The sequence below is a fragment of the Pristiophorus japonicus genome, unplaced genomic scaffold (assembly GCF_044704955.1).
Source record: "Pristiophorus japonicus isolate sPriJap1 unplaced genomic scaffold, sPriJap1.hap1 HAP1_SCAFFOLD_141, whole genome shotgun sequence".
Lineage (NCBI taxonomy): Eukaryota > Metazoa > Chordata > Chondrichthyes > Pristiophoridae > Pristiophorus > Pristiophorus japonicus.
In genome coordinates, this window is record NW_027251082.1 from 343,927 (window position 1) to 416,015 (window position 72,089).

Consider the following 72,089-nt stretch of genomic DNA (forward strand, 5'->3'; position numbering starts at 1 on the left):
AGGATCTTCCAGAGAAACACGGAGAGCCTACTCAAGTCGGTACCACACACGGTGGTCTTTCAGGACGACATATTGGTCACGGGTCGGGACACCGTCGAGCACCTACAAAACCTGGAGGAGGTCCTCCAGCGACTGGATCACGTGGGGCTGCGGCTGAACAGGGCGAAATGCGTCTTCATGGCAACAGAAGACATTCCTTAAACGTTACCACATTTTTGGTCACCTGCGCTAATTTCTACCCATGTGGCTAGGTACCAAATGTTTAACTCAAACCTCTTGTGCAGCAGGGGCCTTTCTGTATGTTAAATGAGCTATATAATTAAAAGCTATTGTGTTATGCTTATCTAAGGCTCCCTTTACATGTGTCTATACTATTCGCTTCAACCACTGTTTGAGCAACTGCTGCCACAATCTCACCACTCTCTCAGTAAATCATTTTCTGCTGAATTCCGTATTTGATTTCTTGGTGTCTATCTTACATTGATGGCCTCTAGTTTTGCTCTTCGCCACAAGAGGGAAGGCGCTCCCTGCTGCTAGTAAATGTAATGCCCTCTATTAGTTCACCGCTCAGCCTTGTGTGTCACTTGAGACACAGATGCAGCCTGTTCATCTTTTCCTGGTTGGTATAACTTTGCCTTTCTGGTATCATCCATTCTGGCATCTTTATGAAATAGTTTCGGCAGTGAGAAGTTAATCATGGAGACACATGTATAATGGGCGGACCAATGATAGCAGGACTGAGGAAGGAAGGGGGAAACGAGTGGAATCAGGCTAACTCATTCAAAACATTCCCATTAGGTCGACAGGTGTCGTTTAAGGAAAAGTAAAAAAGTTACCATACGTGCCTATTTTTAAATAGACAAAGAATAAGCGGCACATTATTAATCACACTGATCAAACTGAAGTCAAATGTGTCAGCAATTATGAATCATTGGTTCAAGTTGCATGTATTTAGAAAATATATTAGACGATCTAACACAGCAACATCCTTGGAGATCATATAGCTATGTATACTTTTGTACAGATTCAGAAATTCACAGATGTGTACACCAGGGAGAAAAACAATTCAGGTTTCTCCCATTTAAATATCCGCCATACTTACCGCGAACGTGAACGCGGACACTTTATGATTTCTGATTGGCAACTGTGCAATGAAAAGGTCCGTTATGTTCGGAACTATTGATCTTAAATCAATGCAGATTTTCGCGGTTTGTTAGCTTCATTGAATGGATCCTAGTATTGTCTTGATAAAATCCAACGTGATAATGATACCACAATAGTAAAATCTAGACCGACTCTTGAGCATCAGAGCATCTCCTTCCAGAACCGAAGGCGGATCGACCTGTAAGGTCACATCGCCATCTAATTCGGAGCAAAGTGTCCTGGTTAGAATGCATCACCTGTTTAACTCACACAAAGATCTTTCTGTAAAGCCGTCCAAAAAAACCGGCAAGTTAAAGTTCAGGTTTCCAACTTTCCCGTGTCCTGCCTTTGTTGCGCTGAATAAATGTAACACTAATATCGATTTCCATGAATCCTGTTTCACAGTCCCTGCTCCTGCACCCAGCCCTAATTCGAACTCCAATCCAGCCTCGGGCAAGTGAAGAACAGGAAGGAAGCTGAGTTTAATTGCTGCATGGTTTCAATTGCCGTTAATTCATATTTCTCTCCTCGAGCCACAAGTTTCCACTATGCCACCCAAATCTTCTGAAGTTGCATCTCTGAAATTAAACTATGTTGGGAACAGCTGGTAAATGGGAACTATTCGTCGAGAGCTAACTGACGACATAATGTGGCGAGGAGTAGAGTTTCTAATGAAGTTCCACGCTAATGAGGTCAGATTGTTCCATGTTGAACCATGAGGACGTGCAGCTCATCCAAGCCACATATGTACATCTCCAGCTGTTCCACCTGGGTGGGAAGCAACTCCTAAGCAGAGCATAGAATAGGCAATCCAGTGCTAAAGTTAAATTAGTGCTTAAAGAATCCTGCTATATATGTACTCAAACTGATTATCTGCACAATATATTGTGCCCTTGTGTGCATGCGGGCGGTGGGACCAGGCTTTCCTGTGCAATTCACTGATCACCTTAGGCATATGCGAACTAGCAGCTGGTCCACGCATGTGCAGTAACCCACAATTGTCGCTGCAGTTCAGCGTGGGCCAAATTGTTCAGCTCCGGAGGAGAATAGCCTGCATGGGATCCGTGCTGGCCAGCGGTGGGGGAGGGGAGAAGAGAATACCGAAGGGAGAGAGATAATCCTAGCGAGAGGGGACGAGAGATAAGTCGGGAGAGGGAGCGATCAACTCTGGGACCCCAAATATGTATAATATATATATTAATGACTTGGAAGAAGGGACTGAATGTAACGTAGCCAAGTTTGCTGATGATATAAAGATGGGAGGAAAAGCAATGTGTGAGGAGGACACAAAAAATCTGCAAAAGGACAGAGACAGGCTAAGTGAGTGGGCAAACAGTTTGCAGATGGAGTACAATGTTGGAAAGTGTGAGGTCATGCACTTTGGCAGAAAAATTCAAAGAGCAAGTTATTATTTAAATGGAGAAAAATTGCAAAGTGCCGCAGTACAGCGGGACCTGGGGGTACTAGTACATGAAACACAAAAGGATAGTATGCAGGTACAGCAAGTGATCAGGAAGGCCAATGGTATCTTGGCCTTTATTGCAAAGGGGATGGAGTATAAAAGCAGGGAAGTCTTGCTACAGTTATACAGGGTATGGGGGGGGGGACCACACCTGGAGTACTGCGTGCAGTTTTGGTTTCTATATTTATGTAAGGGTATACTTGCTTTGGAAGCACTTCAGAGAAGGTTCACAAGGTTGATTTCGGAGATGAGGGGGTTGTATTATGAGGAAAGGTTGAGTAGGTTGGGCCTCTACTCATTGGAATTCAGAAGAATGAGAGGTGATCTTATTGAAATGTATAAGATTATGAGGGGGCTTGACAAGGTGGATGCAGAGAGGATGTTTCCACTGATAGAGGAGACTAGAACTCGAGGGGTCATATGGCCTACTCCTGCTCCTATTTCCTTATCTTAGAATAAGGGGCCGACCATATAAAACTGTGATGAGGAGAAACGTCTTCTCTCAGAGGATTGTGGATCTTTGGAACTCACTGCCTCAGAGAGCGGTGGAGGTTGGGACATTGAATACATTTAAGACAGAAATAGACTGTTTCTTACACGATAAGGGAGAAGGGGTTACGGGGAGCGGGTGGGAAGTGGAGCTGAGTCCATGATCGGATCAGCCATGATTGTCTTGAATGGCGGAGCAGGCTCGAGGGGCCATATGGCCTACTCCTGCTCCTATTTCTTATTATCTGTGACCATCGACATGATTAACCTAAGCTGCTAAACTCTAAAGCAGCTGAAGAGAAGAAACACTCAGTGGTGAAATTCGACTGCGGCAGAATGCAGAACAATCGGTTACACATTTTCCGCCAGTCTATAGGTGTCGTCACGTATTCAGTTCAATCGAAGTATATGTAAAATATGAATGCATCCAACTATTCAAATTACCTGCACAGGAACAAATATAATTTATTTGAAGATCCTAATGGTCTGAGGATAAATGGAAACATGATGTCAGATGAAAGGAAAATGTCTAACATTTAAATTATTCATTGTTGTGAGAGCCACTGAGTTCTCCTGTTCTGTCAAAAACAATCATTTTAAAAATTAGTGATAAGCCATTTAGGATGGAAATCAGGAAGTTTCTTTTCACATAATGGGATGTTGCCTTAAACCTTCACACCATCCAGCACCAGTGCACTGTGGCTGCAGTGCATATCATCGCGAAGAAGCACGACAGCATTTCGCCAAGACTCACAAACCCGCGACCTCTACCACCGAGATAGACAGTGGCAGCAGGCACATGGGAACATGAGCAGCTCCACGTTCCCCTCCAAAATACACACCACCCTGACTTGGAAATATATTGGTCGTTTCTTCATCGGCACTGAATCAAAACCTGGAGCTCCCTCCCTAACAGCACTGTGGAATTACCATCACCACACGGACTGCAGCGGTTCAAGAGGGTGGCACACTAAAGGGGCAATTAGAGATGGGCAATAAATGCTGACTGCGGCAGAATGTGGCAGAATTGGACACCATTCCACAACATCGAGGATACCCCAGGAGGGGCAGGAATTCGGCAGGATACAGAATACCCCAAGTGGAGGAAAGATAGAAGAAACAGAGGATACCCCAGGAGGGGCAGGAATTCGGCAGGATACAGAATACCCCAAGTGGAGGAAAGATACAAGAAACAGAGGATACCCCAGGAGGGGCAGGAATTAAAAACTGAGAAAATGTTGGCTGGAAAGGACTTATACACGAACTATGCTGCACTAAATATACTGGTAATAGTGCAAGGGAACTCGTCTTGCTCGTATTATCCTGTAAAAAGGTGTAACCGACGTAAGAGGCAGGCCCGAGCTCGTACTAGAGTTAAAACATTGAATAAAGGAAGAAATGACTTACTTAGTATAACTTGATGGGAAAGTCAATAGGTGGATCCTGCAGCTCGGGAAGAAGCACTACCCAAGCGAAAGCACAACCCTGGAAGGTCACCCAAGAGGGATTAATTGAGAAATACCTTATCTTGGGCATTTAGCCAAGGGCCATTCGGGGGAAAATGTAAGGGATAAATTGTCAGGTTGCAAATAGGTGGTCAGAATTATGGTGAAGGTAGTGAACTTATCAATAGTAGGAGGGTCTGTATGATTGCCGATGTATGTAACACTTGCTGTTGGGGAGGAGTTAAATGAATATGGCAGGGGGATGGGAACCTATGCAGGGAAACAGAGGGAAATAAAATGGAGGCAGAAGCAAAAGATAGAAAGGAGAATAGTAAAAGTGGAGGGCAGAGAAACCCAAGGCAAAAAACAAAAAGGGCCACATTACAGCAAAATTCTAAAGGGGCAAAGTGTGTGAAAAAGACAAGCCTGAAGGCTCTGTGCCTCAATGCGAGGAGTATTCGGAATAAGGTGGACTAATTAACTGTGCAGATAGCAGTTAACGAATATGAAGTAATTGGCATCACGGAGACATGGCTCCAGGGTGACCAAGGCTGGGAACTCAACATTCAGGGGTGAGAAGGGGGATTTAATAATGGGAAATGTGGAAATGGCTGAGACCTTCAACAATTATTTTGCTTTGGTCTTCACAGTGGAAGACACAAAAACCATGCCAGAAATTGCTGGTCACAGGAATGTGGGAAGGGAGGACCTTGAGATAATCACTATCACTAGGGGGGTAGTAGTGCTGGACAGGCTAATGGGACTCAAGGTAGACAAGTCCCCTGGTCCTGATGAAATGCATCCCAAGGTATTAAAGGAGATGGCGGAAGTTATAGCAGATGCATTCAGTATAATCTACCAAAATTCTCTGGACTCTGGGGAGGTGCCAGCGGATTGGAAAGCAGCTAATGTAACGCCTCTGTTTAAAAAAGTGGGCAGACAAAAGGCAGGTAACTATAGGCCGGTTAGTTTAACATCTGTAGTGGGGAAAATGCTTGAAATTATCATTAAGGAAGAAATAGCGGGACATCTAGATAGGAATAGTGCAATCAAGCAGACGCAACATGGATTCATGAAGGGGAAATCATATTTAACTAATTTACTGAAATTCTTTGAGGATATAATGAGCATGGTGGATAGAGGTATACCGATGGATGTGGTGTATTTAGATTTTCAAAAGGCATTCGATAAGGTGCCACACAAAAGGTTACTGCAGAAGATAAAGGTACACGGAGTCAGAGGAAATGTATTAGCATGGATAGAGAATTGGCTGGCGAACAGAAAGCAGAGAGTCGGGAAAAATGGGTCCTTTTCGGGTTGGAAATCGGTGGTTAGTGGTGTGCCACAGGGATCGGTGCTGGGACCATAACTGTTTACAATAAACATAGATGACCTGGAAGAGGGGACAGAGTGTAGTGTAACAAAATTTGCAGATGACTCAAAGATTAGTGGGAAAGCGGGTTGTGTAGAGGACACAGAGAGGCTGCAAAGAGATTTAGATAGGTTAAGCGAATGGGCTAAGGTTTGGCAGATGGAATACAATGTCGAAAAGTGTGAGGTCATCCACCTTGGAAAAAAAAACAGTAAAAGGGAATATTATTTGAATGGGGAGAAATTACAACATGCTGCGGTGCAGAGGTACCTGGGGGTCCTTGTGCATGAATCCCAAAAAGTTAGTTTGCAGGTGCAGCAGGTAATCAGGAAGGCGATTGGGATGTTGGCCTTCATTGCGAGAGGGATGGAGTACAAAAGCAGGGAGATCCTTCTGCAACTGTATAGGGTATTGGTGAGGCCGCACCTGGAGTACTGCGTGCAGTTTTGGTCACCTTACTGAAGGAAGGATATACTAGCTTTGGAGGGGGTACAGAGACGATTCACTAGGCTGATTCCGGAGATGAGGGGGTTACCTTATGATGATAGATTGAGTAGACTGGGTCTTTACTCGTTGGAGTTCAGAAGGATGAGGGGTGATCTTATAGAAACATTTAAAATCATGAAAGGGATAGACAAGATAGAGGCAGAGAGGTTGTTTCCACTGGTCGGGGTGACCAGAACTAGGGGGCACAGCCTAAAAATACGGGGGAGCCAATTTAAAACTGAGTTGAGAAGGAATTTCTTCTCCCAGAGGGTTGTGAATCTGTGGAATTCTCTGCCCAAGGAAGCAGTTGAGGCTAGCTCATTGAATGTATTCAAGTCACAGATAGATAGATTTTTAAGCAATAAGGGAATTAAGGGTTACGGGGAGCGGGCGGGTAAGTGGAGCTGAGCCCACGGCCAGATCAGCCATGATCTTGTTGAATGGTGGAGCAGGCTCCTGGGGCTAGATGGCCTACTCCTGTTCCTAATTCTTATGTTCTTATGACTGGATAAGTTATGTGTGGGAAGAAGCTTCCCGATGTTGTGGAAGTCCAGAACCAGGGGACATAGTCTTAGGATAAGGGGTAGGCCATTTAGGACTGAGATGAGGAGAAACTTCTGCACTCAGAGAATGGTGAACCTGTGGAATTCTCTACCACAGAAAGTTGTTGAGGCCAATTCACTAAATATATTCCAAAAGGAGTTAGATGTAGTCCTTACTACTCGGGGGATCAAGGGGTATGGTGAGAAAGCAGGAATGGGGTACTGAAGTTGCATGTTCAGCCATGAACTCATTGAATTGCGGTGCAGGCTCGAAGGGCCGAATGGCCTACTCCTGCACCTATTTTCTATGTTTCTATGTTCTATGATAAGAGTCCACAAACCAACATTACTTTGGTGATAACAATAAACCTATCGAAGATGTTGAGGAGGATAGCTCCTCTCCAAAACCTGTATAAAGTATGCTTGAAAACTCTTGTATTTCGGCGGTTCCACGATGGAACTTCCCGTGCATCGCTCGTAATAAAACTGGTTGGACCTGCGATTTCGTGTGTTCACTTCCGTGGTGGATGTAGAACAGGAGAAGGGCGAGGTGTCGATTAACGATATCAGTTAATTCACCCAAAGGAGAGAGGCATCATGTTACCCCAACAGACGGGTGAGGTATTGATTAACTATATCAGTTAGTGCACCTTGAGGTAGAGAGTTCTCCTGTTACCCCAACAGACGGGTGAGGTATTGATTAACTATATCAGTTAGTGCACCTTGAGGGAGAGAGTTCTCCTGTTACCCCAACAGACGGGTGAGGTATTGATTAACTATATCAGTTAGTGCACCTTGAGGGAGAGAGTTCGCCTGTTACCCCAACAGACGGGTGAGGTATTGATTAACTATATCAGTTAGTGCACCTTGAGGGAGAGAGTTCTCCTGTTACCCCAACAGACGGGTGAGGTATTGATTAACTATATCAGTTAGTGCACCTTGAGGGAGAGAGTTCTCCTGTTACCCCAACAGACGGGTGAGGTATTGATTAACTATATCAGTTAGTGCACCTTGAGGGAGAGAGTTCTCCTGTTACCCCAACAGATGGGTGAGGTATTGATTAACTATATCAGTTAGTGCACCTTGAGGGAGAGAGTTCTCCTGTTACCCCAACAGACGGGTGAGGTATTGATTAACTATATCAGTTAGTGCACCTTGAGGGAGAGAGTTCTCCTGTTACCCCGACACAGGACATTTGGAAAAGCATAATTTGGTCAGGCAGAGTCAGCATCGATTCATGAAGGGGAAGTCATGTTTGACAAATTTACTGGAATTCCTTGAGGATGTAATGAACAGGGTGGATAAAGGGGAACCAGTGGATGTGGTGTATTTAGATTTTCAGAAGGCATTTGACAAGGTGCCTCATAAAAGATTACTGCACAAGATAAAAGTTGACAGGGTTGGGGGTAATATATTAGCATGGATAGAGGATTGGCGAACTAACAGAAACCAGAGAGTCAGGATAAATGGTTAATTCTCAGGTTGGCAACCAGTAACTAATGGGGTGCCGCAGGGATCAGTGTTGGGACCCCAACTATTTACAATCTATATTAACGACTTGGAAGAAGGGACCGAGTGTAATGTAGCCAAGTTTGCATCGAAACAAAGGTGGGAGGAAAAGCAATGTGTGAGGAGGACACAAAAAACATGCAAAAGCACATAGACATGCTAAGTAAGTGGGCAAAAACTTGGCAGATGGAGTATAACATTGAAAAGTGTGAGGTCATGAACTTTGCCAGAAAAAAATTAAAGAGCAAGTTATTACTTCAATGGAGATAAATTGCAAAGTGCTGCAGTACAGCTGGACCTAGGGATATTTAGAAACATAGAAACATAGAAAATAGGTGCAGGAGTAGGTCATTCGGCCCTTCGAGCCTGCACCGCCATTCAATAAGATCATAGCTGAACATTCCCTCAGTACCCCTTTCCTGCTTTCTCTCCATACCCCTTGATCCCTTTAGCTGTAAGGGCCATATCTAACTCCCTCTTGAATATATCCAATTAATTTGCATCAACAACTCTCTGCGGCACGGAATTCCACAGGTTAACAACTCTCTGGGTGAAGAAGTTTCTCCTCATCTCGGTCCTAAATGGTCCACCACTTATCCTTAGACTGTGACCCCTGGTTCTGGACTTCCCCAACATCGAGAACATTCTTCCCGCATTTAACCTGTCCAGTCCCATCAGAATCTTGCATGTTTCTATGAAATCTCCTCTCATCCTTTTAAACTCCAGTGTATAAAGGCCCAGTTGGTCCAGTCTCTCCTCATATGTCAGTCCTACCATCTCAGGAATCTGTCTGGTGAATCTTCGCTGCACTCCCTCATTAGCAAAAATGTCCTTCCTCAGATTAGGAGACCAAAACTGAACACAATATTTTAGGTGTGGCCTCACCAAGGCCCTGGACAACTGCAGTAAGACCTCCCTGCTCCTATACTCAAATCCCCTAGCTATGAAGGCCAACATACCATTTGCCTTCTTCACCGTCTGCTGTACCTGCATGCCAATCTGCAATGACTGATGAACCCTGACACCCAGATCTCGTTCCACCTCCCCTTTTCCTAGTCTGCCGCCATTCAGATAAAATTCTGCCTTCGTGTTTTTGCCCCAAAATGAATAACCTCATATTTATCCACATTATACTGCATCTGCCATGCATTTGCCCACTCACCTAACCTGTCCAAGTCACCCTGCAGCCTCTTAGCATCCTCCTGACAGCTCACACCGCCACCCAGTTTAGTGTCATCTGCAAACTTGGAGATATTACACTCTATTTCTTCATCCAAATCGTTAATGTATATTGTAAATAGCTGGGGTCCCAGCACTGAGCCCTGCGGCACTCCACTAGTCACTGCCTGCCATTCTGAAAAGGACCCGTTTATCCCAACTCTCTGCTTCCTTTCTGCCAACCAGTTCCCTATCCACATCAGTATGTTATCCCCAATACCATGTGCTTTGATTTTGCACAGCAATCTCTTGTGTGGGACCTTGTCAAAGGCCTTTTGAAAGTCCAAATAGATGACATCCACTGGTTCCCCCTTGTCCACTCTACTCGTTACATCCTCAAAAAATTCCAGAAGATTTGTCAAGCATGATTTCCCTTTCATAAATCCATGCTGACTTGATCCGATCCTGTCACTGCTTTCCAAATGCGCTGCTATTTCGTCCTTCATGATTGATTCCAACATTTTCCCCACTACTGATGTCAGGCTAACCAGTCTACAATTACCCGTTTTCTCCCTCACTCCTTTTTTAAAAAGTGGTATTACATTAGCTACCCTGCACTCCATGGGAACTGATCCAGAGTCGATAGACTGTTGGAAAATGATCACCAATGCATTCACTATTTCTAGGGCCACTTCCTCGAGAACTCTGGGATGCAGACTATCAGGCCTTCAATCCCATCAATTTCCCGAGCACAATTTCCCACCTAATAAGGATTTCCTTCAGTTTCTCCTTCTCACTCGAACCACTGTCCCCTCGTCCCTTCGGAAGGTTAGTTGTATCTTCCTTCGTGAAGACAGAACCAAAGTATTGGTTCAATTGGTCTGCCATTTCTTTCTTCCCCATTATAATTTCACCTGAATCCGACTGCAAGGGACCTACGTTTGTCTTTACTAATCTTTTTCGCTTCACATATTTATAGAAGGGTTTGCAGTCAGTTTTTATATTCCCTGCAAGCTTCCTCTCGTACTCTATATCCCCCTCTTAATTAAACTGTTTCTCCTCCTCTGTTGAATTCTAAATTTCTCCCAGTCCTCAGGCTTGTTGCTTTTTCTAGCCAATTTATATGCCTCTTCCTTGTCTTTAACACTATCCTTAATTTCCCTTGTTAGCCACGGTTGAGCCACCTTCCCAGTTTTATTTTTACTCCAGACAGGGATGTACATTTGCTGAAGTACGTCCATGTGATCTATAAATGTTTGCCATTGCTTATCCACCGTCAACCCTTTAAGTATCCTTTGCCAGTCTATTCTAGCCAATTCACGCCTCATACCATCAAAGTTACCTTTCCTTAAGTTCAGGACCCTAGTTTCCGAATTAACTGTGTCACTCTCCATCTTAATAAGGAAATCTACCATATTATGGTCACTCTTCCCCAAGGGGCCTCCCACAACAAGATTGCTAATTAGTCCTTTCTCATTACACAATAGCCAGTCGAGGATGGGCAGCTCCCTGGTTGATTCCTCAACATATTGGTTTAGAAAACCACCCCTAGTACACTCCAGGAAATCCTCCTGCACCGGATTGCTGCCAGTTAGGTTAGCCCAATCAATGTGTAGATTAAAGTCACCCATTGTTACTGCTGTACCTTTATTGCACACATCCATTATTTCTTCTTTGATGTTGTCCCCAACCTCACTACTACTATTTGGTGCTCTATACACAACACCCACTCGCGTTTTCTGCACTTTGGAATTCCGCATCTCCACCCATGCCGATTCCACATTATCCAGGCTAATGTCCCTCCTTACAATTGCATTAATTTCCTCTTTAACCAGCAACGCCACCCCGCCTCTTTTTCCTGATTTTCCACATAGTACAGGAGGAGCATAACACGTGTCCGAGCTGTCCTGCCATGACTTATCCCTTAGATACACTTAAATTGGCAGCAACAATGCTAAATGTTACTTACTGATATAGAAAAGCAAAAGGAAAAACTACTCACCAATCACCAGCCAATCACTTACCCCCTTGGCTGTGATGTCACCTTTCTGTTTCTTTCTTCTTCTTTTTGCCTTCTCCCTGTAGCTGCACAAGTCACGCCTTTTATAGTCCTCTCGCTGACCCCGGACTCAGGCCTCAGCGACCACGAACTCCCGCTACCTCTCACGGCCTTTATAGGCCTCTCGCCGACCCTGGACTCAGGCCTCAGCGACCACGAACTCCCGCTACCTCTCACGGCCTTTATAGGCCTCTCGCCGACCCTGGACTCAGGCCTCAGCGACCACGAACTCCCGCTGCCTCTCATGGCCTTTATAGGCCTCTCGCTGACCCCGGACTCAGGCCTCAGCGACCACGAACTCCCGCTGCCTCTCGCGGCCTTTATAGGCCTCTCGCTGACCCTGGACTCAGGCCTCAGCGACCACGAACTCCCGCTGCCTCTCACGGCCTTTATAGGCCTCTCGCTGACCCCGGACTCAGGCCTCAGCGACCACGAACTCCCGCTGCCTCTCACGGCCTTTATAGGCCTCTCGCTGACCCCGGACACAGGCCTCAGCGACCACGAACTCCCGCTGCCTCTCACGGCCTTTATAGGCCTCTCACTGACCCCGGACTCAGGCCTCACTGACCACGAACTCCCGCTGCCTCTCACAGCCTTTATAGGCCTCTCGCCGACCCCGGACTCACACCTCACTGACCACGAACTCCCGCTGCCTCTCACGGCCTTTATAGGCCTCTCGCTGACCCCGGACACAGGCCTCAGTGACCACGAACTCCCGCTGCCTCTTTCGGTCTTTATAGGCCTCTCACTGACCCCGGACTCACACCTCAGTGACCACGAACTCCCGCTGCCTCTCACGGCCTTTATAGGCCTCTCCGATAGAATGGCAGAGCAGGCTCGAGGGGCGGTATAGCCTACCCCTGTTCCTATTCCATATGTTTTTATGTTCTTATTAGCAATAATGGCTGAGAAAATATGAAATTAAATTCATAACCCAGAAATTAGTGCCTACAGTATTACGCTTTGGAGCATTAAGCTATCCGAATAACTTCTGTCATATTGCCAATTAAACAGTGTGATCAGCTTCTTGAAACCATCAAGTAATGTTTGCGGTTTATATTCAATACTTGATATTCAGATGACATTCCTTGTTCTGTTTTGGCATTCGTCTTTTAAAATAAATAGTGCAGTGGCTTCCATCAAACAGATGAATGTGAAAGAAGAAGTTTCAACATCCAGGCAGCAATGGCCTGTCTTTGAGTCACTTGTTTCGTTTTGCCACAGAGGTACTTATAGTAACTCACTAAAACAGCAACAGATTCGCTGTGTATAGGAGTTTCTGCCGCCGTTGTTGACTTTACTGGTTTGGTAAGTAATCCCGGTTATACTGGACTCCTCTTGGTGGACTTCTTTATCCGGGTCTTTGCAGAACGAGGAAGGTCCTCGGGTCGAACTGTTGGTCACTGAGCAGGTTAACAATGCTTCGCCTCCTTTTATTAACTCATTACATGGCCTGATTGAGAAATCTGGAATTGACACTGGGACTCCTGGCAATATATCCACTTGTTAATTACTTTGCTTTGGTTGAAGTTGTCACGTCAGTTTTAAAGTCAAATCGGACTCTCATCGTAATTAAGAGCCTGGTCACTGAGATCACCACACCAATATTGGGCGCCCGTCTCCCCCTTCTACTTTAGCAGTAGTTAGAGGGAATTGAGGAAAGCGCGATTGTGGAACGTTACTGAGTCCTCATGCAGCCAACCTACTATCTCTGGTCCGGTTCTGATTCGTACTGACTCTGCTCGTCAAAGGCAGGAGCTCTGCACTATCCCCGTGCCATGGCCACTAATCTAACTAAAAGCAATGGTGTCCAACTCCTCCACTCTACGTGGCAAATCTTAACCTCCAGCACTCGTCATCAGAAAGAAGTTCCAAGCTCTGCACTTCCCGTCTTTAGTGATCATTATGCATTGATCATCCATCCTTATATATTTCACATTTCGACAAAAAACCTTCCCCTATTTACTTTAACCTCACCCTTAACTTTAAAATAACCAGTGCTAAATGACAAAGCTGCTTTGGTTACTCTTGCAATATTTTTCCCAGTAGTTCACGTTTCACCTGAAGAATAAATGTATCCATCCCAGTGACATCCTGTCCGTTTTCTATTATTTTAAAGTTCTCTTTAGAATTGACGCCATAAATTGCACGCAGTGATTGAGGCCAAATGAGTGTGCCGTACAAACATACATGTCTTTATTACTCTGGTTTTCTATGTATCGATGTATTTACTATGTTACAAAGTATGTGTTAAACATATAGGTAAGGCCCACTTCGAGACTGGGAAATTCCTGTGTGAGAATTTGTTAGGAATAATGTGGAAGAAAGATGATAATTGCAGTAAATGTTACTGACATCTGACTGAAACTGAAACCGGATTTCTCGGTTTTTTCACCTCACTGTTCAAAGTAAATCCCCCAACCGTCCGGCCGAGATGTCTGCTTGATATAATAGTTGTGGTCTTTCGCTGAAGTGAGAGCTTGTCCATCTTTATAAAATTCATATCTCACAGAAGAAGGGGGGCAAAATATTTCAACCAAACAGGCGAGTTTAAAATGTTGGCCTTCAAATAACTGATGGTCAGACTCAGCCTTCAATGTAGGTTTGGAGAAGACCTCTACAACATTGAACACCATTTGGATTTTCCATCTAAAACATCTAACACAAACTTAAGAATTTGTGTTTGGGTAACAAATGTTAATGATCAGAACATGGAAATCCCGAGAACACCTCAGAGAAGGAGTCTTTCAATAATCATTGATTTCGCTCTGCTTACAGGAACATGCACTCTGGGATACTGACAAAGATATCACCTGAGATCTGAGCAGCTGCTCTTATGCAGTCTAATTTACATTTTACCCACTAGTTTTCAACTATAAAATATTTGGGGGACAATATGTGGTTGGATATTTTATGATTAAACACACTGCTAACTTTCCCCAGGTTCTGCTCGGCGATGATTCAGTCAGACTGAAACACATCCAAATATGTTTTTAAATGTGGGAGGGTTTCTGCCTCTACCAACCTTTAAGGCAGTGAGATTTAGACCCCCACCAGAATCTGGGTAAAGACATTCCCACTCATATCTCCTCTAAACCTCCGACCAATTACTTTAAGTCTATTTAATGTGCAGCAAATTCGATACGGAGCATTCCACAGTATTGCAGGAAGCTAATATTACCCACTTGCAATGCATAGTGTTCTTCATAGTTTGCCCCTCTTACAAGTGTGGCGTATGTCAAATGTATGGATTAGAAACATAGAAATATAGAGAATAGGTGCAGGAGTAGGCCATTCGGCCCTTCGAGGCTGCACCATTATTAAATATGATCATGGCTGATCATGCAACTTCAGCACCCAACTCCTGCCTTCTCTCCATACACCCTGATCCCATGAGCTGTAAGGGCCACATCTAACTCCCTTTGAATATACCCAATGAACTGGACTCAACAACTTTATGTGTTTGAGCATTCCATAAGTTCACAATTCTATAGTGCAAAAGTTTTTCCTCATCACAGTGCTAGATGGCTGTGGGTGTAAGGGGTTTTCACAGGGTTGTTGTGCCTTGGGTGTCTCTCTCTGGCCTTCTGCCCTCACAGCTTATGCCTGGCCTGTGAGGTACCCTGAGTGCTGCAAGAGCACCCCTGGAGAGACTGTGTCCACAGCTTATGCCTGGCCTGTGAGGTACCCTGAGTGCTGCAAGAGCACCCCTGGAGAGACTGTGTCCACAGCTTATGAAGGGGGTTTTGAGACTCGTACGTCCCCACAGCTTATGCCTAGCCTGTGAGGCACCTGTGAGTGTCAAACACTCCTAACCCCTTCTTCCCGAGCCTGTGACACACAGTTGAGCGTTTTCGAGGCGCTCCTAGCTTCCCTTACATGGTTCTGACATAAGACTCACGATCAGGAGATGTAATACAATAGAACTGAGACAAGGTGATTCCAAGAGGAACTTCAGCTTCCAATTTATTTGACAAGGTGTAACTCAACAAACAGCAATACCCCAACAAAACAATCCCCCTAAATCCCACTAAACGGAATCAGCGAAAATCTTTACACCAGTTTAGCAGTACAATGCCCAACCTCCCACCTTTCCTGGCCTAACTGAGTTGGGAGTTCTGGGTACCAGAGGTTATACTCACTACTGTGCCTTCTGCAGTCTGGTGGTTTGTTTCTTCTATCTTCGGTGTCTTCAGACACTGGTTTTCCTTCAGTATCGAGAGGCTTGCTGCTTGTGGTTGTTGGATGACGAGGGCAGGGAAAATCATCACTTCTTTTCTCACTGCGTCAGAAACCCCTTTTTTATAGCCAGATTATCCAGTCCGCCTCTCCTGCTGAAGTCGATTCTTCTCATTGGTGGACATTGTGATTTTGAAAAATGCAGCAGTTTTAGATTGTTTTTTTTTTCCACTGATCTTAACCTACTCAAGGTTTGAGTGGGTGTTGATTGCATTGGCCTCCTGTAGCCATTGTGCTAGTCTGGCCTGAGCCAGATATTTCTATGCCTGATGAAAAAGGTGTTGGAATATGTATGTGGCATTGTTTAAATGCTAATGTTTTCAAGGGGCAAGTTTCGAGGGTATACAGTTCCCAGACAATTTGATTAGTTCCAATGTCCAAACTGGCCCTTTTGATATTCACAGCACAGACTGATCCCACAGCCCTTTTCCTTCTGGGTAAAATGAGGGGGTTTTTGTCCTCCCCTACATAATCCCCCATCTGACACAGTCAGACACCACTCGAGTGTGTAAAAGTTCAGGGTGGTGAGAAAACCCTCGGTCTCCCAAATTGCCCAACTTTCCCCAGTTTAACTCTAAACTGATCCCGTCGATATATATCGTAATTCCTTTTAACGCGGTACTAAACACAGAAATCCAACAGGTTACAATACACGACAGCAATATACATATATGTACTTAAGGTTACAGCAGTAATTGTACATTGAGTCTCATTTCAGTCTCAACCGTAAAACAAAGAAACCTGCCCTGCAAACTCCCCAGGGGCCATGTATGAAAAACACAGTCATCCCTGGGAATAACAAAACCGCCTAAGTGTCGCGGTCAAGCTTTATTTACACACCTTGAGTGTTTAGCAATGGCTCTCCTGGCTGTGTAGTAGCCCGAGGAACTGCGTTCTTTTTCTTTTTCTCCTGAGCTTACAGCTTGTAACCAGCAGATAAGCTACAATCAGGAGTTGGCCGATTACTAAGGCATGCGATCCCACCCGGATCCATGCAGGTATGTCTGCCCGTATTCCCAAATCCCACCATGCTGGGGGTTTAATCTGGGCAATCTCCCCTGCTAGAATTTCAGTTTTCTGCTCCATGGTGTAAAAATGTTTTTGAGACAAATCCACTGCCTGGAGGAGGGCTGTAAGTTTCTCAGGTAGTAGGGCAATGGGATAGCCAAACTGGGCGACATATTGTTGCAGGTGACTGAGGTTGTTTTGTACCGTGAGCTGAATCGTGGAAGGTTCAGGGATGGGTGTGATTCTGGTGTGTGCCACTTGAACCTCTGCCCCGGGTTTAAAGCAAAAGCTGCTGTACAATATGTCCCATCGCCTACATATGCTACCTGTGGAGGCATGTGGTTAGGGGCCATTACCTCCATTGTACAATTGATAGACTCTGCCCCAGCAGTGCTGAACCCGCATTGTGGCCTTGCAAAAGCGTTCAAGTGCTGGGGGCACAGGATTACCTGTGTTCCCCTGCTCCGACAACCCGAGAGGTCTGTACCTGTCACAGTGTGCTCCCACATTGTGACATAAGGTGGGACCTCTTGGAATCGAACATGCACCCCTCCACGAATGACTCCCACATTCTCCACTCGGTACAAGGGTGCTGGTCGTGAGGACGCCCCCATCACGGGCATCCTGACCACCACACCCATGGTGGTATGGTTTGACTTTCCACAGTCCACCGGTACCGGGTAGGCTTCCGACGCTACACGAAGTTGGCAAGGACTCAAAACATTATCATAAGGGTGCAGTGCTGCTAAGTGCTGGTTGCTGATCCAAGACGGGACCTGTCCCTGTCTCAGATCCTCGAGGTTACTCCGTCCCTCTCCCAGCAACCAGGCCCCATAGAGCACGCACACCTCATTTTGGGCGGCTTGATCGGAGGCGTTTCTATCCTCCCGAATCAAGGCGTTTACAGCCCTGGCCTGTGCCTCCAATTGAGAGATAATCTCCTTTAAGTGAACTGTCATTGCCACCTCTTGGTGGAGCGCGGATCCCACGACGGTATTCTCGTCCCCCAGGATTTTGTGCAGCTGATTCTTTAACCCATTTATCTGGAGGGCCAGCTGCATGTTATCCAAACTGTTTATGGCGGACGCCCCGGTGTTAAACCCCGTAAGAATGTCATTTAAAGTGCCACGCCTCTGCCTGCCCGGTTCAGCCCTATCCCACTGTTTATACAAGTCTGTCACACTGACATCCCCGAAGTCCAGTTCATAGACCTTCCGGAACATCTCCCGCAGCAGAGCCTGGTCTAACAGCTCGGTTTCCCGGGGACACCACGTGGGTAGGTGGACTTCTGTCAGATTTAGCACCACTGATGTCACCGTGCAGTGCACCCCCTGATAAAATAGTTTCTCGGTAGGGACCAACACTAAACCATTCCCCGGCCCCCTGGTTGTTGTCGGGCCCTCGTGTGGGACGGTGGGCTTGGCAGTGGGTGGGGGCTTCCTTTCCCGAACTACAAGTTCGGTGGCATTTACTGGTACCCGGGGATTGGGGATCACACACACCTCCCCGCTGCGATCCCATCCCACCCAATCCCCGACATCCTGCCCCCACCTATAGAAAGCAATGGAGACCCCCTCTGAACACACGCGAGTGGATCCCCACATACACAAATAAATTCCTTGGTCGTACGCCCACCATTTCTCCCAGCACACCGTTACCCCGCCGGATGACCCCATGATGGTTCGGTAGGTATCATTATCCAGACGTTCCCGGTCCGAGTGTCGGTCTCCCACGTCCCTCTTGAGCTTTCTGAGCCACCACCACCGTCCCAGAGGTATGTCCCCTTGGCAAGTTAGGCATACCTTCCTGCCTTCTATCACTCTCACTCTGGAAGTGGCCACAGTGATCTCTGGGCAGGGGATGGAGGCCTCTCCGTAGGTAAAGTCCTTATGGTTGGAGTACTTGGTGGAGTTCGATCCCAACCACCCAGGCCATCTCCCCTCGTGGGAGTAGGTGACCCGGCCATCCACCACCGGAGTCCCTTCTCCTGTGGTCACTGTCGGCGCTCTGCCCCCGGAGCATCCGAAAACCAGGGAGTCCTCGGTGTCCCCTCGGTGCCCGGTGCAGATCCTTAGCGATACCAGCATCACTAACGTCCAGTAGGGAGGTGTTGGCATCTGAAAGGCAAGAAGAACATGGCCTTGCCTTGAGAGACCTCTCCAGACTCGGCCCGCGTAACATGTTCCAAACATAAAATGCTGTACCCAACCATCACTGCCTTACCTAAACACATATACACACAACACAAAGTAACAAAACAGGAAGGGAAAATATACACACCACCAGCCGTCCCCGGGTGGCCAGGCTACATCCTGTCACTGTACAGGCGTCGTCGACCACTCGGCTGACCGTACCCTGGGGACCAGGATGCCCTCCGCTGAGGGGCTCGTATGGTTCCCCTTAATGAGTCTTGTGCTGCCCTCCAAGGCCCTCCCGAGCCCCGGATAATCGGTGGGAGACCCTTGCTAGTGCAACAGAGCACCCTCCCTGTTGTCTTTCGCCTTCTCGGTCTGGGGCGGGAGTCTCAGTAAACAGGGGTCCACGGTGCCCTGGGCTGTGGCACTCTGTTACTCCTCCTTACTGTCGGTGCAGAGTCCCACGTTATGGGCTGCAATGCCATCTCCTCCACCTCTTGGGCTAGCCCCAGCTGATCCACCATGGGAGGTTCAGCTTCCCCTTGGACCTTGCTAATGGTAGAGCCTTTCTCCCTACTTCTGTTAGTGGGCTGGGAACCTCTACCCAGTGGTGGGATAGCCTTACAGGAGCAGTGAACCAGCCCCGGCTGTAGAGTTTCGGGGCCCGCTGCCTCCTCCGGAGCCTCCAAATCCACCGGGGCCTGTTCCTCCCCCAGTGCCTGATTCCCTTCCCTTGCTCGTCCCCTCTGTTTTTTACCTCTTTTGGGGTCAAACAATTTACACTGATTAATGTGATACCACTTCACCCTGCGAGGCAATCGAACCGCATAGACCATAGGGCTGGCCTTGTCCACAATGCTGTATGGTCCCATATACAGTGGTTCAAATACCCCGACCCGAGCATAGTTCCTCACCATGGCCTGGTCCCCTATCTCCCATTCGTGGTGTTTGCTGGGTTCTAGCAGCAATCGGTTACTCTGATGCTGTCTGCCCATGTTACTAGCAGCCTGCCAGTGAATCTGTTTCAGGTGTTCAAACAGGTTCCTGACAAACCGGTCCCGGTTCACCTCTCGGAGCTGCCCTTCGGTGAGAACCGGCACCAACACATGCACTGGGGTTCTCATGATCCGGCCCGTCATCAGCTCATGGGGTGAGTACCCTGTGCTCTTTGACTGACTGGCCCGGATTCCCATGAGGACCAATGGTAAGACCTCCACCCACTTGTTCGGTGAATCTCCCGTCTCCTTGCGCAGCCTTTCCTTTAGGGTCTGGTTCAGGCGTTCTACGGGGCCTGAGGACTGAGGGTTGTAGGCGACATGCCATTTGGCTCTTATCCCCAGCACCTTTAGGGTGGCCTGCATCACCTGGCCGGTGAAGTGGCTTCCCCGGTCGGACTCCACGATTTGCGGTAGACCCCACCGAGAGAACACCTCCCTCACCAGGATTTTTGCAGTCCCCACCGCGGGAGCTGTTCGGCAAGGGAAGGCTTCCACCCACTTGGAAAACACATCCACCAGGACGAGGCAGTATTTATAACCTCCCTGGGCGGCCGGTAGGGGTCCGATGTAGTCGATCTGGATCGACTGCCATGGTCCCTCTACCCACCTGACATGTCCCATAGACACCTTCCTTTTCTGAGGGTCTGGGTTGTTTGCAGCACAAACCAGACAGCCCGCACAGAAGTCGCGGACGTCTTCCCGGAGGTCTGGCCACCACCCTGCCTTTTCTACCCGTTGCCAGGTAGATTCCGGCCTGGGGTGTCCCGCACCTGGACCCTCATGGGCCAGCTGAAGGAATTCCCTCCGGTGTTGTGGTGGCACTACCCATATGTCCCCTTTAAACAACATGCCTTCCCGCACAGCAATATCTACAGCACTGTATGGGCCCTCCGCCTTTTCCCCCCTTTTAATAGCAGCCAAGGCAGCCTTCAGGATCGGATCCTGCATCTGGACTACTTTAAGGTCCGGGGCCACAGCCGCCCCTACGCTCCCTTGTGTCCCTGGCTTGCTTCTTGCTGCTGCTCTCCTGCCTGCCTCGTATGGGTCCCATGCGCGACCTGTGTGAGCACCTTCCCTTGCCAGCAGGCCTGCCTGCTGGTTACCTTCCCCCCGTGGCTCAGTTTTGGAGTGGGCCTTTACCTTATGGATATATACATCCCCGGTTTCTCCCACTGCAGCCACGATCTTTTCTAGCAGGGGTTTGGTCACAAGGGGCTTCCCATCCACAGAGGTGTACCCCCGGCGTGACCAAATCGCCAGATACTTTGTACACCAATTGCAAGTGAACATGCTGTCCGAGCAAACCGTGTATGGGGTAGGGAATTCCTCGGGGTGTGTGACCATATACATCACCGCCGAGAGTTCCGCCTGCTGGGCGCTCAGGGTGCATGGGAGTTTAAGAGCCAAGGCAATTCCTGCCTTGGGATCCCAAACTCCGCAGCCCGTGAGTCTTGTACCCGCGGACACTGAACTGGAGCCATCAACGTAGATCTCGTGGACTGTGGGGTGTATCCCTGCCCGAAATCCAAAGTTAATGTCCCACACCCACTCCACAGAGCATCGATGCGGCTGCCCTGGATAGATTAAATTTGCTGAGAGCCTGGGCTCGCAGAGGCCCTTGACCTTTAAAGTAATTTGGGAGAGGAGGAGGGTCCAGCGAGTGATTCTAGCACTGCTCACTGTCCCGTCCTTAATCCTCCCGTCCAACAGCATCTGTGTCGGGGTATGATGGGTGAGGAGTGTAATGGGGGATATTCCGCTAAAGATCTGAGCTCTCTTTACTGCCCAGTGGGTGGCAAGCAAGTGCCTCTCACAATTGGAGTATCCCTTTTCTACCTCCGTGAGGACCCTGGAGGAGTACACCACAGGTCTCAGCTGACCGTTTCACCCCTGGAGCAACACTGCACTTAAGCTGTCACCACTGGCTGCCACCTCCAGGAAGAATTCCTCCCCCCCATCAATTGCCCCGAGGGCTGGTGCTACCTGCAGGTCTCTCTTAAGACGGACAAATGCTGCCTCACAGCCCTTGTCCCATTCCCACTCGACCACCTTATGTAGGAGTCTGAGCAGAGGGGCGGCAGTGGCTGCATAGTCCTCGATGAAGTCCCTACAGTAGCCAGTGATTCCCAGGAAAGACCTTACCCCCAACACATCCCTAGGGACAGGGAGTTCCTGCACTGCCTTTCTTCTAGCCTCATCAATGGCCCTTTCTCCTGCCCTTATCGTCAGGCCCAGGAATTTTACCTCTCCTAGACCTATCTGGGCTTTCTTGGGGTTAACTTTAAAACCTCCTTCCTTCAGTAAGACCAGCAGTTCGGCCAGCAGTGGACCGTGTTCCTCACTGCTGTCTGTGAACAACAACAGGTCGTCCACATACTGGACCAGCTGGTGTGGCTGGCTGAACCTGTTAAGCAGTTCGCCATGCATTGGTGAAAGGTGCTGTGACTATTATGAAAGCCCTGTGGGAGGCAGCTCCATGTATACTGCTGTTCCCGGAAGGTGAAGGCAAACTTGTACTGGCCTTCCCTCCGTACAGGGATAGACCAGAACCCGTTGGATATGTCCAACACTGAACGTGGTTGTGGATGCAGGGATTTCCCCGATCAGATCCACAACCGCCGCTACTGTGGGGGCACAAGCTGGGATGTTTTTATTGAGCACCCTATAATCCACCGTAGCCCTCCAAGAATTGTCCGGTTTCCGAACCGGCCAAAGCGGGGAGTTAACATGGGTGGCTATGGGTCTCAAAACACCCTTCTCGACAAGTGAGCTTAAAGCTGTCTCCAAGTCTGCTTCTGCCTCTCGGGGAAAGCCATACTGCTTTTGCGGGCGGGACATGGGATCCCCATCTATTCTAACCTCCACTCCTGTGACTCTCCCACAGTCGTGTTTATGGGTGGCAAATGCTGCAAGATTTGCTTGTACATCGGCCTGGTACTCAGCCGGGGTGTTACTGACTTCTCCCTCTGCTCCCGTGCCCACTGTGCCCCATAGACAGTGATTCCTCAAGTCTACCAGGATCTGGCGAGCGATGATAAAATCAGCCCCCAAAATCCCTTTTCCCACCTGCTCCCAGTTCATCAGGACGCACTTCCATTGTGTTTGGAGTGCTCCTAAACGAACTGCGAGCGGGACTGAGAAAAACCCAGCCTTCTCATTACCTGTGAACCCAACTAGTTGATACGGCACCCCGTTTGATAGAGGTGAGGTTGTGGGGTCCTCCGAATGGACTATGGTGCTGGAAACACCAGTGTCCAAAAGGTAAGTACCCAATACACCCTCAACCTCCATCTTGACCCAGGGTCGTCCCCAGGGGTCGTATTCTAGTGGACACAGGTATACAGGCTGGGTCTGGGCTAGTCACGGCCTCTGTACTGGCAGGGTTGCTGGTGCTTCCCTGCCTGTTGCCGTGGCTACCTTCCCAGTCCCCTCCAGCACTGTCCTCACTGCAGCTACTATCTGGTCAAGGGATGGTGAGGAGCTCGCTCCACTTCCCCCACTCTGGGCAGCTCCTGAAGGACTTCTCCCCCCATATCTCTTTACTGGGCTCCTGCAATCCCTTTTAAAATGCCCAACTTTCCCGCACCCGTAGCACACTCCCTCCTCATCAGACGAGTGGCCACCCTCCTGGTGCCATTCCCTTTTGGGAATCGAGTTGGGTTTTACTTCATTTACCCGACCTTTGGAGGTTTTCTCCTCCTCCCCTCCTCCATTCCGTTGGACCAGTGCCAGTTGCCTGACCACTGCTTCCTCGGTGAGGTTGGGGTCCCGGGAATCGAACCACAGTTCTGCCCTGGCCTTGAGCCGGGGCAAGCAGTTTGCCCCCAGCATCCTCAGCCAGCGGCCAGTCTGTACCGCGGAAAGATTCGCCTGGTCGAGGAGCTCCCCACAGGCTGCGTGGTATACCACCCACAGCCTGTCCACAAACGCCTGCGGGGTTTCCCCTGCGAGCTGCCTTGTCCTTTCGACCCGTTCGAAAGGACTGCCGTCATCGAAGCCCATAGCCTCAAGGACGGCCCTCTGGCCCTCAGCAAATGTACGCTGTCCCCTCCGGCATTCTACCGGTAGGGCCTGGTACAATTTGGTGTCCAGAGAGAAGAGCAGCAGCTTGGCTGTCTCTTCCTCGTCGCACCCATTAATTTCCCCTGCCTGCATCACCTCCATGAAGTGGATAGACGGGTCCCCGCTGCGAGTGAGTTTGGCCAAATGGGCCACCATGGCCCTGAGTGATTGAACTCCATGGGGAATAATAAAGTCTCTCTCCAGCGCTCCCTGACCTTGGCCACCTCCCTGTGGAGGACCGTACTTGTGCTGCCTGACCGGGCACATCCGCCCTGGTTCAGGATCTTTCTGCGCTGGTCCCTCTACCTCCGGCTGTCCCACCATACCCGGTGCAGCAGACAGTGCCTGGTCTCCTGATCCAGCCCTTAACTGACCCTCTGCTGGAGCCTCACATCCCTGCTGCCGAGCGGGACACATTGGTCCTGCCCCCAGCCCTGGGTATGCTACTACCTGCGTGCCCCACTCCTCCTGGTACCCCACCGGACAAACCACCGGTGCCTCAGGAGGTGGTCGGGCGCCTCTTGCCTTTGGGTTCTCCTCTACCCCCCAATACTCTCCTTTGTCCCCTGTGGACCCTCCGGGTCCTATCAGGGCGACCATCCCCTTTGCCTGGGATAGAGCGTGGCTGAGAGTTTTAATCCTCTCCTGGCAGGGACCGTGATCTGCAAACTCACTGCGACTGGCCACTTTATAGGCTGCCTGTACGTCTTTTAATTTATTCTCCAGTTCCCACATTTTCTGGGTGTGCCGAGAGTTCTGTTCCCGGAGGGACCCCTCACTACCCTTGGCCTCAGTGACCTGACACTGAAGATAGTCCCGGCTATTTCGGAAGGTCTCCTCCAACTGCCGGTTCCTTAGCTGCTCCCCAGCTAATTCGGTCAGCAGGTTGTCCCCAACCACAGCCCGGACAGCAGAGAGCTCCTCTGATTTCTGAAGACTCTGTTCCAAGTCCTTCACCTACTGGTCGAGCTTTCGGACTTGGCGGGTGAGGCACATAAGCCAGATGGCCTTTTCCACCTTGTGGTTGTGGTCCTTCCCTGCTGTCCACTGAGCAGCAGCATCCACTGGGCGCTCTGCCCGAGTGAGGGCTTGTACCCAAGGTTTGGTGAGGTTCACCTTGCCACAAATGTATGAGGAAATTCTCTCCTCCATTTTAGTTTCCTCTCTTATCACCTCATCTGTTATATTAACATCTCCTGTTTGCTTATGTCCCTTCGTGGTCGCCATGGTCTGTAAGGGGTTTTCACAGGGTTGTTGTTGTGCCTTGGGTGTCTCTCTCTGGCCTTCTGCCCTCACAGCTTATGCCTGGCCTGTGAGGTACCCTGAGTGCTGCAAGAGCACCCCTGGAGAGACTGTGTCCACAGCTTATGAAGGGGGTTTTGAGACTCGTGCGTCCCCACAGCTTATGCCTAGCCTGTGAGGCACCTGTGAGTGTCAAACACTCCTAACCCCTTCTTCCCGAGCCTGTGACACACAGTTGAGCGTTTCCAAGGCGCTCCTAGCTTCCCTTACACGGTTCTGACATAAGACTCACGATCAGGAGATGTAATACAATAGAACTGAGACAAGGTGATTCCAAGAGGAACTTTAGCTTCCAATTTATTTGACAAGGTGTAACTTAACAAACAGCAATACCCCAACAAAACAATCCCCCTAAATCCCACTAAACGGACACAACGAAAATCTTTACACCAGTTTAGCAGTACAATGCCCAACCTCCCACCTTTCCTGGCCTAACTGAGTTGGGAGTTCTGGGGACCAGACGTTATACTCACTGCTGTGCCTTCTGCAGTCTGGTGGTTTGTTGCTTCTATCTTCGGTGTCTTCGGGCACTGGTTTTCCTTCAGTGTTGAGAGGCTTGTGGTTGTTGAATCACGAGGGCAGGGAACCACACAATCTATGTCAGAAACCCCTTTTTATAGCCAGATTATCCAGTCCGCCTCTCCTGCTGAAATCGATTCTTCCCACTGGTGGGCTTTGTGATTTTGAAAAATGCAGCAGTTTTAGATAATTGCGGGTTTTTTCCACTGATGTTAACCTACTCAAGGTTTGAGTGGGTGTTGATTGCGTTGGCCTCCTGTAGCCATTGTATAGGCCCTTGGGTTGTTTTGGGTTCCCTGGTTTTCTGAAGGTCTGCATAATTTCCCTCCATAGTGTAAACATGGGGAAGACAATAGTCCGATAATGGCTGTGGGTCAGTCCCACAGTTTGAGCAAGTGCTCTCCCATTGGCTTGAGAGCCCCATGCTTCGAGCTGACTCTGTCTCACCATTGGCCCTCCAGTGTCCTCCCCCGTCCAATCACTGCTCTGCCAAGGTCAAACTGTATCGGTTTCAATTAACAGCACAGACTGATCCCACAGCCCTTTTCCTTCTGGGTAAAATGAGGGGGTTTTAATCCTCCCCTACAACTGACTGGTGTCTCTCAGTCCATCTTCTTCAGGGAAATATCTGTACACTGACTGGTGTCTCTCAGTCCCTCTCCCTCAGAGAGATATCTGTACACTGACTGGTGTCTCTCAGTCCCCTCTGCCTCAGGGAGATATCTGTACACTGACTGGTATCTCTCAGTCCCTCCCCCTCAGGGAGATATCTGTACACTGACTGGTGTTTCTGAGTCCCCTCTCACTCAGGGAGATATCTGTACACTGACTGGTGTCTCTCAGTCCCCTCTGCCTCAGGGAGATATCTGTACACTGACTGGTATCTCTCAGTCCCTCCCCCTCAGGGAGACATCTGTACACTGACTGCTGTCTCTCAGTCCCTCTCCTTCGGGGAGATATCTTTACATTGACTGCTGTCTCTCAGTCCCTCTCCCTCGGGGAGATATCTGTGCATTGACTGCTGTCTCTCAGTCTCCTCTCCCTCAGGGAGATATCTGCACACTGACTGGTATCTCTCCGTCCCTCTCCCTCAGGGAGATATCTGTACACTGACTGGTGTCTTTCAGTCCCTCTCCCTCAGGGAGATATCTGTACACTGACTGGTATCTCTCAGTCCCTCTCCCTCAGGGATATATCTGTACACTGACTGGTATCTCTCAGTCCCCTCTCCCTCAGGGAGATATCTGTACACTGACTGTTGTCTCTCAGTCCCTCTCTCTCAGGGAGATACCTGTACACTGACTGGTGTCTCTCAGTTCCTGTCTCTCAGGGAGATACCTGTACACGGACTGGTTTCTCTCAGTCCCTCTCCCTCAGGGAGATACCTGTACACTGACTGTTGTCTCTCAGTCCCTCTCTCTCAGGGAGATACCTGTACACTGACTGGTGTCTCTCAGTCCCTCTTCCTCAGGGAAATATCTGTACACTGACTGGTGCCTCTCAATCCCTCTCCCTCAGAGAAATATCTGTACACTGACTGGTGTCTCTCAGTCCCCTCTCCCTCAGGGAAATATCTGTACACTGACTGGTGTCTCTCAGTCCCTCTCCCTCAGGGAGATATCTGTACACTGACTGGTGTCTCTCTCAGTCCCCTCTCCCTCAGGGAAATATCTGCACACTGACTGGTGTCTCTCAGTCCCTTCTCCCTCAGGGAAATATCTGTACACTGACTGGTGTCACTCAGTCCCTCTCCCTCAGGGAGATATCTGTACACTGACTGGTGTCTCTCAGTCCCTCTCCCTCAGGGAGATATCTGGACATGACTTGTGTCTCTCAGTCACTCTCCCTCAGGGAGATATCTGTACAATGACTGGTGTCTCTCAGTCCCTCTCCCTCAGGGAGATATCTGCACACTGACTGGTGTCTCCTAGTCCCTCTCCCTCAGGGAGATATCTGTGCAGTGACACTGTCTCTCAGTCCCTCTCCCTCAGGGAAATCTGTACACTGACTGGTATCTCTCAGTCCCCTCTCCCTCAGGGAGATATCTGTACACTGACTGTTGTCTCTCAGTCCCTCTCTCTCAGGGAGATACCTGTACACTGACTGGTGTCTCTCAGTTTCTGTCTCTCAGGGAGATACCTGTACACGGACTGGTTTCTCTCAGTCCCTCTCCCTCAGGGAGATACCTGTACACTGACTGTTGTCTCTCAGTCCCTCTCTCTCAGGGAGATACCTGTACACTGACTGGTGTCTCTCAGTCCCTCTTCCTCAGGGAAATATCTGTACACTGACTGGTGCCTCTCAATCCCTCTCCCTCAGGGAAATATCTGTACACTGACTGGTGTCTCTCAGTCCCCTCTCCCTCAGGGAAATATCTGTACACTGACTGGTGTCTCTCAGTCCCTCTCCCTCAGGGAGATATCTGTACACTGACTGGTGTCTCTCTCAGTCCCCTCTCCCTCAGGGAAATATCTGCACACTGACTGGTGTCTCTCAGTCCCTTCTCCCTCAGGGAAATATCTGTACACTGACTGGTGTCACTCAGTCCCTCTCCCTCAGGGAGATATCTGTACACTGACTGGTGTCTCTCAGTCCCTCTCCCTCAGGGAGATATCTGGACATGACTTGTGTCTCTCAGTCACTCTCCCTCAGGGAGATATCTGTACAATGACTGGTGTCTCTCAGTCCCTCTCCCTCAGGGAGATATCTGCACACTGACTGGTGTCTCCTAGTCCCTCTCCCTCAGGGAGATATCTGTGCAGTGACACTGTCTCTCAGTCCCTCTCCCTCAGGGAAATCTGTACACTGACTGGTATCTCTCAGTCCCTCCCCCTCAGGGAGATATCTGTACACTGACTGATTTTCTGAGCCACCTCTCACTCAGGGAGATATCTGTACACTGACTGGTGTCTCTCAGTCCCCTCTCCCTCAGGGAGATATCTGTGCACAGACTGGTGTCTCTCAGTCCCCTCTCCCTCAGGGAGATATCTGTACACTGACTGGTGTCTCTCAGTCCCCTCTCCCTCAGGGAGATATCTGTGCAGTGACACTGTCTCTCAGTCCCTCTCCCTCAGGGAAATCTGTACACTGACTGGTATCTCTCAGTGCCACTCACTCAGGGAGATATCTGTACACTGTCTGGTGTTTCTGAGTCCCCTCTCACTCAGGGAGATATCTGTACACTGACTGGTGTTTCTGAGTCCCCTCTCACTCAGGGAGATATCTGTACACTGACTGGTGTCTCTCAGTCCCCTGTGCCTCAGGGAGATATCTGTACACTGACTGGTATCTCTCAGTCCCTCCCCCTCAGGGAGATATCTGTACACTGACTGGTGTTTCTGAGTCCCCTCTCACTCCGAGAGATATCTGTACACTGACTGGTATCTCTCAGTCCCTCTCCCTCAGGGAGATACCTGTACACTGACTGCTGTCTCTCAGTCCCTCTTCCTCAGGGAGATATCTGTACACTGACTGGTGTCTCTCAGTCCCTCTCCCTCAGGGAGTACCTGTACACTGAATGGTATCTCTCAGTCCCTCTCCCTCAGGGAGATATCTGTACACTGACTGGTGTCTCTCAGTCCCTCTCCCTCTGGGAGATATCTGTACACTGACTGGTGTCTCTCACTCCCTCTCCCTCAGGGAAATCTGTACACTGACTGGTATCTCTCAGTGCCACTCACTCAGGGAGATATCTGTACACTGACTGCTGTCTCTCAGTCCCTCTCCTTCGGGGAGATATCTTTACATTGACTGCTGTCTCTCAGTCCCTCTCCCTCGGGGAGATATCTGTGCACTGACTGCTGTCTCTCAGTCTCCTCTCCCTCAGGGAGATATCTGTACACTGACTGGTATCTCTCCGTCCCTCTCCCTCAGGGAGATATCTGTACACTGACTGGTGTCTTTCAGTCCCTCTCCCTCAGGGAGATATCTGTACACTGACTGGTATCTCTCAGTCCCTCTCCCTCAGGGAGATATCTGTACACTGACTGGTATCTCTCAGTCCCCTCTCCCTCAGGGAGATATCTGTACACTGACTGTTGTCTCTCAGTCCCTCTCTCTCAGGGAGATACCTGTACACTGACTGGTGTCTCTCAGTTCCTCTCTTTCAGGGAGATACCTGTACACGGACTGGTGTCTCTCAGTCCCTCTCCCTCAGGGAGATACCTGTACACTGACTGTTGTCTCTCAGTCCCTCTCTCTCAGTGAGATACCTGTACACTGACTGGTGTCTCTCAGTCCCTCTTCCTCAGGGAAATATCTGTACACTGACTGGTGTCTCTCAATCCCTCTCCCTCAGGGAGATATCTGTACACTGACTGGTGTCTCTCAGTCCCCTCTCCCTCAGGGAGATATCTGTGCACAGACTGGTGTCTCTCAGTCCCCTCTCCCTCAGGGAGATATCTGTACACTGACTGGTGTCTCTCAGTCCCCTCTCCCTCAGGGAGATATCTGTGCAGTGACACTGTCTCTCAGTCCCTCTCCCTCAGGGAAATCTGTACACTGACTGGTATCTCTCAGTGCCACTCACTCAGGGAGATATCTGTACACTGACTGGTGTTTCTGAGTCCCCTCTCACTCAGGGAGATATCTGTACACTGACTGGTGTCTCTCAGTCCCCTGTGCCTCAGGGAGATATCTGTACACTGACTGGTATCTCTCAGTCCCTCCCCCTCAGGGAGATATCTGTACACTGACTGGTGTTTCTGAGTCCCCTCTCACTCAGAGAGATATCTGTACACTGACTGGTATCTCTCAGTCCCTCTCCCTCAGGGAGATACCTGTACACTGACTGCTGTCTCTCAATCCCTCTTCCTCAGGGAGATATCTGTACACTGACTGGTGTCTCTCAGTCCCTCTCCCTCAGGGAGATACCTGTACACTGAATGGTATCTCTCAGTCCCTCTCCCTCAGGGAGATATCTGTACACTGACTGGTGTCTCTCAGTCCCTCTCCCTCTGGGAGATATCTGTACACTGACTGGTGTCTCTCACTCCCTCTCCCTCAGGGAAATCTGTACACTGACTGGTATCTCTCAGTGCCACTCACTCAGGGAGATATCTGTACACTGACTGCTGTCTCTCAGTCCTTCTCCTTCGGGGAGATATCTTTACATTGACTGCTGTCTCTCAGTCCCTCTCCCTCGGGGAGATATCTGTGCACTGACTGCTGTCTCTCAGTCTCCTCTCCCTCAGGGAGATATCTGTACACTGACTGGTATCTCTCAGTCCCTCTCCCTCAGGGAGATATCTGTACACTGACTGGTGTCTTTCAGTCCCTCTCCCTCAGGGAGATATCTGTACACTGACTGGTATCTCTCAGTCCCTCTCCCTCAGGGAGATATCTGTTCACTGACTGGTATCTCTCAGTCCCCTCTCCCTCAGGGAGATATCTGTACACTGACTGTTGTCTCTCAGTCCCTCTCTCTCAGGGAGATACCTGTACACTGACTGGTGTCTCTCAGTTCCTCTCTCTCAGGGAGATACCTGTACACGGACTGGTGTCTCTCAGTCCCTCTCCCTCAGGGAGATACCTGTACACTGACTGTTGTCTCTCAGTCCCTCTCTCTCAGTGAGATACCTGTACACTGACTGGTGTATCTCAGTCCCTCTTCCTCAGGGAAATATCTGTACACTGACTGGTGTCTCTCAATCCCTCTCCCTCAGGGAAATATCTGTACACTGACTGGTGTCTCTCAGTCCCCTCTCCCTCAGGGAAATATCTGTACACTGACTGGTGTATCTCAGTCCCTCTCCCTCAGGGAGATATCTGTACACTGACTGGTGTCTCTCAGTCCCCTCTCCCTCAGGGAAATATCTGCACACTGACTGGTGTCTCTCAGTCCCTTCTCCCTCAGGGAAATATCTGTACACTGACTGGTGTCACTCAGTCCCTCTCCCTCAGGGAGATATCTGTACACTGACTTGTGTCTCTCAGTCCCTCTCCCTCAGGGAGATATCTGTGCAGTGACACTGTCTCTCAGTCCCTCTCCCTCAGGGAAATCTGTACACTGACTGGTATCTCTCAGTCCCTCCCCCTCAGGGAGATATCTGTACACTGACTGGTTTTTCTGAGTCACCTCTCATTCAGGGAGATATCTGTACACTGACTGGTGTCTCTCAGTCCCCTCTCCCTCAGGGAGATATCTGTACACTGACTGGTGTCTCTCAGTCCCCTCTCCCTCATGGAGATATTTGTACACTGACTGGTATCTCTCAGTCCCTCTCCCTCAGGGAGATATCTGTACACTGACTGGTGTCTCTCAGTCCCCTCTCCCTCAGGGAGATATCTGTGCAGTGACACTGTCTCTCAGTCCCTCTCCCTCAGGGAAATCTGTACACTGACTGGTATCTCTCAGTGCCACTCACTCAGGGAGATATCTGTACACTGACTGGTGTTTCTGAGTCCCCTCTCACTCAGGGAGATATCTGTACACTGACTGGTGTTTCTGAGTCACCTCTCACTTAGGGAGATATCTGTACACTGACTGGTGTCTCTCAGTCCCCTCTGCCTCAGGGAGATATCTGTACACTGACTGGTATCTCTCAGTCCCTCCCCCTCAGGGAGATATCTGTACACTGACTGGTGTCTCTCAGTCCCTCTCCCTCAGGGAAATCTGTACACTGACTGGTATCTCTCAGTGCCACTCACTCAGGGAGATATCTGTACACTGACTGCTGTCTCTCAGTCCCTCTCCTTCGGGGAGATATCTTTACATTGACTGCTGTCTCTCAGTCCCTCTCCCTCGGGGAGATATCTGTGCACTGACTGCTGTCTCTCAGTCTCCTCTCCCTCAGGGAGATATCTGTACACTGACTGGTATCTCTCCGTCCCTCTCCCTCAGGGAGATATCTGTACACTGACTGGTGTCTTTTAGTCCCTCTCCCTCAGGGAGATATCTGTACACTGACTGGTATCTCTCAGTCCCTCTCCCTCAGGGAGATATCTGTACACTGACTGGTATCTCTCAATCCCCTCTCCCTTAGGGAGATATCTGTACACTGACTGTTGTCTCTCAGTCCCTCTCTCTCAGGGAGATACCTGTACACTGACTGGTGTCTCTCAGTTCCTCTCTCTCAGGGAGATATCTGTACACTGACTGGTATCTCTCAGTCCCTCTCAGTCATGGAGATATCTGTACACTGACTGGTATCTCTCCGTCCCTCTCCCTCAGGGAGATACCTGTACACTGACTACTGTCTCTCAGTCCCTCTCTCTCGGGGACATAGAAACATAGAAACATAGAAAATAGGTGCAGGTTTCTGACATTCGGCCCTTCGATCCTGCACCACCATTCAATATGATCATGGCTGATCTTTCATCTTCAGTACCCCATTCCTGCATTCTCAGCATCCCCCTCGATCCCTTTAGCCATTAGGGCCACATCCACCTCCCTTTTGAATCTATCTAATGAACTGACCTCACCAACATTCTGTGGTAGAGAACTGAGTGAAGAAGGGATTTCGGATTACGGAGACGTGGCTCCAGGATGATCAGGGCTGGGAACTCAACATCCAGGGTTATTCAACATTCAACATTCAGGAAGGATAGAATAAAAGGAAAAGGAGGTGGTGTAGCATTGCTGGTTAAGGAGGAGATTAATGCAATAGTTAGGAAAGACATCAGCTTGGATGATGTGGAATCTATATGGGTAGAGCTGCAGAATACCAAAGGGCAAAAAACGATAGTGGGAGTTGTGTACAGACCTCCAAACAGTAGTAGGGATGTTGGGGAGGGCATCAAACAGGAAATTAGGGGTGCATGCAATAAAGGTGTAGCAGTTATAATAGGTGACTTTAATATGCACATAGATTGGGCTAGCCAAACTGGAAGCAATACGGTGGAGGAGGATTTCCTGGAGTGCATAAGGGATGGTTTTCTAGACCAATATGTTAAGGAACCAACTAGGGGGGAGGCCATCTTAGACTGGGTGTTGTGTAATGAGAGAGGATTAATTAGCAATCTCATTGTGCGAAGCCTCTTGGGGAAGAGTGACCATAATATGGTGGAATTCTGCATTAGGATGGAGAATGAAACAGTTAATTCAGAGACCATGGTCCAGAACTTAAAGAAGGCTAACTTTGAAGGTATGAGGTGTGAATTGGCTAGGATAGATTTGCGAATGATATTTAGGGGGTTGACTGTGGATGGGCAATGGCAGACATTTAGAGACCGCATGGATGAACTACAACAATTGTACATTCCTGTCTGGCGTAAAAATAAAAAAGGAAAAGTGGCTCAACCGTGGCTATCAAGGGAAATCAGGGATAGTATTAAAGCCAAGGAAGTGGCATACAAATTGGTCAGATATAGCAGCGAACCCGGGGACTGGGAGAAATTTAGAACTCAGCAGAGGAGGACAAAGGGTTTGATTAGGGCAGGGAAAATGGAGTACGAGAAGAAGCTTGCAGGGAACATTAAGACGGATTGCAAAAGTTTCTATAGGTATGTAAAGTGAAAAAGGTTAGTAAAGACAAACGTAGGTCCCCTGCAGTCAGAATCAGGGGAAGTCATAACGGGGAACAAAGAAATGGCAGACCAATTGAACAAGTACTTTGGTTCGGTATTCACTGAGGAGGACACAAACAACCTTCCGGATACAAAAGGGGTCAGAGGGTCTAGTAAGGAGGAGGAACTGAGGGAAATCTTTATTAGTCGGGAAATTGTGTTGGGGAAATTGATGGGATTGAAGGCCGATAAATCCCCAGGGCCTGATGGACTGCATCCCAGAGTACTTAAGGAGGTGGCCTTGGAAATAGTGGATGCATTGACAGTCATTTTCCAACATTCCATTTACTCCGGAGCAGTTCCTATGGAGTGGAGGGTAGCCAATGTAACCCCACTTTTTAAAAAAGGAGGGAGAGAGAAAACAGGGAATTATAGACCGGTCAGCCTGACCTCAGTAGTGGGTAAAATGATGGAATCAATCATTAAGGATGTCATAGCAGCGCATTTGGAAAATGGTGACATGATAGGTCCAAGTCAGCATGGATTTGTGAAAGGGAAATCATGCTTGACAAATCTTCTGGAATTTTTTGAGGATGGTTCCAGTAAAGTGGACAAAGGAGAACCAGTTGATGTGGTATATTTGGACTTTCAGAAGGCTTTCGACAAGGTCCCACACAAGAGATTAATGTGCAAAGTTAAAGCACATGGGATTGGGGGTAGTGTGCTGACGTGGATTGAGAACTAGTTGTCAGACAGGAAGCAAAGAGTAGGAGTAAATGGCGACTTTTCAGAATGGCAGGCAGTGACTAGTGGGGTATCGCAAGGTTCTGTGCTGGGGCCCCAGCTGTTTACACTGTACATTAATGATTTAGACGAGGGGATTAAATGTAGTATCTCCAAATTTGCGGATGACACTAAGTTGGGTGGCAGTGTGAGCTGCGAGGAGGATGCTATGAGGCTGCAGAGTGACTTGGATATGTTAGGTGAGTGGGCAAATGCATGGCAGATGAAGTATAATGTGGATAAATGTGAGGTTATCCACTTTGGTGGTAAAAACAGAGAGACAGACTATTATCTGAATGGTGACAGATTAGGAAAAGGGGAGGTGCAACGAGACCTGGGTGTCATGGTACATCAGTCATTGAAGGTTGGCATGCAGGTACAGCAGGCGGTTAAGAAAGCAAATGGCATGTTGGCCTTCATAGCGAGGGGATTTGAGTACAGGGGCAGGGAGGTGTTGCTACAGTTGTACAGGGCCTTGGTGAGGTTACACCTGGAGTATTGTGTACAGTTTTGGTCTCCTAACTTGAGGAAGGACATTCTTGCTATTGAGGGAGTGCAGCGAAGATTCACCAGACTGATTCCCGGGATGGCAGGACTGACCTATCAAGAAAGACTGGATCAACTGGGCTTGTATTCACTGGAGTTCAGAAGAATGAGAGGGGACCTCATGGAAACGTTTAAAATTCTGACAGGTTTAGACAGGTTCGATGCAGGAAGAATGTTCCCAATGTTGGGGAAGTCCAGAACCAGGGGTCATAGTCTAAGGATAAGGGGTAAGCCATTTAGGACCGAGATGATGAGAAACTTCTTCACCCAGAGACTGGTGAACTTGTGGAATTCTCTACCACAGAAAGTAGTTGAGGCCAATTCACTAAATATATTCAAAAGGGAGTTAGATGAAGTCCTTACTACTCGGGGGATCAAGGTTTATGGCGAGAAAGCAGGAAGGGGGTACGGAAGTTTCATGTTCAGCCATGAACTCATTGAATGGCGGTGCAGGCTCGAAGGGCTGAATGGCCTACTCCTGCACCTATTTTCTATATTTCTATGTTTCTATGTTTCCTCATCTCGGTCCTACATGGCTTACCCCTTATCTCTAGACTGACCCCTGGTTCCCCAAAATCAGGAACATTTTTTCTGCATCTAACCTGTCCAATCCCATCAGAATTTTATGTTTGTATGAGATCCCCTCTCATCCTTCTAAACTCCAGTGAATACAGGCCCAGTCGATCCAGTCTCTCCTCATATGTCAGTCCTGCCATCCCGGGAATTTGTCTGGTGAACCTTCGCTGCATTCGCTCATTGACAGTCATTTTCCAACATTCCACTGACTCTGGATCAGTTCCTATGGAGTGGAGGGAAGCCAATGTAACCCCACTTTTTAAAAAAGGAGGGACATAGAAAGCAGTGAATTATCGACCGGTCAGCCTGACCTCAGTAGTGGGTAAAATGATGGTATCAATTATTAAGGATGTCATAGCAGCGCATTTGGAAAGAGGTGACATGCTAGGTCCAAGTCAGCATGGATTTGTGAAAGGGAAATCATGCTTGACAAATCTTCTGGAATTTTTTGAGGATGTTTCCAGCACAGTAGACAAGGGAGAACCAGTTGATGTGGTGTATTTGGACTTTCAAAAGGCTTTCGACAAGGTCCCACACAAGAGATTAATGTGCAAAGTTAAAGCACATGGGATTGGGGGTAGTGTGCTGACGTGGATTGAGAACTGGTTGTCAGACAGGAAGCAAAGAGTAGGAATAAATGGGTACTTTTTACAATGGCAGGCAGTGACTAGTAGGGTATCACACGATTCTGTGCTGGGCCCCCAGCTGTTTACACTGTACATTAATGATTTAGACGAGAGGATTAAATGTAGTATCTCCAAATTTGCAGATTACACTAAGTTGGGTGGCAGTGTGAGCTGCGAGGAGGATGCTATGAGGCTGCAGAGTGACTTGGATAGGTTAGGTGAGTGGGCAAATGCATGGCAGATGAAGTATAATGTGGATGCATGTGAGGTTATCCACTTTGGTGGTAAAAACAGAGAGACAGACTATTATCTGAATGGTGACAGATTAGGAAAAGGGCAGGTGCAATGAGACCTGGGTGTCATGGTCCATCAGTCATTGAAGGTTGGCATGCAGGTACAGCAGGCGGTTAAGAAAGCAAATGGCATGTTGACCTTCATAGTGAGGGGATTTGAGTACAGGGGCAGAGAGGTGTTGCTTCAGTTGTACAGGGCCTTGGTGAGGCCACACCTGGAGTATTGTGTGCAGTTTTGGTCTCCTATCTTGAGGAAGGACATTCTTGCTATTGAGGGAGTGCAGCGAAGGTTCACCAGACTGATTCCCGGGATGGCGGGACTGACCTATCAAGAAAGACTGGATCAGCTGGGCTTGTATTCACTGGAGTTAAGAAGAATGAGAGTGGTTCTCATCGCAATATTTAAAATTCTGACGGGTTTAGACAGGTTAGATGCAGGAAGAATGTTCCCAATGTTGGGGAAGTCCAGAACCAGGGGTCACAGTCTAAGGATAAGGGGTAAGCCATTTAGGACCGAGATGAGGTGAAACTTCTTCACCCAGAGAGTGGTGAACCTGTGGAATTCTCTATAAAGAAAGTTGTTGAGGCCAATTCACTAAATATATTCAAAAAGGAGTTAAATGTAGTCCTTACTACTAGGGGGATCAAGAGGTATGGCGAGAAAGCAGGAAGGGGGTACTGAAGTTGCATGTTCAGCGATGAACTCATTGAATGGTGGTGCAGGCTCGAAGGGCCGAATGGCCTACTCCTGCACCTATTTTCTATGTTTCGATGTTTCTAATAGCAAGCATGTCCTTCCTCAGATTAGGAGAGCAAAGCTGTGCACAGAATTCAAGATGAGGCCTCACCAAGGTTCTGTACAACTGCAGTATGACCGCCCTGATCCTATACTCAAATCCTCTCGCTATGAAGGCCAATATGCCAATGAGCCTTCTTCACAGCCTGCTGTACCTGCATGCCAACTTTCAATGACTGATGTACCATGACACCCAGGTCTCGTTGCACCTCCACTTTTCCTAATCTGTCAACTTGAGATAATATTCTGCCTTCCTGTTTTTGCAAACAAAGTGGATAACCTCACATTTATCGACAAAATAGTGCATCTGTACACTGACTGGTGTCTCGAAGACCCATCTCACTCAGAGTATCTGTGAAACGACAGAGGGCTATGGGGAGAGAGCAGGGCAGTGGGATTAGTTTGGGATTGATACAGGGCTATGGGGAGAGAGTGGGGCAGTGAGATTAGTTTGGGATTAATACAGGGCTATGGGGAGAGAGCGGGGCAGTGGGATTAGTTTGGGATTGATACAGGGCTATGGGGAGAGAGCAGGGCAGTGGGATTAGTTTGGGATTGATACAGGGCTATGGGGAGAGGGTGGGGCAGTGGGATTAGTTTGGGATTGATACAGGGCTATGGGGAGAGAGCAGGGCAGTGGGATTAGTTTGGGATTGATAAAGGGCTATGGGGAAAGAGCAGGGCTGTGGGATTAGTTTGGGATTGATACAGGGCTATGGGGAGAGGGTGGGGCAGTGGGATTAGTTTGCGATTGATACAGGGCTATGGGGAGAGAGCAGGGCAGTGGGATTAGTTTGGGATTGATACAGGGCTATGGGGAGAGAGCAGGGCAATGGGATTAGTTTGGGATTGATACAGGGCTATGGGGAAAGAGCAGGGAAGATGATTAGTTTGGGATTGATACAGGGCTATGGGGAGAGGGTGGGGCAGTGGGATTAGTTTGGGATTGATACAGGGCTATGGGGAGAGAGCAGGGCAGTGGGATTAGTTTGGGATTGATACAGGGCCATGGGGAGAGAGCAGGGCAGTGGGATTAGTTTGGGATTGATACAGGGCTATGGGCAGAGAGCAGGGCAATGGGATTAGTTTGGGATTGATACAGGGCTATGGGGAAAGAGCAGGGAAGATGATTAGTTTGGGATTGATACAGGGCTATGGGGAGAGGGTGGGGCAGTGGGATTAGTTTGGGATTGATACAGGGCTATGGGGAGAGAGCAGGGCAGTGGGATTAGTTTGGGATTGATACAGGGCCATGGGGAGAGAGCAGGGCAGTGGGATTAGTTTGGGATTGATACAGGGCTATGGGCAGAGAGTGGGGCAGTGGGATTAGTTTGGGATTGATACAGGGCTATGGGAAGTCGGGGCAGTGGGATTAGTTTGGGATTGATACAGGGCTATGGGGAGAGAGCAGGGCAGTGGGATTATTTTGGGATTGATACAGGGCTATGGGGAGAGAGCAGGGCAGTGGGATTAGTTTGGGATTTATACAGGGCTATGGGGAGAGAGTGGGGCAGTGGGATTAGTTTGGGATTGATACAGGGCTATGGGCAGAGAGTGGGGCAGTGGGATTAGTTTGGGATTGATACAGGGCTATGGGGAGAGAGCAGGAAAGTGGGATTAGTTTGGGATTGATACAGGGCTATGGGGAGAGAGCGGGGCAGTGGGATTAGTTTGGGATTGATACAGGGCTATGGAGAGAGGGTGGGGCAGTGGGATTAGTTTGGGATTGATGCACGGCTATGGGGAGAGAGCAGGGCAGTGGGATTAGTTTGGGATTGATACAGGGCTATGGGGAGAGAGCGGGGCAGTGGGATTAGTTTGGGATTGATGCACGGCTATGGGGAGAGAGCAGGGCAGTGGGATTAGTTTGGGATTGATACAGGGCTATGGGGAGAGAGCGGGGCAATGGGATTAGTTTGGGATTGATACAGGGCTATGGGGAGAGAGTGGGGGGGGCAGTGGCATTAGTTTGGGATTGATACAGGGCTATGGGGAGAGAGCAGGCCAGTGGGATTAGTTTGGGATTGATACAGGGCTTTGGGGAGAGAGTGGGGCAGTGGGAATAGTTTGGGATTGATACAAGGCTAAGGGGAGAGAGCAGGGCAGTGGGATTAGTTTGGGGATTGATACAGAGTTATGGGGAGAGAGTGGGGCAGTGCGATTCGTTGGGGATTGATACAGGGCTATGGGGAGAGAGCAGGGCAGTGGGATTAGTTTGGGATTGATGCAGGGCTGTGGGGAGAGAGCGGGGCAGTGGGATTAGTTTGGGATTAATACAGGGCTATGGGGAGAGGGTGGGGCTGTGGGATTAGTTTGGGATTGATACAGGGCTGTGTGGAGAGAGCGGGGCAGTGGGATTAGTTTGGGATTGATACCGGGCTATGTGAAGAGCGCGGGGCAGTGGGATTAGTTTGGGGATTGATACAGGGCTATGTGGAGAGAGCAGGGCAGTGGGATGAGGGTTGTACCAGGGGTAACAGCAAGCATTGGAGAGCGTATTATTTTTAATAGGGACTAGGGAATGAAAGGTGGTGTTGAGGGTCCGGTTGAGCAGATCGGTGACTGCAGAAATGCCATTGTTAAAAGAGGGCGAAAGGTTGGACCGTTTTGAGTTGATAAGTGCAGTTGTAAGAGAGTTTGGGGAGAGTTTTATTCCAGGGGCAGATACAGAAAGGAGTAGGTTTGTCTTGGGGAAAGGGGCATGTGGGTCTAGAGCGATACAAGGAAATGGTCAGAGATGGTCCCATCTGTAATTGACACTGTTGGAGTAACAAGGCAACGAGAGCTTGCAAGGCCAAGGAGCTGTCTGTGAATATGGGTGGAGGAATTTACATGGAGGGAGTGATTGAGGGAGGACAGGAGGGTCATGAACTCAGAGTGAGTGTGAGCTCATATGGTGAGTGTGGGCTCACTACAGACCTTTAAAAGGGGAAGTTGAAACGTTTCTGAGAGGACATTGCCAGTTACAGGGAGTGAGTGGACACTTTAGATTGTGATGTTACCGGAGCAACAGTGCTCTCCCTGGAGCCTCAGGCAGTTGGAGAGCAATTGCCCGGAGGCTTTTCCTGAATTGGCCACGTTTCTTTGTATGTTCCGAGAGATAGTGTGACTGGGAGGTGGGACAGGAACATGCCAGGTTATTCTGTCTGACAGACTTTATCTACTGACAGTCTTGGTGTACATTTGTATGTGCAGACTGGGGATTGTCTCTGGGACCTGCCTGGTGTGTGGCTCAGAGACTTCACCCAGTCAATAGCTGAGTCCAACGACAATCCCCAGTCAGAAGCTGGCAAGATGGTTCGCTTTATTGACTGGATCTGGCGCTGGCTCCCATGGGTATCATTCACTTTGATCAATTTGTCCTGGGAGCCAGAGAGTCTGTTCCCTTGCAGGGTCCACCCTTCTCACCCAAAATTCCATAGCAACATAGAAACATAGAAATTTACAGCACAGAAGGAGGCCATTCCATCCCATCGTGTCCTCACCGGCCGACAAAGAGCCACACGGCCCTCGGTCAGCAGCCCTGAAGGTTATATATAAACCTATGAACAATGACGGAAAGGCAAAGAGCACCCAGCCCAACCAGTCCGCCTCACACAACTGCGACACCCCTTATACTGAAACATTCTACACTCCACCCCAACCGGAGCCATGTGATCTCCTGGGAGAGGCAAAAACCAGATAAAATCCCAGGCCAATTTAGGGAGAAAAAATCTGGGAAAATTCCTCTCCAACACATCCAGGCGATCGACACTAGTCCAGGAGATCACCCTGGCCGTATTCTATTCCCTGCAGTACTTACCATTATATCTGCACCGTCCAACAAAAGGTCATCCAGTCTAATCCCAATTACCAGCTCTTGGTCTGTAACCCTGCAGGTTACTGCACTTTAAGTGCCCATCCAACCATCTCTTAAAAGTGGTGAGGGTTTCTGCATCCACCAATCTTCCAGGCAGCGAGTTCCAGATCCCCACAACCCTCTGCGTAAAGAACCCCCCCTCAAATCCCCTCTAAACCTTCCACCTACCACCTTAAAACTATGCCCCCTTGTAATAGACCCCTCCACCAATGGAAATAGACCCTTACTATCCACTATGTCCAGGCCTCTAAATATTTTGTTGACATCGATGAGGTCTCCCCTTAACCTCCTTGTTCCAATGAGAACAAACCCAGCCTATCCAATCTGTCCTCATAACTAAGATTCTCCATTCCAGGTAGCATCCTAGTAAATCTCCTCTGCACCCTCTCAGGTACAATCAAATCCTTCCTGCAATATGGCAACCAGAACTGCACGCAGTACTCCAGCTGTGGCCTAACCAAAGTACTTTACAATTTAAGCATAACCTCCCTGCTCTTATATTCTATGTCTCGGCCAATAAAGGCAAGCATTCCATATGCCTTCTTAACCACCTTATCCTCCTGGCCTGCTACTTTCATGGATCTGTGGACAAGCACTCCAAGGTCCCTTTGTTCATCTGCACTATTAAGTGGCCTACCACTTAATGTGTTTACCCTTTCCTTATTAGCATTCACAAAATGCATCAAAGGGGGATAGAAAGGTGTTTCTGCGGTTGCAACCGAGACTCGAGGATGGTATGTTGCCTCCCTGGTGCAAGGGTCAAGGATGTCTCGGAGCAGCTGTCGGCATACTGGAGGGGAAGTGTGAACAGCCAGTTGTCGTGGTACATACAGGTACCAACGATAAAGGTAAAAAGTGGGATGAGGTACTACAAGCTGAATTTAGGGAGCCAGGAGTTAAATTAAAAAGTAGGACCTCAAAGGTGGTAATCTCAGGATTGCTACCAGTGCCATGTGCTAGTCAGAGTAGGAATCGCAGGATAGCGCAGATGAATACGTGGCTTGAGCAGTGGTGCAGCAGGGAGGGATTCAAATTCCTGGGGCATTGGAACCGGTTCTGGGGGAGGTGGGACCAGTACAAACCGGACTGTCTGCACCTGGGCAGGACCGGAACCAATATCGGAGGGGGAGTGTTGGCTGGTGCTGTTGGGGAGGAGTTAAACTAATATGGCAGGGGGATGGGAACCAATGCAGGAAGACAGAGGGAAATAAAATGGGGGCAGAAGCAAAAGATGGAAAGGAGAATAGTAAAAGTGGAGGGCAGAGAAACCCAAGGCAAAAATCTAAAGCGGTGACATTGCAGAAATAGTCTAAAGGGACAAAGGGTGTTAAAAAGACAAGCCTGAAGGCTCTGTGCCTCAATGCGAGGAGTAGTTGTAATAAGGTGGATGAATTAACTGCGCACGCAGCTATTAACGATTATGATATAATTGGGATTACAGAGACATGGCTCCAGGGTGACCAAGGCTGGGAACTCAACATCCAGGGGTATTCAGCATTCAGGAAGGATAGACAGAAATTAAAAGTAGGCAGGGTAGCGTTGCTGGTTAAAGAGGAAATTAACGCAATAGTAAGAAGGGACATTAGCCTGGATGATGTGGAATCGGTATGGGTGGAGATGCGGAATACCAAAGGGCAGAAAATGCTCGTGGCAGTTATGTACAGATCACCAAACAATAGTAGTGAGCTTGGGGATGGCATCAAACAGGAAATTAGGGATGCATGCAATAAAGGTACAGCAGTTATCATGCGACTTTAATCTACATCTTGATTGAGCTAACTAAACTGGTAGCAATGCGATGGAGGAGGATTTCCTGGAGTGTATTAGGGATGGTTTTCTAGAACAATATGTCGAGGAACCAACGAGAGAGCTGGCCATCCTAGACTGGGTGATGTGTAATGAGAGAGGATTAATTAGCAAACTTGTTGTGCGAGGCCTCTTGGGGAAGAGTGACCATAATATGGTAGAATTCTTTATTAAGATGGAGAGTGACATAGCTGATTCAGAGACTAGGGTCCTGAACTTAAGGAAAGGTAACTTCGATGATTGGCTTGGATAGACTGGCAAATTATACTTAAAGGGTTGACAGTGGATAGGCAATGCCAGACATTTATAGATTACATGGATGAACTTCAACAATTGCACATCCCTGTCTGGAGTAAAAATAAAACGGGAAAGGTGGATCAACCGTGGCTAACACGGGAAATTAAGGACAGTGTTAAATCTAAGGAAGAGGCATAGAAATTGGCCAGAAAAAGCAGCAAACCTGAGGACTGGGAGAAATTTAGAATTCAGCAGAGGAGGACAAAGGGTTTAATTAAGAGGGATGAAAATAGAGTATGAGAAGAGGCTTGCCGGGAACATAAAATCTGACTGCAAAAGCTTCTATAGATATGTGAAGAGAAAAAGATTAGTGAAGACAAACGTAGGTCCCTTGCGGTCGGAGTCAGGTGAATGTATAATTGAAAGTTGGCTCCAAAATTGGCTTGGAGGTAGGAAACAAAGGGTAATGATTGATGGATGTTTTTGTGACTGGAAGGATGTTTCCAATGGGGTTCTGCAGGTCTCAGTACTGGGTCCCTTGCTTTTTGCGGTATATATCAACAATTTAGATTTGAATATAGGGAGGCCGGCTTGAAAGGCGCTGTCCGGACGTGCTTGATCCCATTGCCCGACATAAACTCCTGGAACTCATGGCTGGTAAAACACGGGCCATTGTCGCTGACCAGGATATCCGGCAAACCGTGGGTCGCGAAAACCATACGCAGACTCTCCACGGTGGTGGATGTCGTGCACGAGTTTAATATGATGCACTCGATCCACTTCGAGTACGCATTGACAACGATCAGGAACATTTTCCCCATGAACGGGCCCACATAGTCGATGTGAATACGTGACCATGGGCTGGTGGGTCAGGGCCACGGGCTGAGTGGAGCCTTCCTGGGGGCATTGCCCAGCTGAGCACACGTCGTGCATCTGTGAACTCAGTATTCCAGGTCTGAGTCAATCCCCGGCCACCACACATGTGACCGGGCAATGGCCTTCATTAACACGATGCCAGGGTGCTCGCTGTGGAGTTCCCTGATGAACGCTTCCCTTCCTTTCTGGGGCATGACTACCCGGCTGCCCCATAACAGGCAGTTGGCTTGGATGGAGAGCTCATCCATCCGTCTGTGAAACGGTCTGATCTCCTCGGGGCACACCCTGTGTGCGGGCACCAGTCCCCAGTCAGGACACATTTCTTTATCATGGATAGGAGGGGGTCCCTGTTGGTCCAGAGTTTGATCTGGCGGGCTGTGATGGGGGAGCCCGCAGTGTGAAAAGCCTCAACGGCCATGACCATCTCAGCGCTCTGCTCCGACGTCCCCTCGGTGGTGGCCAGTGGGAGCCCGCTGAGTGCATCAGCGCAATTTACGGTGCCTGGCCGGTGCCGTATGGTGTAGTCATACGCAGCCAGCGTGAGGGCCCATCGCTGTATGTGAGCTGATGCATTAGCATTGACAGCCTTGCTGTCGGACAACAGGGATGTTAACGGCTTGTGGTCCGTCTCTAGCTCGAACCGTCTACCGAAGAGGTACTGGTGCATCTTTTTCACACCGTACACACACGCGAGTGCCTCCTTCTCGACTGCGCCGTATCCACGCTCTGCCTGGGAGAGCGACCTGGAGGTGTAAGCCACTGGTTGGAGTTGGCCGTCATCGTTACCCTGCAACACACACCCAACCCCGTAGGATGACGCATCGCATGTTAAAACCAGTTTTTTACAGGCGTCATACAAAGTCAACAGTTTGTTGGAACACAGCAGGTTCCTCGCCTTATTGAAAGCCCGTTCTTGACAGTCCCCCCAAAACCATTCACAACCTTTACGCAGGAACATGTGTAACGGCTCCAACAATGTGCTTCAGTTCGGCAGAAAGTTCCCGAAATAGTTCAAAAGTCCCAGGAATGATCACAGCTCCGACGTGTTTCCAGGCCTGGGTGCCCGGTGAATCGCCTCAGTTTTTGATTCAGTGGGCCTGATCCCGTGTACAGCAACCCTCCTGCCCAAAAACTCGACCTCTGTGGTCAAAAACACACACTTGTCCTTTTTCAGCTGCAAGCCTACCCGGTCCAATCGGCCTAGCATCTCCTCCAGGTTGTGGAGGTGTTCCTCGGTGTCTCGACCCGTTGTGGGAATGTCGTCTTGGAACACAATCGTTCCAGGGATGGACTTGAGCAAACTTTCCATGTTTCTCTGAAAGATAGCTGCTGCCGAACGAATGACAAATGGACACCTGTTGTAGACAAATAATCCCTTGTGTGTCGTGATGGTCAGAAGCTTGGGTTCTTCAGTCTGTTCCTGAGTCATGTCGGCCAAAGTGAGGTCCAGCTTCGTGAACAGCTTACCACCTGCCAGCGTGGCAAAAAGGTCCTCCGCTCTCGGGAGCGGGTATTGGTCTTGCAGCAACACTCGGTTGATGGTGGCCTTGTAGTTGCCACAAATCCTGACCGAGCCATCTGCTTTAAACACAGGAACGATGGGACTGGCCCAGTCGCTGAATTCAACGGCCGAAATTATGCCCTCTCTGAGCAGCCTGTCCAATTCACAATCAATATTTTTATGCATCACATACGGCACCGCTCTGGCCTTGTGGTGCACTGGTCTGGTGCCCGGAGTGATGTGTATCACTACTTTAGGGCCCTTGAACGTTCCGACACCGGGTTGAAACAGTGACCTGAATTTTTGCAGGACCTGTGAGCATGAACTTCGCTCCACGGATGAAATGGCATGCACATCCCCCCATTTCCATTTCATCTCAGCTAGCCAACTCCTCCCCAAAAGCGCGGGGCCATTTCCCGGAACGATCCAGAGTGGCAGCCGGTTCTGTGATCCATTATATGTTACCACCAAGTTTGCATTGCCCAGCACTGGGATGATCTCTTTGGTGTAAGTCCGTAGCTGCGTCTCAATGCGTTCCAGTTTGGGCCTGCTAGCTCTGTGTGGCCATAGTCTCTTAAATTGTTGGGCGCTCATGAGTGACTGGCTCACTCCCGTATCCAGCTCCATGTGCACCGGGATGCCATTCAGTAAGATTTGCATCATCATGGGTAGCGATTTAGGGTATGAGCTGTGGACGTCAGCCACGTGAACCCGCTGAACTTCAGCATCCATGGCTTTACCCCAGGCATCATCCTGCATTGCAGATCCCTCGTCTGGTTCCTCTGTCTCGCAGATTAGCCTCGCTACTGCCTTTTTGCACATCCTGGCCAAGAGTCCACTGACATTACAAATCCTTCAGGTATATTGCTGGAACCTGCAGCTTCTTGCAGTGTGTCTACCCCCCACATCTCCAGCATGAGCTGAGATTGAGATTGCGGTTAACAAAAGGACTATTACCCGGCATTCCCCTCTGATTGCCCATTTGGCTGTTTCTAAGCACTCTGATGGTGGGTGTTAATGGTCCTATCGTGGGACGCATTGTTCCTCGAGATGGCATGAATTGCCGATCCCCTCTCCATTGTCCTTGTTGCAGGCCCACCCTAGAGCCTGTTGCTGCCTGGGCGGTTTCGAAATGCCCTTGCCTGCCTGCGGGGTCCCGAGCAGTTTTCACCATGTTAACTCCCTGGTCCATCGCCACGTTGGGACCAGGGTTGCATGCGTAAATTTGCTTGGTCTCCTCTTCCCCTGCCATAAAGGTCTGAGCTTTCAACGCCGCCCCTTCTGAAGTCAAGTCCTTGGTCTCTATGAGCTTCCTGGAAATGCCGGCATGATTAATGCCCTCGATGGCAAAAGTCCCTTAATATCTCCCCCTGCAGGCATCAGAGAACTTACAGAAACTGACCAAGCACTGCAGGTCCGCCACGAAGTCCGAGACATTTTGTCCCTCTTGGTGCCGGTGAGAGTAGAACCGGTGTAGGCCATGTGTACACTACTTGCCGGCTTGAGATGCTCACTGATCAGTTGGCTGAGCTCTTCAAAAGACTTGTCCGCCGGCTTTTGGGGTGCGAGCAGGTCTTTCATCAGCGCATACGTCTGTGGACCACAGCTGGTCAGTAGATGCATACGTCTGTGGACCACAGCTGGTCAGTAGATGCATACGTCTGTGGACCACAGCTGGTCAGTAGATGCATACGTCTGTGGACCACAGCTGGTCAGTAGATGCTTACGTCTGTGGACCACAGCTGGTCAGTAGATGCATACGTCTGTGGACCACAGCTGGTCAGTAGGTGCGCCCTCCGCTTGTTAGACGCTGTCTCTTCCAGCCAGTCCTTTGTGGCAAAGCTCTGCTGGAGTCTTTCCACGAAGTCATCCCAATCCTCACCCACACAGTAACGTTCCTCTGTGCCACCAGTGGCCATCCTCGTGGTTCGGTGATTCCTGTTTCTCACCGCCAAATGTAGTGTCCCTGCACCTTACTACAAGCTCACACGAGGCATGGATATATCAGACACGGTCACTCTGTGACCTTCACCTTTATTGCCAGGACCAAGGAGTACTGACCCTGGGTGGGACATGCCCTTTTATACCTGGAAACCCAGGTGAGGAGTGTCTCCCGCAAGTTGACCCCCTGTGGTCAGGGTGTGCATTTCTAGGGTACAGGTACAGTGTGCATGAGTTACAGTTACATGACCAAATCATTACAAGATGGTTAAATACATGACACAGGGGACTTGTACGCCTTTAGTCCCATTATTTTACTGAGTACTACTTCATTAGCGATAGTGATTGTATGAAGTTCCAACCTCCCGAAAGCCCCTTGCTTATCCACTATTGGGATGTTTCAGTGGCTTCTACCGTGAAGACGGATACAATATATTTGTTGAATGTCTCTACCATTCCCCAGTCTCATCCTCCAGGGGAGGAACATTTACTTTAGCCATTCTTTTCCTTGTTATGTACCTGTAGAAACTCTTACTGTATTTTTATATTTTGTGCTTGTTTACTTTCATACTCGATCTTCCCGCTCTTTGTCAATTTTGTATTCGTTCTTTGCTGGCTTTTAAAAGTTTCCCAATCCTCTGGTCTCCCACTGATCTTGGCCCATTGCAGGCCCTTGTTTTCAATGTGATGCCATCCCTTATTTCCTTAGTTAGGCACGGATGGTTATCCGTTCTCTTACAGTCTTTCCTGCTAATTGGGATATATTTTAGTTGCGAGTTAAGAAATATCTCCTTAAATGTCTGCCACTGATCATCAACCGTCCCGTACTTTAATCTATTTTCCCAGTCCACTTTAGCCAACTCTGCCCTCATACCTTTGTTTTCTCAATAATTTAAGCTTAGGTCACTGGTTTGAGAACTAACTTACTCACCGCCCAACAGAATTTCAAATTGAACCATGTTATGGTCATTCATTTCACTGCACCAGATCTAAGATAGCCTGCTCGCTGGTTGGATCCGTAATATGCTGTTCAAGGAAACCATCCAGGATACACTCTATGAACTCTTCCTCGGGGCTACGCTGGCCAATTTGCTTTGTCCAATCAATATGTAGGTTAAAATCGCCCAGGATTCTTTCGGTGCATTTATTACAAGCCTCCACCTGCCATGATCTTGCATGGCAGAGCAGGCTCGAGGGGCTAAATGGGCTAATCGTGCTCCTATTCACTGCAAAAGCTTCCACAGATATGTGAAGAGAAAACGATTAGTGAAGACAGACGTAGGTCTCTTGCAGTCAGATTCAGGCACTGATGTAAAGCCTGGCCGACAGGAGCGGCCATCGTACCTGGTGTTGGACCTCCTCCTTGCCATGCTGGGTTGTGGGGATTGGTGCAGGGCCGGGCCGAGTGGCTCCCCCTAGCCACTCACTCACTGCTTTGGTGAACAAACCTCTATCTGCTGCTGACCTCGACTCTCGCTGTAACTCACCTGGCCTCACTTCTGGGAAGGGGAAGGTCAGTGACATCAACCAACCAATGGGAATAGATCCTGCCGCCAGCTTTGTGCTGGGTACCAGAGCTGTATATGCTGTGCCGAGCGCGAGTGAGGACATCCATATGTGAGGCAGGGAGTGGTCCTGAGGAACACTACCCCATTGTCTAGGCAACGGATGTCGCCACCTTAGTGCAGGTGGGAGACCAGCTACTTTAGGTGGTACTTTAGGGGGTGCCATCCTTTTGCAGGTCACTGCTGACCTTGCAGAGGATCCTGACAGATCGTCACTCCCCGCCCTGGGAGCCCTGTGTAGACAGTGTGTGAGTGAGTGTGATAATATTCACCATGAGGGAGAGTGGCTCGGACACAATGGGCCTTAAATTCCGGCCTCACCAGGTCAGGCCCAAGTGTACATGCCCCGGAAACCGGCTTTTCCGATCTGTCAAAGATTTCTCCATATGGATTCTCCAAATCCTGGGGAGAAGACCATTTGTGTGGGTGAGATTGGGTCATTTGCCCAAATCATGCCCAGAGAATGTCCTTCAAACTCTTAAACCAGGTAAAAGCAGGTCGATACATTACTTTTACCAGTGTAAGAGTTCGAAAACATATCAAAAATAAACTGAAATACATATTTTTACAGTAAAAACCCTTTCCACCAAGGATCATTTATTTTAAACCTTATTGAAACATGTTAAAAAAATTCCAAAACATTTTTTTAACGAAACATTTAATTGACTTTAATTTCAATTAATTTTAAATATGTGATGTGTTTTTTAATTTATTATGTTGCTTTTCAATATTGAGGTGTTTATTCACATTGATAATATTGGGAACTCTGAAAAAGCGAGTTGCCATTATTATCACTGAGAATACTGCAGCGTGATTGGTGCTTCAGGCCCATGTGACTCCAGCTTTACTGTACGTATGGGGAAGGCCATTTCCCTAACGCTACACATGGAATGAAGGTCTCGGATGGGAATCGAAGGTTTACGTAAAATATCCTCCCGTCGGAGGCATTTGTCCGAAGGAAGCCCCCAACCGGGATTTCCCCCCCATTATCTGGTGGCATTGAGTTCTGAGGCTGTAAAGTCTCTGCTGCTTCTTATCGTTTAATGCATTTTACAATTACAACAAAGGGATATTTCAGCACATTGTTCCACTGCTCCCGGAACTTAGTCTGTGTCACGGCGTAAATCCCAGTGTTTGTACAGCAACTCAGCTGCTGCAGCATGTATCCCAGTTCAGTTACAGACATAGGTGTATATACAGTATGTGTAATCCAACCAATCCGGTTTTCCATAAGAGCCACCATATACATTGCCCACAACAAGATGAAATTCCCCGAGATAACAAACAATAAAATCATGGATTTCCTGCGACTCTCCATCTCGGGGTCTCTGGGACTCTCCCCACTGCTGTGACCCCGGAGTCTCCTACGAGCTCTGCTGGCCATTAAAATGTGTCTGACAGTGAGAGCATTGAGCAGCAGGATCAGAATAAATGGGACACACGGGGTTAGAATATAATGAAGTAGTTCGAATACTGCCCAGCCCAGTGATGTATAATTAGTGTAATACAGATCACAAAACCAGGGGTTGTTACCAAGCACATACCAACCTGTGAACATAAAATACCAGGGTATGTTCTTTAAACAGCTCAGCACAGTCACTGTTCCCAGAACCACAGCCGCCGTTCTCTCGGTGCTATATTTAGTTTTCAGCTTCTGGCAACAAATGGCCACAAATCGATCGAAGGTGAAAGTGACGGTGAACCAGACAGAACAGTCTGTGGCTGCATAGAGCAGGACGGCGTGGATATTACACAGGGGGATGGAATACACGAAAATAAACTGTTCCTCATAACGAATCGGAATGTGCCTCAGTATCAGATCCAGGATCACCACCAGTAGATCCGCTGTTGCCATGGCCACCAGGTAACGAGTGACACATTTGGAGAGTCCACACTTTCCCCGGGACAGGATCATTATCGTCACTAAGTTCACTGTGAGGAAAGGAAATAACCAGTTAAATTAAACATCAGGCTGGGAGCAAGAGCAGAAGATTGATGGGATTCGGTCTGCAATCTGCAAATCATTAGTGACATGAAATGATATAATCTAATTCTCCTACCTGAGGAAATGAATGCAGGGTTTATTGCAAAAATAATAAGGAATCAATAAATGAAATGGGGATAAAGACAACATGAAATGAACAGATGTTTGATCAATGAGACATTAAATGATAGATCTACCTTTAGCTCAGCAGACAACAACACTGCCCAAGGTAACAGGGACACACGGGTCAAGAAGCTCTCAGGACGCCTTCGTGTCCCGGGATCAGTCAGCACCGAGAGCGGTGAGATTCACTTCTGTGCTGCTGTGTTGGTGGGAGGGGGCGGTGATGGGGGGAGAGGGAGGGAGACCCTCATTGTATTCTTGCTCCTGCTGAGGATCTGGATTCTAATTAGAACTGAAAGTGAGTGTAACAGAAATAAACATCGACTGCAATTTTGGCGTGCAATAATTACAAGTGGTTCTACTTAAAATGTATGAAGGTAATATGACGATGTTAGGTTATTAAATACAAATGTACAGCAGTTAGAAAGATAACTGGGCTGCAGGAAGTGTATTGAACAATGAGCTTTACACCTTTTTGTTGAAATTGTTGTTCATTGAAAGTAAGAATTTCTGAATAACATGGCAAAGAATGGACTCTGAATAAAATAAATGGTTATCATTGACCAGGGAATGTCCAACAAAATGCTTTGTTTTAGCATCGAAATCGGACGACTTATTCCACAGGTAAAGTGCTGCCCAATGTTTCTGTAAAGTATCTGAACACAAATGGATAAGAGTTATTCTTGTTTTCTTTCATATGTTGCTTTCCAACTTGTGCATAGTATATTGGATGGAAAAATATCAAAGGATTGTTTGATCATTAATACTTCAGTTACAATCAGCTGACATTCTTTATGCTGAATGAAAGCAGGGTACAACAGAGAATTACTCCGATTCTCACTGAGAGACCCACTGAGCTGTGGCAGACATACATGAGAGGCAATTGTAAACTCAAAACAAAGATTGCAAATAAATGTCTGGAAATCTGACTGAATGAGCATTTAGTGAGAATGAAAATGACTCTGATAAATCTGTTCCAACCATCAGAAGCAGTGGCAGTAATGCAGAACTGGAGAATGTGGAAAATGAGGCACTGGCTGGAACTGAATGATTCGAAACATGGAAACATAGAAAATAGGACCAGGAGTGGGCCATTCGGCCCTTAGAGTCTGCACCACCATTCAATATGATCAAGGCTGATCCTCTATCTCAGCACCATACCCCGCTTTTCCCTCATACCCCTGGATGCCCTTTATAGAAATATCGAAAATAGGAGAAACATAGAAAATAGGAGATATTTCAGTGATTTAAGAAGGTGTGTATGATCTGTCAGTATTTGTTCTTCGCACTGTGTGTAAGTAAACATGGCGAGCATTCGGTGAACACAACAGCAAAATACTGTGGATGATGAACGTCTGAAATAAAAATAGAAAATCCGAGATATAATCAACAGGTCAGGCAGCATCTGAGGAGAGAGAAACACAGTGACCGCTTCAGGTCAATCACCTGTCGTCATTTGGTGACAAGTTCCTGAAACGCAGAAAATCTGCTTCTGATCTAATACAAATGTGCAGTGTAGCGAGGATTCTGAAATTCGGTAAATAAAGTGTCTCATCCAATATCTTTGCTTGAGTTCAATATAGAACATTTGAATCTTGATGGCACAATACCATTAACATAATCAATAGCCGACAGCACGGTGATGGACAGTAGTGAGGTACCAGATACACTAACAGCGAGATCCCAGGGACACGAAGAGAGAGGTACCAGATACACTAACAGTGAGGTACCAGATACACTAACAGTGAGGTACCAGATACACTAACAGTGAGGTCCCAGATACACTAACAGTGAGGTACCAGATACACTAACAGTGAGGTCCCAGATACACTAACAGTGAGGTCCCAGATACACTAACAGTGAGGTACCAGATACACTAACAGCGAGGTACCAGATACACTAACAGCGAGGTACCAGATACACTAACAGTGAGGTACCAGGGACACTAACAGTGAGGTACCAGATACACTAACAGTGAGGTACCAGATACACTAACAGTGAGGTACCAGATACACTAACAGTGAGGTACCAGATACACTAACAGTGTGGTACCAGATACACTAACAGTGAGCTACCAGATACACTAACATCGAGGTAACAGATACACTAACAGCGAGGTACCAGATACACTAACAGCGAGGTACCAGATACACTAACAGTGAGGTACCAGATACACTAACAGTGAGGTACCAGATACACTAACAGTGAGGTACCAGATACACTAACAGTGATGTACCAGATACACTAACAGTGAGGTACCAGATACACTAACAGTGAGGTACCAGATACACTAACAGTGAGGTACCAGATACACTAACAGTGAGGTACCAGACACACGAACAGTGAGGTACCAGATACACTAACAGTGAGGTACCAGATACACTAACAGCGAGGTACCAGGGACACTAACAGTTAGGTACCAGATACACTAAAAGCGAGGTACCAGATACACTAACAGTGAGGTACCGGATACACTAACAGTGAGGTACCAGATACACTAACAGTGAGGTAGCAGATACACTAAAAGCGAGGTACCAGATACACTAACAGCGAGGTACCAGATACACTAATAGTGAGGTACCAGATACACTAACAGTGAGGTACCAGATACACTAACAGTGAGGTACCAGATATACTAACAGTGAGGTACCAGATACACTAACAGTGAGGTACCAGATACACTAACAGCGAGGTACCAGATACACTAACAGTGAGGTACCAGATACACTAACAGTGAGGTACCAGATACACTAACAGTGAGGTACCAGGTACACTAACAGTGAGGTACCAGATACACTAACAGTAAGGTACCAGATACACTAAAAGTGAGGTACCAGATACACTAACAGTGAGGTACCAGATACACTAACAGTGAGGTACAAGATACACTAAAGGCGAGATCCCAGGGACACTAACAGCGAGGTACCAGATACACTAACGGCGAGGTACCAGATACACTAACAGTGAGGTACCAGATACACTAACAGTGAGGTACCAGATACACTAACAGTGAGGTCCCAGATACACTAACAGTGAGGTCCCAGATACACTAACAGCGAGGTACCAGATACACTAACAGTGAGGTACCAGATACACTAACAGTGAGGTACCAGATACACTAACAGTGAGGTACCAGATACACTAACAGTGAGGTACCAGATATACTAACAGTGAGGTACCAGATACACTAACAGTGAGGTACCAGATACACTAACAGCGAGGTACCAGATACACTAACAGTGAGGTACCAGATACACTAACAGTGAGGTACCAGATACACTAACAGCGAGGTAACAGATACACTAACAGTGAGGTACCAGATACACTAACGGTGAGGTACCAGATACACTAACAGTGAGGTACCAGATACACTAACAGTGAGGTACCAGATACACTAACAGTGAGGTCCCAGATACACTAACAGTGAGGTCCCAGATACACTAACAGTGAGGTACCAGATACACTAACAGCGAGGTACCAGATACACTAACAGCGAGGTACCAGATACACTAACAGCGAGGTACCAGATACACTAACAGCGAGGTACCAGATACACTAACAGTGAGGTACCAGATACACTAACAGTGAGGTACCAGATACACTAACAGCGAGGTACCAGATACACTAACAGTGAGGTACCAGATACATTAACAGTGAGGTACCAGATACACTAACAGCGAGGTACCAGATACACTAACAGTGAGGTACCAGATACACTAACAGTGAGGTACCAGACACACTAACAGCGAGGTACCAGATACACTAACAGTGAGGTACCAGATACACTAACAGTGAGGTACCAGATACACTAACAGTGAGGTACAAGATACACTAACAGTGAGGTACCAGATACACTAACAGCGAGGTACCAGATACACGAACAGCGAGGTACCAGATACACTAACAGCGAGGTACCAGATACACTAACAGCGTGGTACCAGATACACTAACAGTGAGGTACCAGATACACTAACAGTGAGGTACCAGATACACTAACAGTGAGGTACCAGATACACTAACAGTGAGGTACCAGATACACAAACAGCGAGGTACCAGATACACTAACAGTGAGGTACCAGATACACTAACAGTGAGGTACCAGATACACTAACAGCGAGGTACCAGATACACTAACAGTGAGGTACCAGATACACTAACAGTGAGGTACCAGCTACACTAACAGCGAGGTACCAGATACACTAACAGTGAGGTACCAGATACACTAACAGTGAGGTACCAGATACACTAACAGCGAGGTACCAGATACACTAACAGTGAGGTACCAGCTACACTAACAGTAAGGTACCAGATACACTAACAGTGAGGTACCAGATACACTAACAGTGAGGTACCAGATACACTAACAGTGAGGTACCAGATACACTAACAGTGAGGTACTAGATACAGTAACAGTGAGGTACCAGATACACTAACAGCGAGGTACCAGATATAATAACAGTGAGGTACCAGATACACTAACAGCGAGGTACCAGATACACTAACAGCGAGGTACCAGATACACTAACAGTGAGGTACTAGATACACTAACAGCGAGGTACCAGATACACTAACAGCGAGGTACCAGATACACTAACAGTGAGGTACCAGATACACTAACAGTGAGGTACTAGATACAGTAACAGTGAGGTACCAGGGACACTAAAAGTGAGGTACCAGATACACTAACAGTGAGGTACCAGATACACTAACAGCGAGGTACCAGATTCACTAACAGTGAGGTACCAGATACACTAACAGCGAGGTACCAGATACACTAACAGTGTGGTACCAGATACACTTACAGTGAGGTACCAGATACACTAACAGCGAGGTACCAGATACACTAACAGAGTGGTACCAGGGACACTAACAGCGAGGTACCAGATACACTAACTGTGATGTACCAGATACACTAACAGTGAGGTACCAGATACACTAACAGTAAGGTACCAGATACACTAACAGTGAGGTACCAGATACACTAACAGTGAGGTACCAGATACACTAACAGTGAGGTACTAGATACAGTAACAGTGAGGTACCAGGGACACTAACAGTGAGGTACCAGATACACTAACAGCGAGGTACCAGATACACTAACAGCGAGGTACCAGATACACTAACAGTGAGGTACCAGATACACTAACAGCAAGGTACCAGATACTCTAACAGTGAGGTACCAGATACACTAACAGTGAGGTACCAGATACACTAACAGCAAGGTACCAGATACTCTAACAGTGAGGTACCAGATACACGAACAGCGAGGTACCAGATACACTCACAGTGAGGTAACAGATACACTAACAGTGAGGTACCAGGGACACTAACAGTGAGGTACCAGATACACTAACAGTGAGGTAGCAGATACACTAACAGTGAGGTACCAGCTACACTAACAGTGAGTTACCAAAAAAACTAACAGTGTGGTACCAGATACACTAACAGTGAGCTACCAGATACACTCACAGTGAGGTAACAGATACATTACCTGTGAGGTAACAGATACACTAACAGTGAGGTACCAGATACAGTAACAATGAGGTACCAGATACACTAACAGTGAGGTACCAGATACACTAACAGCGAGGTACCAGATTCACTCACAGTGAGGTACCAGATACACTAACAGCGAGGTACCAGATACACTAACAGTGTGGTACCAGATACACTAACAGTGAGGTACCAGATACACTAACAGCGAGGTACCAGATACACTAACAGTGAGGTACCAGGGACACTAACAGCGAGGTACCAGATACACTAACAGTGAGGTACTAGAAACAGTAACAGTGAGGTACCAGGGACACTAACAGTGAGGTACCAGATACACTAACAGCGAGGTACCAGATACAGTAACAGTGAGGTACCAGGGACACTAACAGCGAGCTACTAGATACAGTAACAGTGAGGTACCAGATACACTAACAGTGAGGTACCAGATACACTAACAGTGAGGTAACAGATACACTAACAGCGAGGTACCAGATACACTAACAGTGAGGTACCAGATACACTAACAGCGAGGTACCAGATACACTAACAGTGATGTACCAGATACACTAACAGGGAGGTACCAGATACACTAACAGTGAGGTACCAGATACAGTAACAGTGAGGTACCAGATCCACTAACAGTGAGGTACCAGATACACTAACAGCGAGGTACCAGATTCACTAACAGTGAGGTACCAGATACACTAACAGTGAGGTACCAGATACACTAACAGCGAGGTACCAGATACACTAACAGTGAGGTACCAGGGACACTAACAGCGAGGTACCAGATACACTTACAGTGAGGTACCAGATACACTAACAGTGAGGTACCAGATACACTAACAGTGAGGTACCAGATCCACTAACAGGGAGGTACCAGATACACTAACAGTGATGTACCAGATACACTAACAGGGAGGTACCAGATACACTAACAGTGAGGTACCAGATACAGTAACAGTGAGGTACCAGATACACTAACAGTGAGGTACCAGATACACGAACAGCGAGGTACCAGATTCACTAACAGTGAGGTACCAGATACACTAACAGCGAGGTACCAGATACACTAACAGTGTGGTACCAGATACACTAACAGTGAGGTACCAGAGACACTAACAGCGAGGTACCAGATACACTAACAGTGAGGTACCAGGGACACTAACAGCGAGGTACCAGATACACTAACAGTGATGTACCAGATACACTAACAGTGAGGTACCAGATACACTAACAGTGAGGTACCAGATCCACGAACAGTGAGGTACCAGATACACTAACAGTGAGGTACCAGATACACTAACAGTGAGGTACCAGATACACTAACAGTGAGGTACTAGATACAGTATCAGTGAGGTACCAGGGACACTAAAATGAGGTACCAGATACACTAACAGTGAGGTACCAGATACACTAACAGCAAGGTACCAGATACTCTAACAGTGAGGAACCAGATACACGAACAGCGAGGTACCAGATACACTCACAGTGAGGTAACAGATACACTAACAGTGAGGTACCAGATACACTAACAGTGAGGTACCAGATACACTAACAGTGAGGTACCAGGGACACTAACAGTGAGGGACCAGATACACTAACAGCAAGGTACCAGATACTCTAACAGTGAGGTACCAGATACACTAACAGTGAGGTACCAGATACACTAACAGCAAGGTACCAGATACACTAACAGTGAGGTACCAGATACACGAACAGCGAGGTACCAGATACACTCACAGTGAGGTAACAGATACACTAACAGTGAGGTACCAGATACACTAGCAGTGAGGTACCAGGGACACTAACACTGAGGTACCAGATACACTAACAGTGATGTACCAGATACACTAACAGGGAGGTACCAGATACACTAACAGTGAGGTACCAGATACAGTAACAGTGAGGTACCAGATACACTAACAGTGAGGTACCAGATACACGAACAGCGAGGTACCAGATTCACTAACAGTGAGGTACCAGATACACTAACAGCGAGGTACCAGATACACTAACAGTGTGGTACCAGATACACTAACAGTGAGGTACCAGAGACACTAACAGCGAGGTACCAGATACACTAACAGTGAGGTACCAGGGACACTAACAGCGAGGTACCAGATACACTAACAGTGATGTACCAGATACACTAACAGTGAGGTACCAGATACACTAACAGTGAGGTACCAGATCCACGAACAGTGAGGTACCAGATACACTAACAGTGAGGTACCAGATACACTAACAGTGAGGTACCAGATACACTAACAGTGAGGTACTAGATACAGTATCAGTGAGGTACCAGGGACACTAAAATGAGGTACCAGATACACTAACAGTGAGGTACCAGATACACTAACAGCAAGGTACCAGATACTCTAACAGTGAGGAACCAGATACACGAACAGCGAGGTACCAGATACACTCACAGTGAGGTAACAGATACACTAACAGTGAGGTACCAGATACACTAACAGTGAGGTACCAGATACACTAACAGTGAGGTACCAGGGACACTAACAGTGAGGGACCAGATACACTAACAGCAAGGTACCAGATACTCTAACAGTGAGGTACCAGATACACTAACAGTGAGGTACCAGATACACTAACAGCAAGGTACCAGATACTCTAACAGTGAGGTACCAGATACACGAACAGCGAGGTACCAGATACACTCACAGTGAGGTAACAGATACACTAACAGTGAGGTACCAGATACACTAGCAGTGAGGTACCAGGGACACTAACACTGAGGTACCAGATACACTAACAGTGAGTTACCAAAAAAACTAACAGTGAGGTACCAGATACACTAACAGTGAGCTACCAGATACACTCACAGTGAGGTAACAGATACATTACCTGTGAGGTAACAGATACACTAACAGTGAGGTACCAGATACAGTAACAATGAGGTACCAGATACACTAACAGTGAGGTACCAGATACACTAACAGCGAGGTACCAGATTCACTCACAGTGAGGTACCAGATACACTAACAGCGAGGTACCAGATACACTAACAGTGTTGTACCAGATACACTAACAGTGAGGTACCAGATACACTAACAGCGAGGTACCAGATACACTAACAGTGAGGTACCAGGGACACTAACAGCGAGGTACCAGATACACTAACAGTGAGGTACTAGAAACAGTAACAGTGAGGTACCAGGGACACTAACAGTGAGGTACCAGATACACTAACAGCGAGGTACCAGATACACTAACTGCGAGGTACCAGATACACTAACAGTGAGGTACCAGATACACTAACAGCGAGGTACCAGATACAGTAACAGTGAGGTACCAGGGACACTAACAGCGAGCTACTAGATACAGTAACAGTGAGGTACCAGATACACTAACAGTGAGGTACCAGATACACTAACAGTGAGGTAACAGATACACTAACAGCGAGGTACCAGATACACTAACAGTGAGGTACCAGATACACTAACAGCGAGGTACCAGATATACTAACAGTGATGTACCAGATACACTAACAGGGAGGTACCAGATACACTAACAGTGAGGTACCAGATACAGTAACAGTGAGGTACCAGATCCACTAACAGTGAGGTACCAGATACACTAACAGCGAGGTACCAGATTCACTAACAGTGAGGTACCAGATACACTAACAGTGAGGTACCAGATACACTAACAGCGAGGTACCAGATACACTAACAGTGAGGTACCAGGGACACTAACAGCGAGGTACCAGATACACTAACAGTGAGGTACCAGATACACTAACAGTGAGGTACCAGATACACTAACAGTGAGGTACCAGATCCACTAACAGGGAGGTACCAGATACACTAACAGTGATGTACCAGATACACTAACAGGGAGGTACCAGATACACTAACAGTGAGGTACCAGATACAGTAACAGTGAGGTACCAGATACACTAACAGTGAGGTACCAGATACACGAACAGCGAGGTACCAGATTCACTAACAGTGAGGTACCAGATACACTAACAGCGAGGTACCAGATACACTAACAGTGTGGTACCAGATACACTAACAGTGAGGTACCAGAGACACTAACAGCGAGGTACCAGATACACTAACAGTGAGGTACCAGGGACACTAACAGCGAGGTACCAGATACACTAACAGTGATGTACCAGATACACTAACAGTGAGGTACCAGATACACTAACAGTGAGGTACCAGATCCACGAACAGTGAGGTACCAGATACACTAACAGTGAGGTACCAGATACACTAACAGTGAGGTACCAGATACACTAACAGTGAGGTACTAGATACAGTATCAGTGAGGTACCAGGGACACTAAAATGAGGTACCAGATACACTAACAGTGTTGTACCAGATACTCTAACAGCAAGGTACCAGATACTCTAACAGTGAGGAACCAGATACACGAACAGCGAGGTACCAGATACACTAACAGCGAGGTACCAGAATCACTAACAGTGAGGTACCAGATACACTAACAGCGAGGTACCAGATACACTAACAGTGTGGTACCAGATACACTAACAGTGAGGTACCAGATACACTAACAGCGAGGTACCAGATACACTAACAGTGAGGTACCAGGGACACGAACAGCGAGGTACCAGATACACTAACAGTGATGCACCAGATACACTAACAGTGAGGTACCAGATACACTAACAGTGAGGTACCAGATACACCAACAGTGAGGTACCAGATACACTAACAGTGAGGTACCAAATACACGAACAGTGAGGTACCAGATACACTAACAGTGAGGTACTAGATACAGTAACAGTGAGGTACCAGGGACACTAACAGTGAGGTACCAGATACACTAACAGCGAGGTACCAGATACACTAACAGCGAGGTACCAGGGACACTAACAGTGAGGTACCAGATACACTAACAGCAAGGTACCAGATTCACTAACAGTGAGGTACCAGATACACTAACAGCGAGGTACCAGATACACTAACAGTGTGGTACCAGATACACTAACAGTGAGGTACCAGAGACACTAACAGCGAGGTACCAGATACACTAACAGTGAGGTACCAGGGACACTAACAGCGAGGTACCAGATACACTAACAGTGATGTACCAGATACACTAACAGTGAGGTACCAGATACACTAACAGTGAGGTACCAGATCCACGAACAGTGAGGTACCAGATACACTAACAGTGAGGTACCAGATACACTAACAGTGAGGTACCAGATACACTAACAGTGAGGTACCAGAGACACTAACAGCGAGGTACCAGATACACTAACAGTGAGGTACCAGGGACACTAACAGCGAGGTACCAGATACACTAACAGTGATGTACCAGATACACTAACAGTGAGGTACCAGATACACTAACATTGAGGTACCAGATCCACGAACAGTGAGGAACCATATACACTAACAGTGAGGTACCAGATACACTAACAGTGAGGTACCAGATACACTAACAGTGAGGTACTAGATACAGTATCAGTGAGGTACCAGGGACACTAAAATGAGGTACCAGATACACTAACAGTGAGGTACCAGATACACTAACAGCAAGGTACCAGATACTCTAACAGTGAGGAACCAGATACACGAACAGCGAGGTACCAGATACACTCACAGTGAGGTAACAGATACACTAACAGTGAGGTACCAGATACACTAACAGTGAGGTACCAGATACACTAACAGTGAGGTACCAGGGACACTAACAGTGAGGGACCAGATACACTAACAGCAAGGTACCAGATACTCTAACAGTGAGGTACCAGATACACTAACAGTGAGGTACCAGATACACTAACAGCAAGGTACCAGATACTCTAACAGTGAGGTACCAGATACACGAACAGCGAGGTACCAGATACACTCACAGTGAGGTAACAGATACACTAACAGTGAGGTACCAGATACACTAACAGTGAGGTACCAGGGACACTAACAGTGAGGTACCAGATACACAAACAGTGAGTTACCAAATACACTAACAGTGAGGTACCAGATACACTAACAGTGAGGTCCCAGGGACACTAACAGTGAGGTACGAGATACAGCAACAGTGAGGTACCAGATACACTAACAGTGAGGTACCAGATACACTAACAGCGAGGTACCAGAATCACTAACAGTGAGGTACCAGATACACTAACAGCGAGGTACCAGATACACTAACAGTGTGGTACCAGATACACTAACAGTGAGGTACCAGATATACTAACAGCGAGGTACCAGATACACTAACAGTGAGGTACCAGGGACACTAACAGCGAGGTACCAGATACACTAACAGTGATGCACCAGATACACTAACAGTGAGGTACCAGATACACTAACAGTGAGGTACCAGATACACCAACAGTGAGGTACCAGATACACTAACAGTGAGGTACCAAATACACGAACAGTGAGGTACCAGATACACTAACAGTGAGGTACTAGATACAGTAACAGTGAGGTACCAGGGACACTAACAGTGAGGTACCAGATACACTAACAGCGAGGTACCAGATACACTAACAGCGAGGTACCAGATACACTAACAGTGAGGTACCAGATACACTAACAGCGAGGTCCCAGATACACTAACAGTGAGGTACCAGATACACTAACAGTGAGGTACCAGATACACTAACAGTGAGGTACCAGATACACTAACAGAGAGGTACCAGATACACTAACAGTGAGGTACCAGGGACACTAACAGCGAGGTACTAGATACAGTAACAGTGAGGTACCAGGGACACTAAAAGTGATGTACCAGATACACTAACAGTGAGGTACCAGATACACTAACAGCGAGGTACCAGATTCACTAACAGTGAGGTACCAGATACACTAACAGCGAGGTACCAGATACACTAACAGTGTGGTACCAGATACACTAACAGTGAGGTACCAGATACACTAACAGCGAGGTACCAGATACACTAACAGAGAGGTACCAGGGACACTAACAGCGAGGTACCAGATACACTAACAGTGATGTACCAGATACACTAACAGTGAGGTACCAGATACACTAACAGTAAGGTACCAGATACACTAACAGTGAGGTACCAGATACACTAACATTGAGGTACCAGATACACTAACAGTGAGGTACTAGATACAGTAACAGTGAGGTACCAGGGACACTAACAGTGAGGTACCAGATACACTAACAGCAAGGTAGCAGATACTCTAACAGTGAGGTACCAGATACACTAACAGTGAGGTACCAGATACACTAACAGCAAGGTACCAGATACTCTAACAGTGAGGTACCAGATACACGAACAGCGAGGTACCAGATACACTCACAGTGAGGTAACAGATACACTAACAGTGAGGTACCAGATACACTAACAGTGAGGTACCAGGGACACTAACAGTGAGGTACCAGATACACTAACAGTGAGGTAGCAGATACACTAACAGTGAGGTACCAGCTACACTAACAGTGAGTTACCAAAAAAACTAACAGTGAGGTACCAGATACACTAACAGTGAGGTACCAGATACACTCACAGTGAGGTAACAGATACATTACCTGTGAGGTAACAGATACACTAACAGTGAGGTACCAGATACAGTAACAATGAGGTACCAGATACACTCACAGTGAGGTACCAGATACACTAACAGCGAGGTACCAGATTCACTCACAGTGAGGTACCAGATACACTAACAGCGAGGTACCAGATACACTAACAGTGTGGTACCAGATACACTAACAGTGAGGTACCAGATACACTAACAGCGAGGTACCAGACACACTAACAGTGAGGTACCAGGGACACTAACAGCGAGGTACCAGATACACTAACAGTGAGGTACTAGAAACAGTAACAGTGAGGTACCAGGGACACTAACAGTGAGGTACCAGATACACTAACAGCGAGGTACCAGATACACTAACAGCGAGGTACCAGACACACTAACAGTGAGGTACCAGGGACACTAACAGCGAGCTACTAGATACAGTAACAGTGAGGTACCAGATACACTAACAGTGAGGTACCAGATACACTAACAGTGAGGTAACAGATACACTAACAGCGAGGTACCAGATACACTAACAGTGTGGTACCAGATACACTAACAGTGAGGTACCAGATACACTAACAGCGAGGTACCAGATACACTAACAGTGAGGTACCAGGGACACTAACAGCGAGGTACCAGATACACTAACAGTGATGCACCAGATACACTAACAGTGAGGTACCAGATACACTAACAGTGTGGTACCAGATACACCAACAGTGAGGTACCAGATACACTAACAGTGAGGTACCAAATACACGAACAGTGAGGTACCAGATACACTAACAGTGAGGTACTAGATACAGTAACAGTGAGGTACCAGGGACACTAACAGTGAGGTACCAGATACACTAACAGCGAGGTACCAGATACACTAACAGCGAGGTACCAGATACACTAACAGTGAGGTACCAGATACACTAACAGCGAGGTCCCAGATACACTAACAGTGAGGTACCAGATACACTAACAGTGAGGTAACAGATACACTAACAGAGAGGTACCAGATACACTAACAGTGAGGTACCAGGGACACTAACAGCGAGGTACTAGATACAGTAACAGTGAGGTACCAGATACACTAACAGTGAGGTACCAGATACACTAACAGTGAGGTACCAGATACACTAACAGTGATGTACCAGATACACTAACATCGAGGTACCAGATACACTAACAGTGAGGTACCAGATACACTAACAGCGAGGTACCAGATTCACTAACAGTGAGGTACCAGATGCACTAACAGTGAGGTACCAGATACACTAACAGTGAGGTAGCAGGGACACTAACAGCGAGGTACTAGATACAGTAACAGTGAGGTACCAGGGACACTAACAGTGAGGCACCAGATACACTAACAGTGAGGTACCAGGGACACTAACAGCGAGGTACCAGATACACTAACAGTGAGGTACCAGATACACTAACAGCGAGGTACCAGATACACTAACAGTGAGGTACCAGATACACTAACAGCAAGGTACCAGATACTCTGACAGTGAGGTACCAGATACACTAACAGTGAGGTACCAGATACACTAACAGCAAGGTACCAGATACTCTAACAGTGAGGTACGAGATACAGTAACCGTGAGGTACCAGGGACACTAACAGTGAGGTACCAGATACACTAACAGTGAGGTACCAGGGACACTAACAGTGAGGTACCAGATACACTAACAGTGAGGTACCAGCTACACTAACAGTGAGTTACCAAATACACTAACAGTGAGGTACCAGATAAACTAACAGTGAGGTAACAGATACACTCACAGTGAGGTAACAGATACATTAACTGTGAGGTACCAGATACACTAACAGTGAGGTACCAGATACAGTAACAGTGAGGTACCAGATACACTAACAGTGAGGTACCAGATACACTAACAGCGAGGTACCAGATTCACTGACAGTGAGGTACCAGATACACTAACAGCGAGGTACCAGATACACTAACAGTGTGGTACCAGATACACTAACAGTGAGGTACCAGATACACTAACAGCGAGGTACCAGGGACACTAACAGCGAGGTACCAGATACACTAACAGTGAGGTGCTAGATACAGTAACAGTGAGGTACCAGGGACACTAACAGTGAGGTACCAGATACACTAACAGCGTTGTACCAGATACACTAACAGCGAGGTACCAGATACACTAACAGTGAGGTACCAGGGACACTAACAGCGAGGTACTAGATACAGTAACAGTGAGGTACCAGATACACTAACAGTGAGGTACCAGATACACTAACAGTGAGGTAACAGATACACTAACAGTGAAGTACCAGGGACACTAACAGTGAGGTACCAGATACACTAACAGCGAGGTACCAGATAAACTAACAGTGAGGTACCAGATACACTAACAGCGAGGTACCAGATACACTAACAGTGAGGTACCAGGGACAATAACAGCGAGGTACCAGATACACTAACAGTGATGTACCAGTTACACTAACAGTGAGGTACCAGATACACTAACAGTGAGGTACCAGATCCACTAACAGTGAGGTACCAGATACACTAACAGTGAGGTACCAGATACACTAACAGTGAGGTACCAGATACAGTAACAGTGAGGTACCAGATCCACTAACAGTGAGGTACCAGATACACTAACAGCGAGGTACCAGATTCACTAACAGTGAGGTACCAGATACACTAACAGCGAGGTACCAGATACACTAACAGTGTGGTACCAGATACACTAACAGTGAGGTACCAGATACACTAACAGCGAGGTACCAGATACACTAACAGTGAGGTACCAGGGACACTAACAGCGAGGTACCAGATACACTAACAGTGATGCACCAGATACACTAACAGTGAGGTACCAGATACACTAACAGTGAGGTACCAGATACACCAACAGTGAGGTACCAGATACACTAACAGTGAGGTACCAAATACACGAACAGTGAGGTACCAGATACACTAACAGTGAGGTACTAGATACAGTAACAGTGAGGTACCAGGGACACTAACAGTGAGGTACCAGATACACTAACAGCGAGGTACCAGATACACTAACAGCGAGGTACCAGATACACTAACAGTGAGGTACCAGATACACTAACAGCGAGGTCCCAGATACACTAACAGTGAGGTACCAGATACACTAACAGTGAGGTACCAGATACACTAACAGTGAGGTACCAGATACACTAACAGAGAGGTACCAGATACACTAACAGTGAGGTACCAGGGACACTAACAGCGAGGTACTAGATACAGTAACAGTGAGGTACCAGGGACACTAAAAGTGAGGTACCAGATACACTAACAGTGAGGTACCAGATACACTAACAGCGAGGTACCAGATTCACTAACAGTGAGGTACCAGATACACTAACAGCGAGGTACCAGATACACTAACAGTGTGGTACCAGATACACTAACAGTGAGGTACCAGATACACTAACAGCGAGGTACCAGATACACTAACAGTGAGGTACCAGGGACACTCACAGCGAGGTACCAGATACACTAACAGTGATGTACCAGATACACTAACAGTGAGGTACCAGATACACTAACAGCAAGGTACCAGATACTCTAACAGTGAGGTACCAGATACACGAACAGCGAGGTACCAGATACACTCACAGTGAGGTAACAGATACACTAACAGTGAGGTACCATATACACTAACAGTGAGGTACCAGGGACACTAACAGTGAGGTACCAGATACACTAACAGTGAGGTACCAGATACACTAACAGTGAGGTAGCAGATACACTAACAGTGAGGTACCAGCTACACTAACAGTGAGTTACCAAAAAAACTAACAGTGAGGTACCAGATACACTAACAGTGAGGTACCAGATACACTCACAGTGAGGAAACAGATACATTACCTGTGAGGTAACAGATACACTAACAGTGAGGTACCAGATACAGTAACAATGAGGTACCAGATACACTAACAGTGAGGTACCAGATACACTAACAGCGAGGTACCAGATTCACTCACAGTGAGGTACCAGATACAATAACAGCGAGGTACCAGATACACTAACAGTGTGGTACCAGATACACTAACAGTGAGGTACCAGATACACTAACAGCGAGGTACCAGATACACTAACAGTGAGGTACCAGGGACACTAACAGCGAGGTACCAGATACACTAACAGTGAGGTACTAGAAACAGTAACAGTGAGGTACCAGGGACACTAACAGTGAGGTACCAGATACACTAACAGCGAGGTACCAGATACACTAACAGCGAGGTACCAGACACACTAACAGTGAGGTACCAGGGACACTAACAGCGAGCTACTAGATACAGTAACAGTGAGGTACCAGATACACTAACAGTGAGGTACCAGATACACTAACAGTGAGGTAACAGATACACTAACAGCGAGGTACCAGATACACTAACAGTGAGGTACCAGATACACTAACAGCGAGGTACCAGATACACTAACAGTGATGTAGCAGATACACTAACAGGGAGGTACCAGATACACTAACAGTGAGGTACCAGATACAGTAACAGTGAGGTACCAGATCCACTAACAGTGAGGTACCAGATACACTAACAGCGAGGTACCAGATTCACTAACAGTGAGGTACCAGATACACTAACAGCGAGGTACCAGATACACTAACAGTGTGGTACCAGATACACTAACAGTGAGGTACCAGATACACTAACAGCGAGGTACCAGATACACTAAATGTGAGGTACCAGGGACACTAACAGCGAGGTACCAGATACACTAACAGTGAGGTAACAGATACACTAACAGTGAGGTACCAGATAGACTAACAGTGAGGTACCAGATCCACTAACAGGGAGGTACCAGATACACTAACAGTGATGTACCAGATACACTAACAGGGAGGTACCAGATACACTAACAGTGAGGTACCGGATACAGTAACAGTGAGGTACCAGATACACTAACAGTGAGGTACCAGATACACGAACAGCGAGGTACCAGATACACTAACAGTGAGGTACCAGGGACACTAACAGCGAGGTACCAGATACACTAACAGTGATGTACCAGATACACTAACAGTGAGGTACCAGATACACTAACAGTGAGGTACCAGATCCACGAACAGTGAGGTACCAGATACACTAACAGTGAGGTACCAGATACACTAACAGTGAGGTACCAGATACACTAACAGTGAGGTACTAGATACAGTATCAGTGAGGTACCAGGGACACTAAAAGTGAGGTACCAGATACACTAACAGTGAGGTACCAGATACACTAACAGCAAGGTACCAGATACTCTAACAGTGAGGAACCAGATACACGAACAGCGAGGTACCAGATACACTCACAGTGAGGTAACAGATACACTAACAGTGAGGTACCGGAACCAACTAGGGGGGAGGCCATCTTAGACTGGGTGTTGTGTAATGAGAGAGGATTAATTAGCAATCTCATTGTGCGAGGCCCCTTGGGGAAGAGTGACCATAATATGGTGGAATTCTGCATTAGGATGGAGAATGAAACAGTTAATTCAGAGACCATGGTCCAGAACTTAAAGAAGGCTAACTTTGAAGGTATGAGGCATGAATTGGCTAAGATAGATTGGCTAATGATACTTAAGGGGTTGACTGTGGATGGGCAATGGCAGACATTTAGAGAACGCATGGATGAATTACAACAATTGTACATTCCTGTCTGGCATAAAAATAAAAAAGGGAAGGTGGCTCAACCGTGGCTATCTAGGGAAATCAGGGATAGTATTAAAGCCAAGGAAGTGGCATACAAATTGGCCAGAAATAGCAGCGAACCTGAGGACTGGGAGAAATTTAGAACTCAGCAGAGGAGGACAAAGGGTTTGATTAGGGCAGGGAAAATGGAGTACGAGAAGAAGCTTGCAGGGAACATTAAGGCGGATTGCAAAAGTTTTTATAGGTATGTAAAGAGAAAGAGGTTAGTAAAAACAAACGTAGGTCCCCTGCAGTCAGAATCAGGGGAAGTCATAACGGGGAACAAAGAAATGGCAGACCAATTGAACAAGTACTTTGGTTCAGTATTCACTAAGGAGGACACAAACAACCTTCCGGATATAAAAGTGGTCAGAGAGTCTATTAAAGAGGAGGAACTGAGGGAAATCTTTATTAGTCGGGAAATTGTGTTGGGGAAATTGATGGGTTTGAAGGCCGATAAATCCCCAGGGCCTGATGGACTGCATCCCAGAGTACTTAAGGAGGTGGCCTTGGAAATAGCGGATGCATTGACAGTCATTTTCCAACATTCCATTGACTCTGGATCAGTTCCTATCGAGTGGAGAGTAGCCAATGTAACCCCACTTTTTAAAAAAGGAGGGAGAGAGAAAGCAGGGAATTATAGACCGGTCAGCCTGACCTCAGTAGTGGGTAAAATGATGGAATCAATTATTAAGGATGTCATAGCAGCGCATTTGGAAAATGGTGACATGATAGGTCCAAGTCAGCATGGATTTGTAAAAGGGAGATCATGCTTGACAAATCTTCTGGAATTTTTTGAGGATGTTTCCAATAAAGTGGACAAAGGAGTACCAGTTGATGTGGTATATTTGGACTTTCAGAAGGCTTTCGACAAGGTCCCACACAGGAGATTAATGTGCAAAGTTAAAGCACATGGGATTGGGGGTAGTGTGCTGACGTGGATTGAGAACTGGTTGTCAGACAGGAAGCAAAGAGTAGGAGTAAATGGGTACTTTTCGGAATGGCAGGCAGTGACTAGTGGGGTACCGCAGGGTTCTGTGCTGGGGCCCCAGCTGTTTACATTATACATTAATGATTTAGACGAAGGGATTAAATGTAGTATCTCCAAATTTGCGGATGACACTAAGTTGGGTGGCAGTGTGAGCTGCGAGGAGGATGCTATGAGGCTACAGAGTGACTTGGATAGGTTAGGTGAGTGGGCAAATGCGTGGCAGATGAAGTATAATGTGGATAAATGTGAGGTTATCCACTTTGGTGGTAAAAACAGAGAGACAGACTATTATCTGAATGGTGACAGATTAGGAAAAGGGAAGGTGCAACGAGACCTGGGTGTCATGGTACATCAGTCATTGAAGGTTGGCATGCAGGTACAGCAGGCGGTTAAGAAAGCAAATGGCATGTTGGCCTTCATAGCGAGGGGATTTGAGTACAGGGGCAGGGAGGTGTTGCTACAGTTGTACAGGGCCTTGGTGAGGCCACACCTGGAGTATTGTGTACAGTTTTG

General features: G+C 47.6%; 1 protein-coding gene across 1 annotated transcript; it reads right to left on the reverse strand.

The window, feature by feature from the left end:
• Window positions 1-1,836: 1,836 nt before the first annotated feature.
• LOC139242647 (probable G-protein coupled receptor 139) lies at window positions 1,837-51,702 on the reverse strand (the record flags this gene model as incomplete). Its single annotated transcript, XM_070870450.1, has 3 exons — window positions 1,837-1,911; window positions 50,100-50,180; window positions 50,839-51,702. Coding segments are annotated over 3 exons (1,020 nt in total), but the record flags the coding sequence as incomplete, so codon positions are not given.
• Between the last annotated feature and the right edge of the window lie 20,387 nt (window positions 51,703-72,089).